Source organism: Solanum lycopersicum, chromosome 8 (assembly GCF_036512215.1).
Source record: "Solanum lycopersicum chromosome 8, SLM_r2.1".
Taxonomy (NCBI): domain Eukaryota; kingdom Viridiplantae; phylum Streptophyta; class Magnoliopsida; order Solanales; family Solanaceae; genus Solanum; species Solanum lycopersicum.
The window spans coordinates 57,484,857-57,556,945 of NC_090807.1; the positions used below are offsets into that span (position 1 = coordinate 57,484,857).

Below are 72,089 nucleotides of genomic sequence, written 5' to 3' on the forward strand. Positions count from 1 at the left end.
TTGACATAAAAGAAAAAACATTGAAAATCACATAGAAACAAGGTGACAAACCAAATAAACAATGCACTTGAGTTCACAAGTTACATCTTGCTCAAAAGCAAACACTTTTACATTGTAGAATAATCGAATGTTTGAGACAACAAAAAATAAACGTAGGAAATCAAACTCTAAGTCGAGGACTTTATATACAAAATGGTATAAATATAATTATTTAATTTACTATCGGGTTATCGGTTAGCCCGTTAATTTTTTTTTTTTAAATCGTTAAGAACCGATAATCAATAACAAAAAAGATCAAAACTGTTATCAAAACCACTAAACTAATAACCCAATACTATAAACCAATAACTTTTTTATCGATTTGACTTATCGATTTCAGTTCGGTTTTGAACAGCCCTATTGTCAACTGTATTTGTATACATCATATATTTCAATTTTTTTTTTGTATCATTGCATTACACTTTCTCTCGATGAGGTGTACTCCAATCGATGGTTTATTGTGGTTATATACACCATTAATATAACCTGAAATTTCAATATATTTTTTCCAACTCCATATACACTCCCACACCAATCTGTATTTAATTATTCATAGACGTACAACTCCATTCGACAATATAGTTGATTTGTATTGTTTTATGAGGCTACTTCAAATTTAAAGCACCAAGGTCTACGTACGAACCATGTTTTTTTTTTTATCACGATACCATCTAAGAGTAATGATATAATAATGTCACATTCTATTGCTCAAATGTAGAATAAAAATTGTTGTACTTAACTATTTTTGTTGTTTTCAAAATGATGAGATATTGTGATTTAAATATTCTAAATTCTGAAAGAGATAATTTGATGGTGGACAAAGATTGTATACGTGCTTCAAATTATAGTATCAATGAAAAGACAAAATCTTTATCTGCTTCAAAATTTTGTATCAACCAGAGACAAAAGCTTCATATGCGCTAAAACGGAACTGAAGGAAGATTTTTCTTTCTCTATATTCCACAAAATTTCCAATGGAGCATTCAACAAACATATCGAATTCAATTTTAATTGACGATTCAACATGACGATTTTATTATCTACGATTTCAATGGATAATTCATGCTTTTACAAGTGTGTTATAATTTTTCACTACCGAAAAATATGTTTCATTTTCATACAAAATCTTCTTAAAAGCGCCATTCATATTAAGTCATAGCAATTTCAAATACGAAAAAGAAAATATTATATCATCGTCAGTTAAGTTTACAGAAATACATTTATTCTCGCACACAAATATAATACATCCACAAAAATTCAAAATAAAATACAGTTTATATTTTGCAAATATAAAAACCATCAAAATATTAATCTACAGTAATTAATCAGTCTAAAACCACGTGACAAAGATTTGATAGTTTTTCTTAATCATAGGCAAAACTAGTAGTAGTGGTAATGAAGGGCCGAAGTTGGCGTTGGGCTTTAGCAAACCAGCCTTGCAATATTTTTTGTTTTCACCCTAAAAATGGCTTTCCCGCCCAAGCCACCTTTTACTATTTTGTTGGTATTTTCTCCGTAAATCTCTCAGAGATTGTTTATCATCGTCATCGTTTTTATGCTCAAAATTGTGAGTTACCAAAGTTTTCAGGAGATCAAAGAGAAAGAGAAATGCAGAAAGAGCATAATTACTTCTGTTGTTACTTGAGAACTAGGGTTACACTAGTTCAAAATGGATTCCCCTGAACCTTCATCAAAAATCAACGCTACCATCAATACTACTTTGTCTTCAGACCCTGGACCTGCCCAAGTAAAATTCACATATGCATTTTACATTTATTGTCAAATTTTGATTTGATTTAATGGGTAGTTATTGGATCTTTTGTTTGATTTTGTTTTGTTTTCTGATTGCTTGGTGTAGTAGGTCTTCGTGAAGGTGGAATTGGGTTGAGTTCTTTTTTTTTTTTTATATATATATTTTGTTGAGATTCTTTTGGTATTAGAATAGTTTGGATTTTAGGATTTTGTTTTGGGTTGAGATTGCAAGTGAGTTTCAATAGGGTTGAGGTATTCTGGTTAAATTTGTTGAATTAATTCTTAGGTAACTCATTTAGTTTCCGATGATTTGGTTTAATGAGATTTTGTGAGTTTGAAGTAGGATGTTAAGTGTTTTCAATTGACCAATTTTCGGGACTGAAGTAGGATGAAGAATATTTGAGTTCTAGGTCTTGTAGGAGGAATCAAAGATTGTATATGCTAGAGTGTGTAATCTGGCTATTGGATTTAATTGATTCTTAAGTTTGGATCAAAGACCATTCTCCGAGTTTTCGGATTATCTTGTTCAATAGGATTCTAAATATTTGGTATTGTTAACAATTGTGACTTATAGTAAGTACTTTTTAAGTAGTTTCTAAATATGTAAAGTTTCGTTTGAAAAAAAGATTAAAGATTTGCAAAACAGTAGTTAGTTTGACCTTCATACGCCGAATCAAGCCAAACAAATTGAAACAGAGAGTATTTTTTCATATCCTTGTCGGAACCACTCAAATGTTGCTTCGAGTTAATTTGCAATTTATTGAAGCTCTCTGCATTGAACCCTGAATTATTGTCAACTTAACCAGTTTCTAGATTAAGGGTGTATGTTGATTGCTCTAAGGAATGCGTTGTTTCCTCATTCGATGTATTTCTCTTACTTTTTTATTTTGGTCTCAGGATTCACCCGTCTTCAATTATATTAGCAACCTCTCTCCCATACAGCCTGTCAAGGGCGCTCCAATTGTGCAAGATTTCTCAGGGCTGAATTCTCCTCCTCTTCTGCTTACCTCACCCCGAATTAATACACACAGTCGATCGAGCCTTTTGAAAAGGTGTTATAAAGTTTATCTTTTAGAGTCTTTGTATTTATAATGTTGATAAAATATCCATCAGGCAAAAACTAACAATTTCAGAACCTTAAAACATATCTCAGGAGCCAGTTTCCTAAATTATCCACTGAAGTGTTTTCTGGGAAGAATGAGGATTATAACACTGCTATCACAGATTCAGATGGCACTGGAGTATTTATTTCTCCATTGGGAAGTGGACTAAGCCCTTTTGTTCAGAAAGTATCTGATAATAACATCTCTGTGCATGAGCAAAGTGGAACTCCCATAAGCTGTGTGGATGAATTCTTAGTTGATGTTTCAAACTCAGAGTCTGGCGATTCTTCAAATTCAAATAATAAGAGCCCAAAAGTGGCTGATAGCATTCCTCAACCTCCTGATAGTGCAGAAGATTCAAAGGTACCTGTCGTTAGCATTCCAAGTAAAGATGAAAGAAAAGACGAGATTCCAGAAGATGCAGCCCGTGTTGTTGTAGAGCAAGCTGAAGAGGACAATAAGGGAAAGTCCCCATCCAATCAGAAATATACCGGGGTTTACAGTACCTCCAATCCTGACCTGCCATCTCTTGGTTTATGCGCAAAGATTGTTCCTGGCTTGGATGCTCATAGTTCGTTGCATAATCATTATGGTGACCGACAAATGGCTCAGGTAAATACCAGCCCTTTCTATTTGATTTTGGTAGGAACTCATGTTCTATGAACTTTATCTATGTCATTTAAATTTTGCAGCTTTCAAGGGCTGGCCACACTGTGTTGGACGAGGCTTCTAATATACCGATCAAATCTCTGGAGACTGCAGGTGATTGCAGAGATGATAATGATAAGATTAGCACAATGTCAATTGTACCTGATGATGGCATTCTGCAGCATGATTCTCAAACCAAGGTATGAGATATTCATATCTTGATGCTATAGCCCAAAACTGAACCAACATTGGTAATTATGAAAATTTAGTGAGATATAGGAAAATGAGTGATATACTTCCTCTTGCAGCTCGCAATGTTTTTATGTTCTGTCAACATGCTGGCTTAACTTTTTAATGTTCATGCTCATACCAAAATCCTCAGTGCATAACTTGTCCTTTTAATTTATGTTCAGTTTATTTTAGCTTTGCATTTCAGTATATTTTACTACAACTCACTTCAACATCAATAAGCTTATTATCGTTGTTTCAGAAGATGAAATAAGACATGCCTTTTATACTAATGAATTGAAGTTCAAAATCACGAGAAGTTCATATATGTTTTTGATAATCGAGAAATCCCTCACGAGTTAGCTTGCCCAACTTCAGTTGGTCCACATGTTAAACTTGAGAAGGTATGGCCCCGTCGTTTTCCTTGCTCCCATGTAAATACTAAGCTTCAGTTCTGAACCTAATCCCTAGTGGCTTATTGTCTCTACTTGAATACACTTCCATTTAAATGATGTAAAGCTTCATGTCATAACACCTTGCCCTCTAACTCAAAACCTGATCTTGGATGGAGGAAACAATTACTTTTTCCCACACAAAATCACTGTTGCTTTTGGAAAAAGTAGAATAAGGAACTTAACAATCAAGATTACTCTATTACATTTTATTATGACAAATGAACATATAGTTCTGGCTTTGATTTTTCAAAAAAATGTAGGCTAGTCAACATCAAAGCGGAATAAGTAGGCGCTGTCTCCAATTTGAAGATGCTCAACAGAAGATGGCACCAGCTAGCTCAAGTTCACAGAATGCTTCAGGTATTGTGAGCTGTTCAATACAACCAGTCAGTCCTGCCGTCATAGAGGTTGTAGAACCAGTTTCATCAAATAGATCATCAACTACAAGCAATAGGCGATTGACCCAACTGGTATCTTCCTCTGTTAATTCTGAAAGCCTAAATGTGAAAGTCTCCAAGCCATCTGGTATTGGTTTGCACTTAAATAGTATAGTTAATGGTATGGAAGCTGGTTCTGGTGTAACTGTAAGTGTGAAATCAACTCAGAGGGGAAACTTGAGCATTCGGGGAAAGAAGTTGACCTCCATGATGAGCTGTCACCCTTCTAAGAACTTGAAGAATTGCTTGATATCTGCGAATGTGGTTGGGAGCAACTTGACAAGTGACAATGACGGTATACATGAAAGTTATAGGTCAGATGCAGAAAGTGCTGCAGCTTCTTTGTCACATAATAATGCAAAACTTTTAAATGACACGGTGCTCTTGAAGCCAACAGAGCATACTCCAAGTAACAAAAGGAAACTTAACTCTGAACACATCGACAGCAATATGGATTACAATCAGTCAAGCCCCCAAAAGAAAAGGCAAGTGTGTTTGTTATCTCTAGGAACTGGATAGCTTAAATTTTCTGCATACTTATAACAGAATTGCATGTTTGTGTAATTCAGGAAGAAAATCTCAGATGGAAATGATGGTGATGGGTGCAAACGCTGCAATTGTAAGAAGACTAAGTGCTTGAAACTGTAAGTTTAAAATATTTGTGTCACTGATCTTCAACATGTTACATATCTACTGATTTTTTTTGTTTATATTCAGTTATTGTGATTGCTTTGCTGCTGGAGTATATTGTGTGGACTCTTGCACATGCCAAGGCTGCTTCAACAGACCAGAATATGAAGACACTGTTCTTGATGTGCGGCAGCAAATCCAGTCTCGGAATCCCCTCGCATTTGCTCCAAAAATTGTGCAGCATTCCACTAATTCCCCTGCAAATATTCTTGGGGTATTCCACTCTTCTGAGAGTTTCTTTTAATTAGGAAGCTCAATCTCCTGATAATTGACATAGCCACTTGCAATGTTACAGGAGGGTGTAGCAAGTTTTACGCCTTCCTCTGCAAGGCACAAAAGAGGGTGCAACTGCAAGAAGTCAATGTGTTTGAAAAAGTACTGTGAGTGCTATCAGGTACATTTCTCTCAGATACCATGCGTTGTTAATACTCTCTGATTTTTCTCAATTATCTGACTAAGTCCTATTTCTTCTGTCTTAATAGGCTAATGTTGGATGTTCCAGCGGATGCCGCTGCGAAGGGTGTAAAAATGTCTTTGGTCCGAAGGAAGGTATTAGAAATTTCCTGTCAACTTTGGAGCTATAATGTCTTTTTTGCTAGAAAAGAACTGCCTAGGATCTTTAGCAGAATGTTATTTTGCCTATGCTTTTGATTTTCGCCATTGATGCTTTTGTTGATGGTTCTTTGCATTCATTGCGGTGAAGGGTTTCCCATTAAGTACATGAAATGACTTTGTATGCATCTGAGTATTCCCACTGTACCTCTACAAGGATAGATAGTAGCTTTTCAATCTACTCAAAGTCTCAAACTAAACAAGAGAATGTTTATTACTCTATGTTAAGTTGTGTGACTATCTCATCTGAACGTTTAAGTTGTTAGAGAGAACACAACTTTATTTTCTTCATTCAGCACGCCATCTCATGTGCTGCCCTGAATCATTTTCATGGGTCAAGCTTGTGGAAGTTCTCTTTGATAATAGGTGGCGGTGAGACCGTGAAATTCAAACAAGGACCTGTCTACTTTGATACTATGATGAAGTTGTGACCATCTCATCTAAAAGCTTAAGCTATTATTTTCTGGATTATGTCTTCAACTCTCTATATTTCTCTTCTATTGTTTCTGGCTATGTATGGACATACTGAACCATAATCATGTTTTAGAGCTGTCCTTGTAGAAAAAGCATTCTTGCTTTCATACAATCTAATTAATTATAGCCATTCATGTACTATTTGCTTTATATTCCTTTATTCTCAAGGTTGAGGGGCTACCTTGCTGTGCTACTGTAGAGTTCTTTGGGAATTTTCTTTGCTTTATTACCCAAAAATGAATAGTTAAGCATTCAAAAGTGTCGGGCGAACATTTTCCTTTTTCAGACTATAAACAAGAGAAACCAATTTTTTTACTTCTGGAACATAGTGTTTGTACTGCATCAGCCTACATGGTGACAATGTTTCATATCACTGTTATATGATCAACTTGATCGGATCAAGTGTTATATCTTGAGCTGCCTTATATTTTCTTTTCTTGACCATTATGCTGTTTCACTTTTTTTTCTGTTCTCTAATGATTTTGTTTCTCTTTTTTTTTGTCCTTTCGTGTTTAGAATATGGTATAGATTTGGTGAATAAACACTGCATCACTGAAAGTTTGGAGAGATCAGTTGAGGAAGAGGTAGAGATGGTGACAGCTACAAGTGGGTTATTGCAAAGTGGTCCAATAAATCAATGCAACTCAACTCCCTTGACACCTTCATTCCGGCGCTCAAAGTAAGATCCTTGTGACTTCTGTTGTTCCATCAACTCCTATCATGAGTACTTCATATGGTTTCTCATTTCTACTCCCGAAAAATTGATTTTCTTATTTTCCCTCTTACTGTTGATACCTCTGTGCAACTCTAGCAATGTGGATGCATCAAAATCTTGGTTCACTTCTGGAAGATACCTATCTTCACCTGAATCTGGCCAAGCTGATACAGCACCATATGGACTCTCCCCAGGATCTCCTAGAAGTTCTAATAATCATGACACACATCAGGAAACTATTGGTGATATGCTGGATCTTGTTACCTTTGATCATGAGTTAAGTTATGGCAATGCAAAGTTAGCAAATGAAATTTCACCAGGGTTTAATGTGACTGGCAACATGGATGATATTTTGGCGCTGCCAAAGTCACAGGATTGGGCAAGTAATTCAGGTGGTCAACTGATTCCTCAAACTGTCCATTTCCAGTCCACGGATCCGCTAAGCTGGCGTAACTCACCGATGACCCATATGACCCAGTTTGATGGGAGTGGAATGAACGCTCTGGAACTACTAGACTCTGATAAGAAGCCATATGTATTGGAAGATGACACACCTGAAATACTAAAGGACTCTTCTATACCACAAATTGGTGTTAAAGTGAACTCCCCGAATAAGAAGCGTGTTTCTCCACCTTATCGTCATTTGAATGAGATTGGTTCTAGTTCATCTGGAGGAGGCTTAAAAACCGGCCGGAAATTCATATTGCGAGCTGTTCCTTCTTTCCCACCACTTTCCCCATGTATTCAATCCAAAAATGTTGCTGCTCATAGTACCGATAATTCTGAAAAGGATAGCAGCAGCAAATAACATACCAAGAGGTGAGAAATGTTACTTTTCTCTATCACTTCTAGCACAACACATAACCTCGTAGCTAATGAGCTGGGTTAGTTATTTCTAATTCTTACCTGAAGGCTTCCGAGAACTAGGTCTGTGTGATAAAAGGAACGAAAGACGGTAACATCCTTGCATGAACAAATGTGATTTTAGTGGAAAAGCATGCTGCAGCTGGGTTTCACTGTCCACCCAGTGAAGAATGGGAGGAGGGAAATCCTTTGCCTTCATATGAGAACTCTTGAAATCTCCTTGGAAATCCTATATAATTTAGTTAAAACTGAACATAACTCTTAAGTTTTTTCGCTGCTGTTTTATCATGTAGAAGAACTCTTCTTGCATTACGTCGTACTACATTTCAGATTCTTTATATTGGCTTGTATGCAGCCAAGTATAATAATTGCTATTATTTGGCTCATGCTGTAGTTAGAAGTAACATTGTATACTTCATATGAAAAAGGGGATGTTTACAAAGCCAAGTCCTAGTTACCAAAAGCCTCCATTGGTTGCTAGTAACTTAATTAAAATGCTCTTCCCCTAACTAACTTTTTACAGTGGAGATCTTTTAAGCTGTTATGCGACCATCCATGCCTTTTGTTTTACTTTTGCATTTTAAAAACAATTTTAAGCCAAGTATAACTTGAGGTTTTGATACAATGGTTCTCTTGTGTTCTAAGGGGTTGTTTGATCACGGATTAGTAGAAGTAATGCAAAAATTAGTTATGCGGAACTTTGTTATTCATCTACTAAATTATTTTAACCTATATTAAATAATACACAATTTATTCGTAACTTTTACGTATGCTGACTATGTGAAGATGTAAAATGAGGAATAAATATCTTTTGTGTGTAAAATTTTATACATGGCAATTAAAATGCAACCAAACATGATATTCTAATCCTAGTTTTATCTTACAGTTATTATTCAAGTAGTAAAAGAACACGCTACAATATAATTGAAGATTGTTATGATTAGTTGAACTTAAGTAGCTTTGAGCATCAAGTGTAATGACAAGTATTTTTCAAATATTAGAATTAAATAAAACAAGATGTTATAGGAATAGAATGAAATGTTAGAATAGAAAAGAAAATAAGTACGTTGACATGTTTTGAGAAAAAAAGTGCTGCTCTTTTTCTATCAAAATTGATTAAGATGCAATAATATTAATAAGTGTTGCTCTTTTCCTATTAAAATTGATTAAGATGCAATAATTTAATTTGGTGATGAGTTCTTTTTCAATGTTTAACGTAATCGACAACAATATTGAGGATTACAAAGAGAAAGAAGAAAGCCTTTGAAATGCCCAAAAAAAAAACATGAAAATTGGCGAGGTGACACATACTGCTCTCCCAACTCACGAAGGGTTTCAGAAAGATTTTGCAAAAGAAATTGATTGGAATTCATACTATCAAAATATTTAAGAACTAACACACGCGAGAAAATTGTATAGCTCCTATAAGTTTGCCACTATATGCCCAAAAATGCCATGAAAAGAGGTGAGATTGTGCTTACTGCTCCATCAACTCTCTACGAAGGGTTTCATATAAGTTTTTTTTTTAAAAAAAGGAAGCGATATCACCAAAATATTCGTGCATTACAAACGGAAAATAGAGAAATATGTGTAATTCCTAAAAAAACTGTAAATGAGAAAATAGGTGTTAAAATGATATGAGTGTACGTGATAGTTTACTAACTCATTACAAAAGTCCTCATAAAGATTTTTCAAAAAAAATTGGGTGCTTCAAGGAGCCAGACCCATGGACTAATATTACAAATGAAAAATAAAAAAAATTGTAATTCTGAAAAAAAAGATTTGTAAATGCATAAATAGGCGTTAAGAAAATGGTTGAGCATACTTGGTGGTTCTCTAACTCACTGTGGAGGTCCTCATAAAGTTTTTTCAGAAAAAAATTAGGATCACGAAAAATCAATGTTTGAACCATAAAATGTGTCTCTGAGTAACGAATTAATTAAACATATTTGATGATAATGCTCTGTGTCTCTTTATTTAAATGTACTAGTAAAATAGTTATTTTCTTAATAGGTTTACTAAGTCAAATCATCACAAGTAAAAATAAACAAAGGGCATATAATTTTTATGATGAACTTTTCAAATTTGTGCTACTTCCTCGCTAACTAACATATTACAAAGTTACTATTTGCATTGAACTGCTTCATGTTGTGTGAGTGCTATATTAGCATGTAAATCTTCCATAGCTTCAGCTTCTCTGGGAATATGTGTGTTTTATTGCATGACCTCCTCTAGCATCTCTAAGATACAGGGGTAGTCCCAAATTTCCTTCAGTTAGACTTAGTGAATTAGTCTCTAAAATACAGTTTTTCATCTTTCTTTGTCTGCAAAAAAGCATTGCTTTGAGAATTCTTATTGCTTCAGCCACCATATTTGATGTAATACCTGTTAGCCAATATGTGTTATCAAAAATCAGAAATTACTGATTGTAATAAATTATTCATAAACACAAAGTAACTGAAATTTATCGAATCAGTAAGCAAGATGAACAGAAATTTTATTTCAGAAAATACTTAAAACAAACGTACCAGAAACTGAAATAATGTTTTAGTTTGGAAGAAGATCAAGTCCACTGAACTCACAGTGTCCCCTTAAAGAAATTATTCCCCTCTAGTATCCGAGGTTTGATTTGGAATATAACCTCCCAGGATAAAATGATCTTAATCAGTAGAGTGTAGATACCAAAAACTCTACTGTCAGCGAATCAATCCACAGCAGTAAAGTACACAAAGAAAAATGTGTTTTTGAAGAAGAAGGAAGATCAGAAAATTCGTTGGAAAATATTCTGAAGACTGACTGGTATTTATAGGCAAGAAGAAAATATTCAGAATTGACACGACCATTTATGAAATGTTGCAAACTTTCAAATGGTATTGACTGTTCCTGAAAGTTGCAACCTTTCAGAATAGTCATGGCGGAAATTTTAAATATAACGGAAATTAAAACGGGTCACACGCGTGGATTCGAGTCAGGTCAGGTTAACTAAAAAGTTGAAAACATTTCGGGTTTTTTAACTTCTGTTATCAACTAATTTTAATTGAAAATATTTTTTGGCCATTTAATTAATTAAATAAAGAAATAAAATAAATTTTGTCCAAAAAATATCGATCATTTGCCGAAGCCGAAGTCAAAGCCGAAGCGAGCGAACGACGACGACGACGGCGCGAGGAAAGTCCCTCTTTCTAACCCTTTTAACAATTAATAGGAGTGTTTATGTATTTAAACTCTCCTATTTTCCTTTCCATTACCGATAAGGGACTATTGCCTTTTTCCATTAAAACATAAAAGGACTTTTCAAGTTCCCAACTATTCAAGTTCTCAACTTTTTAAATCCCCTCCTTCCCTCTATTTTCCATCAATTCTTGCTACATACCCAACAATCCCCCACATTGATGAGGAATGGTTATAACATAGGAATGCACGGATAATTGTGTACTTTACAAGCAAGGATTAATTGCATCTGGATAAGTAGGTTTCCCCTTGGACTTTCCGTGGTGAACATATGTCGGATATACTCGGTCAATCGGTAGATGTGATATCTTTGAACCGTCGAGCTTTGGTGTATACCTAGACAACCATATGTCACACAATTAACCATTTATGTTTATGATTCTTACGGTTGTGTTCGTTTCAGCCATGAATACCTCCTGGTTTCATGAGTGTATAGAGAATAGGCTTTTGACATAAAATTCTCTTTGAAGAGGCTTCCACTTCACACTCACATAGGTGATTTCTAACTGTGTCATCTCGTAGATACACTATTTGGTCAAATCTACCAAACTTAGAAAATCATTAAAAAACTTTAAGCTTTATTACCTCATTAACAAGCCTTAAAGTCTTAACCTTTTCCTGAACATTGTCTTCATCATGAGAATGGATTGAGTTAATTGACAATGTCGAACCGTCAGCCACAACTTTGTTTTTCTCCTTGAATCTAGCTCTTGGGATCTCCAGTCCGCTAGATAGAGTTACCGTCATGCTGACTTGTCCTAAGCCGTAAACCCATTCCCTTAGATGATCTTTCAACTGCCTCTCTCACTAGGCCTTTCGTTAGTGGATCTGACACATTATCGCTTGACTTTACATAGTCAATTGTGATAATTCCACTAGAGAGCAGTTGTCTTATGGTGTTATGTCTACGTCGTATATGACGAGACTTCCCGTTGTACATAACGCTCCCTGCCCTACCTATTGCTGCTTGACTATCGCAATGTATGCAAATTGGTCCAACAGGTTTGGGCCAGAATGGAATATCCTCTAGGAAATTCCGGAGTCATTCCGCTTCTTCACCAGCCTTATCCAAAGCAATGAATTCAAATTCCATTGTGGAGCGAGCAATACATGTCTATTTGGAAGATTTCCAAGAGACAGCTCCTCCACCAAGTATGAATACATAACCACTCGTGGATTTTACATCATTTGACCCGGTGATCCAATTTGCATCACTATATCCTCCAATTACAGCAGGATATTTATTATAATGCAAAGCATAATGTTGTGTATATTTTAGATAACCCAACACACGTTTCATAACCATCCAGTGAGTTTGATTCGGATTACTAGTGTACCGACTCAGTTTACTAATAGCACATGCTATATCTGGTCGCGTGCAATTCATAGTATACATCAAACTTCCCAACACTCTGGCATATTCCAATTGAGAGTCACTTTGACCTTCATTCTTTTTAAATTTACAACTTAAATTAATTGGAGTTTTGACAACATTGAAATTCAAGTATTTGAACTTATCCAATACTTTTTCAATATAATGAGATTGAGATAATGCTAGTCCTTAGGGAGTTTTGATAATCCTGACCCCTAAGATCAAATCAGCAACTCCTAAGTTTTTCATATCGAACTTGTTGGACAACATGCACTTAGTAGCATTTATATCATCAATTTCTTTACTCATTATTAACATGTCATCAACATACAAACAAACAATGACTTCATGATTCATAATGTTTTTAATGTAACCACATTTATAACATTCGTTAATCTTGAATCCATTTTTCAACATTATTTGGTCAAATTTAGCATGTCATTGTTTGGGTGCTTGCTTGAGTCCATAAAGTGACTTCACAAGTCTTCACACTTTCTTTTCTTTACCAGGAACTATCATGTTGTTCCATGTAAATTTCTTCCTCTAACTCTCCATTTAAGAAGGTTGTATTTACATCCATTTGGTGGATTTTAAGATCATGCACTGTTGCTAGTGCTATTAACATCCTATTTGATGTTATCCTTGTTACTGGAGAGTATGTGTCAAAGTAGTCCAGACCTTCCTTTTGTTTGTACCCTTTGACTACCAGTCTAGCCTTATATTTGTCAATAGTCCCATCAGGTTTCATTTTTCTTTTAAAGATCCACTTTTATCCTAAAGGTTTATTTCATGGAGGAAAATCAGTCAATTCAAAAAATTGATTCAATCTCACTGTTGACTGCTTCTTTCCAATAAGTTGACTCTGACAAAGACATAGCTGCTTTAAATGTTTGAGGCTCATTTTCAAGCAATAGTGCTAGAAAATCTGGTCCCAAAAAGCATATTTTCGTTGCCGAGTACTACACCTAGGTTCCTCACTAGTTAGATTATTATCCATTGATTCTTCTCGTGGTCGTTTAGGTCTTTCACTTGTTGACTCACTTTCAATTTTATACGGATAATTTTTTCAAAAAACTTTGCATTATCTGATTCAATTATCGTATTAATGTGAATCTCAGGATTATCAAATTTGTGAACAAAAAATTGACAGGCTTTACTATTCACAACATACCCAATAAAGACATAATCTATTGTTTTGGGTCCAATTTTAACCCTCTTCGGTAAAGGAACCTCTACCTTGGCTAAACACCCCCACACTTTGAAATATTTCAAGTTGGATTTTCTTCCTTTCCACAACTCATATGGAATTGATTGTGTTTTTCGATAGAGTACTCTATTGAGTATTTTATTAGTTGTAAGGATGGGTTCCCCCCAAAGGTTTCGCGGTGAACCAGAATTGATCATTAAGACATTCATCATTTCCTTTAATGTTCTGTTCTTCCGTTTTGCCAAACCATTTGACTGTGGTGTATAAGGTGCAGTATTTTGATGAATAATACCATATTCCAGCAAAAGGAGATTCATATTCTCCACCCCTATCACTCCGAATCATTTTTATCTTTAGATTCAATTGGTTTTCCACTTCATTTTTGTATTGCTTAAATGCATCAATTGCTTCATCCTTACTATTAAGCAAATATACATAACAAAATTGAGTGCAATCATCAATAAAAGTTATAAAATACTTTTATCCACCACGAGATGGTGTTGACTTCATATCGCATATATCTGTGTGAATTAAGTCTAAAGTTTTAGAATTTCTTTCAACAGACTTGTAAGGATGTTTAACAAACTTATTTTCCACACAAATTTCGCATTTCGACTTATCGCATTTGAAATTAGGCAATACTTCTAGATTAACCAATTTTCGCAAGGCTTTGTAATTTACATGTCCCAAACGGGCATGCCATTCATTACTTAACTCCAATAAGTAAACAGAAGTAGAATTTTTATTAATACTGCCAACAACCATTACATTTAGTTTGAAAAGACCCTCATTGAGGTATCCCTTTCCTATGAACATTTCATTCTTACTTATTACATCTTTATCACTAACTAGGACACACTTAAACCCGTTGTTAACGAGTAGTGCATCAGAAACTAAATTTTTCCTTATAGTAAGGACATGCAGAACATTGTTCAAAGTCAACACCTTGCCGGATGTCATTTTCAACATTATTTTCCTAGTTCCTATAATCCTTGCTGTTGTTGTGGTTCCCATGAATAAATCTTCATTGTACTCAGCAGGAGTGTACGTTGCAATGACTTCTTTCGCAGAGCAAATATGACTAGTGGCACCTGAGTCGAGAAACCACTCCTTGGGATTTCCAACTAAGTTACACTCCGATATCATTGCACACAAGTCATCTGCATCTTTCATCTTTTTCACGATGTTTGCTTGACTTTTGCCTTTGCCTTTGTTTTTGTCCTTTCTTGGAGCATGACAATCAGAAGACCTATGACCAGTCTTGCCACAATTGTAACAGTTGCCTTTGAATTTCTTCTTGGTCTGTTCTGACTTCTGCCCGTTGGACTTCTTTCTCTTTTTGTCTTTGGTAGTAGTTTCTTCAACAATATTAACTCCAATAATTGTTGAACTCTTACGCGACTTATTTTCGGTGTTTTTGTTATCTTCCTCAATCTTGAGCCGAATCACAAGATCTTCAAGCTTCATTTCTTTACGCTTGTGCTTTAGATAATTCTTGAAATCGTTCCACGAAGGAGGAAACTTCTCGATCATTGCAGCCACTTGAAAAGCTTCATTTACTACCATATCTTCAGTAATCAGATCATGGAGAATAAGTTGAAGTTCCTGTACTTGTGATCCAACAGTTTTACTATCTACCATTTTATAGTCTAAAAACTTTGCAACCACAAACTTTTTCAAGCATGCATCTTCTGTCTTATATTTCTTCTCAAGTGCATTCCACAACTCTTTTGAAGTTGTTATTGCACTATAGACATTATATAACTCATCCTCTAAAGCACTCAAAATGTAACCTTTACATAGGAAGTCTGACTGTTTTCATGCTTCAACAATCATGAATTTTTCCCTGTCTGGCATATCATCAGCAGGAAGTGGAGTATATTCACTTGTCAATTTCTGCAGACCAAGAGTGGTAAGCCAGAAAAATACTCGTTGCTGCCATCCTTTCAAATTCACACCTGTGAATTACCTGGTTTCTCTGCTTGTAGTACAAGAGTTCGGATTGGTGCAGCAACAACCACTGTAACACCAGTGTTTGTCATTTCTGATAAACAAAAATTGATACAATATAAGTCAGCAATAAACTATAATTGCAGACTTAAAGGAGTATAAAATCACGAAGATTTTTGTCTCCACCAGAAACACAGATTTAATAATTTCCTTAAGATTGTTAGCCAATCTGTGTTATCAAAAACCAGAAATTACTGATTGTAATAAATTATTCAGAAACACGAAGTAACTGAAATTTATCAAATTAGTAAGCAAGATGAACAGAAATTTTATTTCAGAAAATACTTAAAACAAACGTACCAGAAACTAAAACAATGTTATAGTTTGGAAGAAGATCAAGTCCATTGAACTCACAGTGTCCCCTTAAGGAAATTATTCCCCTCTAGTATCCAAGGTTTGATTTGGAATATAACCTCCCAGGGTAAAATGATCTTAATCAGTAGAGTGTAGATACCAAAAACTCTACTGTCAGCGAATCAATTCACATCAGGAAAGTACATGAAGAAAAATGTGTTTTTGAAGAAGAAGGAAGATCAGAAAATTCGTTGGAAAATATTCTGAAGACTGACTGGTATTTATAGGCAAGAAGAATATATTCTGAAAGGTTGCAACCCTTTCAGAATTGACACGATCATTAATGAAAGGTTGCAAACTTTCAAATGGTATTGACTGTTCCTGAAAGTTGCAACCTTTCAGAACAATCATGGCGGGAATTTTAAATATAACGGAAATTAAAACGGGTCACGCGTGCGGATTCGAGTCGGGTTAACTAAAAAGTTGAAAATATTTTGGTTCGGTTAACTTCTATTATCAACTAATTAATTGAAAATATTTTTTGGCCATTTAATTAATTAAATAAATAATTAAAATAAATTTTGTCCAAAAAATAATCGATCGATCATTTGCCAAAGCCGAAGTTGAAGCGAGCGACGACGACGGCGCGATGGGGGTCCCTCTTTTCAACTCTTTTAACAATTAATAGGAGTGTTTATGTATTTAAACTCTCCTATTTTTCTTTCCATAACCAATAAGGGACAATTGCCTTTTTTCATTAAAGCATAAGAGGACTTTTCAAGTTCCCAACTCTTCAAGTTCATCTCCTTCCCTCTATTTCTCATCAATTATTGGTACATACCCAACAATACCAAGTGACTGTTAAACATACATTAAATTCCCATGCAGTCTCTACTCTCTATTGTAGAAACCATAAGAACTTTTACCTGAATTTCCTTTATTGGCTCTATCTGTATCATTTGCCAAAGTCGAAGCCGAAGCAAGCGACGACGATGACGGCGCGGGGGGGGGGGGGGGGGTCCCTCTTTCCAACCCCTTTAACAATTAATAGGAGTGTTTATGTATTTAAACTCTCCTATTTTCCTTTCCATTACCGATGAGGGAAATACCTTTTTTCATTAAAGCATAAGAAGACTTTTCAAATTTCCAACTCTTCAAGTTCTCAACTTTTCAATTTCCTCTCCTTCCCTCTATTTCCCATCAATTCTTGCTACAGACCCAACAATACCAAGTGGTTGTTCAACATACATTAAATCCCCATGCAGTCTCTATTGTAGAAATCATAAGAACTTTCACCTGAATTTCCTTTATTGGCTCTATCTGTATACATTTTATCCTTCCTGCAGTAGGTGCCTCCCATTTGATTTCCTGGTAGAGAACGATGTATTGTTTTTCTAGAAAGATAACAAAACTATTCCAATCATTTGGTGTTATCCTTCACATTAAACGATAGATTTTCAAAAAGTTCTATCTTTTTCAAAATAATTCATCGAGGTATAATAGGTAAACAAAATTTGTCTTTTCTTGATTTGTCAAAATGGACGAATAATTAGGGACAACTAAAAATTGAAAAGTGGACAAGTAATTAGGGTAGAGAAAGTATTAACTAGTAAACAAATATTTCATTGTTCCTAATTACCTGTCCACTTTTGAATTGACACATCTATTAATAAAATAATAATTGACATAGTGACTTTACTATTTTATCCCTGTTAATTATGAAGTGGGTGAATTAATAGATGAAGTTTTTCAAAAAGTACTAACCTTTTTCTAAGTAAATGATTGGGGGAACAATAGACACATTTTTTTTTTGTCATTTCTTGATTTATTTCAATCAATTTTTTTCGATTTTTTCTCATTAGGGTCAATTTCAAATATTAAAATGCAGAAATACTAGAGTAATATGGAAATTCCATTATCAAGGTCAACTAGAAATGAAAAAATAAACAAGTAATTAAGTACATAGAGAATATTACCCAAATCTCTTCTTCAAAAGAGTTTCAAATTAAATGCAACACTACATACGATTATTTATTTCGGCCTTCGCTAGCTCTTTACTTGCTTGTATACCAAAAAATCAAACTTAGAAATGACTAATTCAATAAATAAACAGTTTCATCATATTACAAATAATAATAATTTGTTTGTTTTAATGAATTATACAAAGAAATTACGTTTAATCAAAATAAATTACTGAATCAATTATAATTTCAAAATAAAAAAGATGAGTTAACATATCCAATGATAATTCAAATATTTTCCTTAAAACTTACCATTAATAAATAGATAACTTAATCAAAGTAATATTGACTTAACTAGGTACATACATATACAACAAAAAATATTGAAGGGACATTCAGCAAATAGGTTAAATTTATAATAGGCGTTTTATATTTTTATTTCCCAAACTTATTTATAATCATTTCTTTCAAGTATTGTACAAGTATGGCGGAGTTTTCATGAAATTAAATACAACAACTCATTCAAGATGGATAGATGCAAAATTGTTACAACTTAGTGGGGAGACTTATGGAGTTCATCTTTGGAATAAGCAAAGTAGTAAAATAAAAATTGAAAAAAGGAAGTATAATAGGTAGATTAATTTCTGATCATTGTTTGTTTTGTAAAGATCATATTTACCGTTCTTAACTTGTGAATTTTTTAATTGTACATTTGTAAAAAGATAGAAAGACTTTATTTATACATTTAAAATTGATCAAGTAAGAAGGAAGAGCTTCATTTCTTTTTTTTTTTTGGTACGTTACTACTCTTGGTTTCAATAATATTACTGTTTGTTTCAAGGTATAATATAGTTCCTAAACTTGATTTTAAATTTTAATTTTGACCTCCAAGTTTCATATTGCACAAACAAGCACTTGAACTATCCAACCTTTGAATAAATAAACATGCAAATCCTACCTGGCAAAACGTGTGATATGCACGTATTTTGCACGAGTTAGGAGCAATTTTCGAGGCCCACGACGGTAAAAAAATTGCTAGAATGATCATTTTAATTTTTTTTAATTCACAAATACACGTGGGATCGTTTGCAATTCACTCTCTTTGGTTTCAAAAGTCGCGTGTTTTTTTTTTTTTAATTTAAAAGTAGAATAGCTAACGTGTCTATTTGTGCACTATAAAAATTGAAGATTGAAGTTAAAATTAAAAGCCAAATTTAAGATCTAATATATGTATTATGTCTTATTTCTATATGACCATACGTGTTAAATGAATCATACATAATAGTGTATATGTGCGTACAAGTAATATACATATAATTTATTTATTTGTAATAAATATTTATTATAGGACGGTTCCTAAAATTACATTGTATTTGTTGACAAAATCTTGTCCTAAGTAGCTTTTATTTGAAGCTATCCATCTTTGACTTAAAAGACTTGTGGAAGGAATAATCTATAATGGTGGTTTTAATGAATTGTTAATTTTCTAATAGACATCCAAGAATCATCATGAGTTACATCATCATATGAAAACATACCACACATTTTTTAAAGATTGGAATTGATAATGATGGGTGATTGATTATATTAACAAAATAATCTCAAAAGATTAATTGGTCACAAATTTAACCTCTTCAAATAATATATATTGAAAAAGTTCACTACACCTGCTAAAATTATTTCAGACAAGAAGAAGATATTCCTCACTCTTAACTAGCTAGAGATTTTCAGTTTGCCTCTAAAAATGGTAGAAAGTGTTTCATCCTTGAATAATTCTTATATATAGATAATTAGCTGAGTTGTAACATGAAGTTTGACACCATTTGAAAAAAATAAGAGTAAGCTACAAAGTAAAAGGTAGATTGTCTCACTTAATAGTTGTTCACTATTAACTTGACATACCCTTTAAGAAACAACAAAATTTTACATTGTTGATAGTCCATTGTATGTATTGTTCCCATTTAGTAGCATTATACATTGGCATGTTTATCCTGTTAGAATACATATATGTACAGCGAAAGCATATTTGAATCTTTACCACTTACATGAATAATAGATAACTAATATTGTTTATGCTAAAACAAATATCATGCTAGAACACATAAACATAATGAAATTTAATTCAAGAATTACCTCTTGAAGCGTGAGCGGATACCTTAAATCAAATCACCAAGATAGATAGACTTTCAAGCGAATCTACAAGATATTGATCCTAAGTCACATCTGATCTCTCTCAATACTTGGGTGTGCAAGTATTGAATAGAAAACTAATCATCTTTTTTTTCTAGGTTAGGAGAATCCCTATCTTTGTTCAACTGTGTCGAATCCATAAATAATAGTTAAGCAGAATTCAACATTTGTCGCAATACCTTTCACCAAACAATGAATCATTGTTCATCCTCTTCTACAAGTGTGACTGAATATGATTGTTGTTCCCATATGATCCAAATTCTTCCATTGCTAGCCGATTGACAATTGTGTATATAACCCCATCCTTTATTGAGATTATTCATGATCGTATCCATTTTAGGATGTTTTACTCTAGTATCAATTAAGCTTTTCAGCTTAATATGATTATTGTGGAAAAACTTTTTCACTTCTTTCTGCTTGTATCTTTTATTCACCCCCCAACATTCCAAAATACCCAAGTCATATGGATTGTATAATCCTCCCCTTATCTGGAGGTTGAGTACTTCCCTCACCTGTACAGACTGCATTAAATCTATTCTTTGTAGGCATTGCTTGTATCTTTTATTCACCCCTTAACATTTCAAAATAACTCTCACTTAATGTGAGCTTCCAGGGACCATGTGGAGCTCCACGAGCCATGGTCATGACCATGAGTTGTGGTCCCCTTCATGGGCTAGAGGCACTATCTAGGAAACAAGTGTCTTTAGCTCACAGTCCCAATGCATCTTCTCCAGGGGGTCCACGAGCTTTGGTGCAAGCCACGAGTCGTGCTGCCTCTCGTGGTCCTTGAGGCAATGGCTAAGCCACCATCCATCAACTCGCAAACACTAAGGCATGTTCAAGGCCACTCTCACAAATTGTCTAAGGCTTCACGAGTTGTGAAGTGTCTCGTGTGGAGGAGCCAACTAAAGAAAGCCTTCAGTAGCCTACTGTCTTCACCATCATGAGTGACACCACGACTCTTGTGACCACCATTGGTCGTGAAATCCCTCGTGGTCTTGAGGGAGTGCCTTGGAAGGTCTTGGGCGTCCTTGTCCCTTGCTCCTTTTCCCTTGTCCCTAGACCACCTCCATGACTCTAACCCTCAAATGTTTAGCTCATGTTTTAGCCTACTAATTTCTGGAGTGTTACAATATGTATTCTGTGGAAAGTAATACTTAGGACTGAGTGAATATTGAATATGGGATGGAAGTTTTTATACTAGTTGAGTTTGACATTCCAATGAGACCTTTTACACTACTTGAGTTTGGGTTTCCAAAGTATGCTTAATGAGATGGAGACACTGTACTATAGTTAAGTATGAGTTTCTATTAGCCATCTCCTTATTCCATAAATTATGTACCCTCATAGGTTATTTAGTTAGTGGATCCACCTAAACTAAGAATATGGTTCTACATACATTTGGCAAGTGGGACAATCCTTTTCGATGTGGGTAACACCAGGGGTCCATGTATAGCTAACATGGTTTTATGTCAGTTAAGGCTTATTTCCACAAAAAAAGAACAAGAATATGAACTATGAACTATGCTTACTCGGTAATGAATATGAATATTGACCTAAAAAGGTTTACTAAGCATTGGTGAGATTTATAAGGTATTATTCATGCACTACATAAGTATGCTTTGGGGATATTTATGAAGTGTTTCTCTTATGATATGATGATCAATGTATTGATTATGGTTATGGCTTATGTTTCCACTATCTTTATGATGACGTTCAAACATAGTAAATTGCATGCATTCAAATGAAATGTCCATTTTAGCTTGTTTTGAATGTTTTTATGCATGACTATCATACTTGGTACATTTTTGTGTTGTGCATGGTATGATTTTCGAGGTGATTATTCTAGTGGCTAGTGATTGGAATATTCTACCTTCAGTGCTTATTGGTGAGTCCTTATGGTTCAAGGACGCCTTTTTCTCATGATATAGTTTCCTTTATTATATTTCCTTATTAGGACATGTTATATGGGCTAGTCCCTGTTTCATTCAAGTATTGTAATTGAGGTTTATATTGAGAAAAGTCTAGATTTTTGCTTTCGTTTATAAAAACCTTTTAAGACTTGAAATGTGTATTTACTCTTTATTATTCTATGCTTATGTTATGATATGCTAAGTGGCTTACATGGAGCCTTACGCGGTTCTATGTCCTTGTTACATCTAGAGGGATACCCTAAGTCGTGACAAGAAGGATCCCATAGATGAAAAGACATCATACCTTAGTCACAATGCCCACAAAATATTGAATATTGGGAGACTTGATCTTGACCTAGATTAAATTTCTTCCTTCTAATTCCAACTTCTAGAGAGAGAATATTTGAGAGGGTATTTTGTGTTTTCTTTTGTGATTTGAGAGAATGAATTGAATCGGGGATTTGGGGGTTTAAAATACTTATATGGTGTTTTAAACTTAGGGAAAACAACACCAATTCAATTAAATTAAAATCAAGAAAAGACCCTTATGCCCCTAAACTTAGTGACGACCTACGAACCGAATCGACGAATCGTGATCTGACCCATGGCTAGTCTTGATGAGCCTTCGTTCCTTGTCAGAGATTTCTGTCCAACAAACCCGCGGGACATAGTCCCATCTACGGTCTGTAGGTGACAAAGTGGATGGAACATGTCGCTGCTGAGATTTGCTCAATTTTCTCTTTTTGGATGCGGGATGTTACACTAGCCCTCTCACTTAGCCGTAGTTTGGCCTAATAAATTATGGGTGTTACACAAGTTTTGAGTACCATGAGGTGCCAGATTCATGGGCTAATATTCACAAAAATTCAAGGAATTTTGATAATTTCTAAATAAGGGCATGTAAATGCGAAAGCGTTCCAAATGGTACTAGTAGATGTGGTGTTTCCCAAACTCAATATATAGTTCCTGATAAAAAAAGATATTAAAGAAAAAAGTTGGGTGCTATAAGGTGCCAGATCAATGGGATAATACACACAAAAAATTGATGTAATTGGGTAATTTCTAAAAAGCATGTAAATGTGATAATAGGCATTACATAAATTGTCTGAGTATACGTGGTGGTTCCCCAACTCATTATGGAGTTCCTCATAAAAAAGTTTTATAAAAAAAATTTGGTGCTTCGAGGCTTGAGATCCATGGTCTACTACACATGTAAAATCAAGAAATTTGGATAATTCCTAAAAAGGGACTTGAAAATGCAGAAATAGACTTTAAAAATGGTGCAAGTATATGTGATGGTTCCCAACTCCTTACAAAAGTCCTCATAAGTATTTTAAAAAATCCAATTTGGATGGTCCAAGGCGCCAGATCATGGGCTAATACACAAAAAATAATCAACTAAATTTGAGTAATTCCTAGAAAAGACTAGTAAATTCAGAAATAGGCGTTTAAATTATGTAAGTATACGTGGTGGTTTTCCCAACTCTTTAAAGAGACCATCATAATGTTTTTCTTATAAAAAAAAGTTAGGGTGCTCCGAGGAGCTAGAACCACTGGATAATATACATGAAAATCAAGGAACTTGGGTAATTTCTAACAAAGAACCTGTAAATGCGAAAATAAGCGTTAAAATAGTTTGAGTATACATGGTGATTCCCTAACTTATTACAGAAGTCCTCGTAAGGTATGTTTTGAAAAAACTTTTGGTTGCTCCGAGGCGCCATATCCTTGGGCTATTACACACAAAAAATTGAGAAATTTGGTTAATTCCTAAAAAGGGTCTGTAAATACGAAAATAGATGTTAAAAATTTTGTGAGTATACATGGTGTTCCCCAACTTATTATGGAGGTCCTCATCAAATTTTTTATTAAAAAAGAAATTAGGTGCTCCGAAGCGCCAGATCCATGGGCTAATACACATGAAAAATTGAGTAATTTGAATAATTTTTAAAAAGGGCATGTAAATAAGAAAATAGGTGTTAAAAATGACATGACTATACGTAGTGGTTCCCAACCTCATTAGGAAATCCTCATAAAGTTATTTCATAAAAAATAATTGGAAGCTCCGAGGCGCAACATCTATAGGTTAATACATATGAAAAATTAAAAGATTTGGGTAATTTCTAAAAAAAGCTCGTAAATGAGGAAAAAGGCGTTAGATAAATGGTGTGAGTACATGTGGTGGTTCTCCAACTCATTACGAAGGTCCTCATAAGAAATTTTCAGAAAAAAACTTTTGGGTGCTCTGAGACGTCAGATCCATGGGCAAATATCCACGAAAATTGAGGAATTTGGGTATTTCCTAAAAAAAAGTGTATGTAGATATTGAAATAGGCATTAAAATGGTGTGAGTATATGTGGTGGTTTTTCAACTCATAATAGAGGTCCTCATAATATTTTTCAGGAAAAAAATTTGTGTGGCCCGAGAAGCTAGATCCTTGGGCTAATACACATGAAAAATCAAAAAAATTGGGTAATTCTTAAAAAAAAAAAAAAAAGGTCTCACGATGTGAAAATAGTCGTTAAAATGGTGTGAGTATACGTGATGGTTCCCCAAATCATAACAAAGGTCCTCATAAAATTTTGGGTTTCCGAGACACCATGTTTATGGGCTAATACACACAAAAAATCGTGAAAATTGGGTAATTCCTAAAAAAGATATGTAAATGCGGAGGCATTAAAATGGTGTGAATATTGTGGTTGTTGAATGCCTTGAATCGGACCCGCTACAAACAGAAAGGACGGGGGTCTTTTCTGTTGATTCTGTATGTTGGGCCCAAGCCTGTTAGGGCGTAGCTTAGCACTATATATAGATGCTATGGGAAACCCTATTCTGTAATTCTGTTTTTGTCTCTCCATAATAAAACTGCTCCCTTTCTTCCCGTGGACGTAGCCAATTTATTGGTGAACCACGTAAATCTGTTGTCTTGTTTTTCGCGTTTATATTTTCTCGTATTATCTCAAATTCCGCACAACAGTGGTGGTTCCCCAACTCATTACAGAGGTCCTCATAAAGTTTTTTCTATAAAATTTGGGTGCTTTGAGGTGCCAGATCCATGAGTTAGTATACATGAAATATAAAGAAAGTCACGTAATTCCTATATGACTTGTAAATGCGAAAATATGCCAAAAAAAAGGTGGACTATATGTAACGCCTCCCCAACTAATTATAGAGTTCCTTATAAAATTTTCAAACAAAAGTTTTGGTTTCTTTGAGGCGCAAGATCCATTGGCTAGTACCCACGAAAAACAAGAAAGTCACATGAGACCTAAAAGTAGCTTGTATATGCGAAAATATGTCTTAAAAATGGCGGGACAGTACGTAACAATATGAATTTATTTAAGAAAGAAACCACTTATTATTTAAATAGAGTTTGAATGGTATTAAGACCCTGTTATAATCTGAATCATTCAGACTTATTAAGACCATTAAGAGTTTATTTTTAAAAAAAAACATAAACAAGAAGAAACAAATGAACTTAATGAGCTGAATCTAATTGATTAAGATTCAGACCTCCATTAAGCGTAAACAAATGAGGCCTAAATGTTTCTTAAGTCTACAGTGACACTAGATTCAATGACAATAATTAACTAACATCGATAAAGACTTTATCATTCATTCTTAATATGTATATTTGTTGCTGTTAAAATTGATAATCCACCAAAATATAGCGAGCAAATATAGAATATTTGTACATCATCTTATGCCATAAATAAAATATGCATATTTGATATCCAGACTCCACTTAACCAATCCAGCTGGCGACCTTTGCAATTGTTCTTACTTCTTTGTTTAATTAATCTTCATTATTCTCTTGTAACGTGAGTATTGTCATCTCTATGAATTATTAGTAAAAAGTGAAGTTCTCAATCTCTCACGTCGTAAATACGAATTGATATTCCTTCATCAACTTGGATTACAGGAATCATGCATAATGTCTATTTGCATGGGAAAAATGGTCACTCTTTTTCCGAACAGGTTAATTTGATTACAAGTTGAATTCAGAATTTGAATTTTCATATCACCTAAAGTAAATTGACTACTAAAAATCACTATTTTTTCACCAAAAAATGTACGTTCGTTATTTCTGTAGATATTTTGATTGAATCGATGAGAATAAGAAATATTGACGTTTTTATACAATAAAAAATTAGAAAGTTTCTCACGTGAGAATTTATTTTCTACCATATATTTCCCAATGAGTTGGTTTGGTTGGAAATAAATGATAAAAATCAAGTTCTATAGCATAAATTTCACTTATTTGGAATGGGAAAATCTCTGTTTTTTATTAGTGTGATATAATGCAATAATAATTGAGTTGACAGTCAAATTAATAATTATAAATATTCAGTAGATTGCTAAACGTATATAGTGTTTCTCACTTGAGAATTTGTTTCTACCATATATTTTTCCATGTATGCATGCGTATATAGCGTGAATTCTCCCAACTCAATAACTATACTTTTAGGATGTGGTTCTCCCAAATCGAATCATTGTATCACCTTATTACAAACATTTATCAAAATTCGAGTAAGATGAATATGGGAATATGTACTCCACTAGGTGAACCAGTCCTAGGATCATACTAATAATGACAACAACTTGTGATGCAATTTCAAAGTATAAACGCCACATAATCGTCACTTCTATTGTATAGCATCTTTTAGACTTTCCGTTTTGAAAGATAAATATTCGAATATTCAAAAACTTGTGAATGCGATTTATTTCTTTTGAGTTGTTAAGCATGAATGTGGGGGGATTCTCCATGTTAAAAGATAAAAATGTCATAACATTGTCAACATATTTTATTCACTAGAAAATAGAATTTACAAAAGGACAAAAAAAAAAAAAAAGGAGATCAAAAGAAAAGAAGAATTAAGAAGGTGAATAGAATTTTGTCTACTCGCAAGTTGCAATAGATTAGATTTAGTGGTTGTGCTAAAAGTGCAGAGTTAATATTTTACATGATCATTCAATTAATGGTTTTTTCGCAAAAAGTTATTTAATTTTTTTGTATAACCCTGAAATCACTTAACTATGGTTTATGGCTTTTTTTCACAGAAAGTCACTCAACTAGAGTTAGGAGTGTGCATCGATCGATTCGGTTCGATTTTATAGATTATCGATTCGATTTATCGATTTTTAATTTTTAAATATCGAATCCAATACCAAACCAATAAGATATTCTTTATCGGTTTTTTCGATTCGGTTTTTGATTTACCCAATAACAAATGTCCGTAAAGTATTATATGCCTTCTCACTTCTCTAAATGCTTGATATAATGAAACAAGAAAGATAATGAGAAATTACATCAATAAGAGAAAATATAATACGAAGGCAATAATTACATGTTATCACCAAAACATAATATGAAATTTTTTATGTTAATCGAATTACGGACCTTTACAAACTTGCAAATGCTACAACCTACAATTACAAACTAAAACTAAAATAAACTAGTCCAAAAAGACTAAAACTAAAAATAAAGTCAAATAGCTTCAATTGTGAACCACTTACTTTAATCTTTAGGTTCTGAGTAAATAGTAAAAACTAGTAATTAAGCGGCCTAATGTGAAGTTGCTAAAGTTCTAATTGTTGGGTTTTAGCAAGTGTGAATAGGAAAAGAAAAGAGAGAATATGAAAAGTGAGGGAACTACTTTGGAGGGAAAATGAAAAATTTGCAAAATGCAAATAAAAAGTCATTTCTCCCATATCGGCAAAAGAAATGGAAATTGTAGTCCTTATAGAAGGAAACACTTCCATTACTTCTTAAAAGAAATAAGAAGAAGATGCCCCCTCGCGGCGGCGGCGGCGTCGCTCGCTCGGCTTTGGATTTGGATTTGGCAAATGATGTGATTGATTGATAAATTTATTTAATCAGTTTTTTGTTAAATCAAATAAATCCTGTTAATATTATCTCTTATAAATTTGCGGGTAACGGTAACATTCCTAAAAGTTGTTAATTTTCCGAAAAGTCGTTACTTTCTAAAAAATAGTTATTTTCCTAACAGACACATTTTTTCGAAAAGTTGTTATTTTTTTCCAAAAGACACAACTTTCTGGATAAAATGGGTCTGAACAGATTTCAGTGAACAGACATGTTCCTTGCTGAAAATGACTATAAAAGGAAGTCAATTTTTGATTTTTCAAACACTGAAAATTTTTCTTTCTTTGCATTTATTTTTCTCTCAAATAAAAATTAAAGTGTCGATCGACTGAGTCTGTGTGACTTGTTGCTGTTCTTAAGTTCGTTGAAGTTAAAGAAATTTGAGGTACCGCTATTTCTTTAACAGGTTTAATCCGTTTTATTTTGGGAGAAATTAATCCATAACCTTGGGTACAGTGAGGAGATTAAATTTCTTAAGGACACGTTGTAGTTTATGTGGACTCGGATTATTTCTTGTATTTTATATTTTTTTTTTGCTTCATCTTATTTCTGTTTCTGTTTATTAACCTTTTAAATACAGGTTATTGTAAGTATAACAATCTTAAGAAATTTAATAGTTTCTGTATTTGAGGTTTCTGGAGATTAAAACCTTTATGGTTTTCTACTCTGCTTGAATTTTTAAAATTCATTCGATTAACGATTAAAAGAACATAAAAACTTTATCGTTAAATCAGAAACAATTTGTGTAAAGATTTGTTCTTTACTGTTAGTATTTTAAATACTTAATTTATCTGCCATTTGTGACAGAAAAAAATGACTAATTCAAGTCAAACAAATGCTGGAACAGTAAGTGTTGCAACAACAACGGTTGCACATAATCGTTCAAATGCTGCCTTAGCATCGGCTGAGAAACCTGCAAAGTTTTCTGGAGTCGACTTTAAGAGATGGCAGAAAAATATGTTCTTCTATCTCACTACGTTGAGTCTGCAGAAGTTCATCAATGAGAATGTTCCTGTTATGTCAGATGAAACTCCGGCTGATGAACGATTCTTGGTAACAGAAGCATGGACACACTCAGATTTTTTGTGTAAAAATTATATTTTGAGTGGTCTGCAAGATGATTTGTACAATGTGTATAGCAATGCCAAAACCTCAAAAGAACTCTGGGATGCTTTAGAAAAGAAGTACAAAACAGAAGATGCCGGAATGAAGAAATTCATTGTGGCAAGATTTCTGGACTATAAGATGATAGACAGTAAGACTGTCGTCACCCAAGTTCAAGAATTGCAGGTCATAATCCATGATCTCCTTGCTGAAGGTATAAATTTATTTAATGCCTATGTTAGAAATATTAAGTTTTTCCTTAATACTCACATAACCTTTAATGTAGGATTGATTGTGAATGATGCTTTTCAAGTGGCTGCAATTATTGAAAAGTTACCTCCATTGTGGAAGGACTTTAAAAACTACTTGAAACACAAACGCAAGGAGATGACTGTTGAAGATCTCATAGTAAGGTTGAGAATCGAAGAGGATAATAAGGCTGGAGAAAAGAGGTCACGTGGTAATTTAACAATATCTGGAGTAAATTTTGTTGAAGAAGATTCCACAAAATTAAAGAAAGAAAGAAAGCATCTGGTCCAAAAAGCAATCCTCCCAAGAAGAAATTCGATGGAAACTGCTTTAATTGTGGTAAACATGGTCATAGGGCTAATGAATGTCGGGGTCCTAAGAAGGAAAAGAAAAAGAAAGATCAAGCAAACTTGGCTGAATCCAAAGGAGAAATGGATGATCTCTGTGCAATGATTTCAGAATGTAACTTGGTTGGAAATCCAAGAGAATGGTGGATAGATTCTGGTGCCTCATGCCATGTTTGTGCCAACAAAGAATTATTTTCATCAGATACTGCAGCACTTACAGATGAAAAATTGTTTATGGCAAACTTCGCTGTTGCAAAGGTGGAAGGAACTGACAAAGTCCTATTAAAGATGACATCAGGCAAGGTGGTGACTTTGAATAGGGTCTCATATGTTCCAGAATTGAGAAAGAATTTAGTTTCAATTCCAGTTCTGACCAAGAATAGATTTAAATGTGTATTTATTTCTGATAAAGTAGTAGTAAGCAAAAATGATATGTATGTAGGAAAAGACTACCTTAGTGATGGCCTTTTCAAACTTAATGTAATTGCAGTTGATATGAATAAAGATTTTGCTTCTTCTTACTTGCTTGAGTCTAAATGTTTATGGCATGAACATTTGGGACACGTTAATAACAAAACCTTGCGAAAACTGATTAACTTAAATATTTTGCCAAAATTTGAGTGCAATAAATCAAAATGTCAAATTTGTGTTGAATCTAAGTATGCTAAGCATTCTTATAAATCTGTTGAAAGGAATTCAAATCCTTTAGAATTGATTCACACTGATATTTGTGACATGAAGTCAACACCATCACGTGGTGGGAAAAAGTATTTCATAACTTTTATTGACGATTGCACTAGATATTGTTATGTCTATTTGCTAAATAGTAAGGATGAAGCAATAGATGCATTTAGGCAATATAAAACTGAAGTTGAAAATCAGTTAGATAAAAATATCAAAATGATCAGAAGTGATAGAGGTGGAGAATATGAATCTCCATTTGCAGAAATATGTTTAGAAAATGGAATAATTTATCAAACTACTGCTCCCTACACTGCTCAGTCTAATGGAATTGCAGAAAGAAAAAATCAAACTTTAAAAGAAATGATGAATGCATTACTTATAAGTTCAGGTTTATCATAAAACTTGTGGGGGGAAGCTATCCTTACAGCAAATCAGATACTTAACAGAGTGTCTCACTCAAAGCCAAATGTAATTCCATTTGAGAAATGAAAAGTTACAAAACCCAATTTGAAATATTTCAAAGTGTGGGGGTGTCTAGCCAAAGTCCAAGTTCCTATACCTAAGAGGGTAAAAATAGGACCTAAGACTGTGGATTGTGTATTCATTGGATATGCCACAAACAGTAATGCATGTCGATTTTTGGTTCATAAGTCCGAACATCCGGATATTCATGATAATACGGTAATGGAATCAGATAGTGCTGAATTTTTTGAACATATCTATCCGTATAATACTAGACTTGAGTCATCTAGTTGGGAATCTAAACAACCCAGAGAAGAACCAAAAGAGAATGAACAAAATGAAGAAAGTCCAAGACGCAGTAAACGTCAAAAGACATGTACTTCATTTGGATCAGATTTTGTAACATTTCTTCTTGAAAGAGAGCCTCAAACATTCAAGGAAGCAATGTTGTCTAGCGACTCAACCACTTGGAAGGAGGCTGTTAATAGTGAAATTGAATCAATCTTAAACAATCATACTTGGGAGTTGGTTGATCTTCCTCCAGGGAACAAACCCTTGGGTTCAAAATGGATCTTTAAAAGGAAGATGAAAGATGATGGAACTATTGACAAATATAAAGCAAGACTTGTTGTCAAAGGTTTTAGACAAAAAGAAGGTCTTGATTATTTTGACTCATATTCGCCAGTGACTAGGATTACATCAATTGGGATGTTAATTGCACTAGCTGCAATATACGGTCTTGAAATTCATCAAATGGATGTGAAAACAGCCTTCTTAAATGGAGAGCTTGAATAGGAAATTCACATAGAACAACCTGAGAGTTTTGTAGTTCCTGATAAAGAAAAGAAAGTATGCAAACTTATTAAGTCACTTTATGGGCTAAAACAAGCACCAAAACAATGGTATGCAAAGTTTGATCAAACCATGTTGTCAAATGGATTTAAGATCAATGAATGTGATAAATGTGTTTACATTAAAGATACTCCAAATCAGGAAGTTGTTTTATGCCTATATGTAGATGATATGCTTATAATGAGCAAAGACATTGCTAATATAAAAGTTACAAAGCATATGCTTGCTAGTAAGTTTGATATGAAAGATTTAGGAGTTGCTGATGTGATATTAGGAATTAAAATTCTTAAAACTCCTAACGGTCTAGCATTGTCTCAAACTCATTATATTCAAAAGATACTTGAAAAATTCAAATTTTTGAATTTTAAAAGGGCAAAGACTCCAATTGATGTAAATCTTCATCTTGCAAATAATAAAGGCGAAAGTCAGTCTCAATTGGACTATGCTAGCGTATTGGAAAGCTTAATGTATGTCATGAATTGTACACGACCAGACATAGCTTTTGCTATCAGTAAACTGAGTCGATACACAAGTAATCCTAATCATAATCATTGGTTGGCAATGAAGAGAGTTTTGGGATACTTAGATGACACTCAAAAATATGCTTTACATTACAACAGATATCCAACCGTTCTTTAAGGATATAGTGATGCAAATTATATTACTGGGTCAACTGAAACAAAATCCACAAGTGGATACGTTTTTACTATTGGTGGAGGAGCAATATCTTGGAAATCATCCAAACAAACATGTATAGCTCGCTCTACAATGGAGTCTGAATTCATTGCTTTAGACAAGGCAGGTGAAGAAGCTGAATGGCTCCCGAATTTCTTAGAAGATATTCCATTTTGGCCCAAACCAATGGCCCCTATATGCATACATTGTGATAGTCAAGCTGCAATAGGAAGGGCTGGAAGCATTATGTATAACGGCAAGTCTCGTCACATAAGACGAAGACATAACTCTGTGAGACAACTACTCTCTAGTGAAATTATCACAATTGACTATGTGAAGTCAAAAGATAATGTGTCGGATCCACTTACAAAAGGCCTAAATAGAGAGGGAGTTGAGAAATCATCGACGGGAATGGGACTATGGCCAAGAACAAGTCATCGTGGCGGTAACTCTACCTAGAAGACTGGAGATCCCAAGATCTAGGTTCAAGGAGATAAAACAAAGTCATTGATGACGGTTCAACATTGTCAAAGGGAAAAAAATTATTATTATTATTATTTTATGGTCCATTCTCATGATGAGACAATGTTTAGTAACCAGGATAAAGACATAAGGACTTTTTAATGGTTTCTAAGTTTGATACAGGGAATATCAAATGGTGTATCTATGGGATAACACATTTAGAAATCACCTATGTGAGTGTGAAGTGTAAGCCGCTTCAAGGAGAATCCGGTAAGGCCAATTCTTTAAGCACTTACTATCCAAGATGTGTTCATGGCTGAAACGAACAAAGCAATGAGAACTAAGAACAGTTCAAGGGTTGATTGTGTGACATATGTTGTCTAGGTATACACCAAAGCTCAACGGTTCAAAGATATCAAATCTACCGATTGACCGAGTATATCCGATATATGTTCACTACGGAAAGTTTAAAGGGAAACTTACTTATCCAGATGCGATTAACCTTTACCTACAAGACACACAAATTTTTTTTCATGCATATGTTTTAACAATAGCCTTCCCCATTCATGTGGGGGATTGTTGGGTTTTAGCAAGTGTGAATGGGAAAAGAAAAGAGAAAATATGAAAAGTGAGGGAACTACTTTGGAGGGAAAATGAAAAGTCATTTGCAAAATGCAAATGAAAAGTCATTTCTCCCATATCGGCAAAAGAAATGGAAATTGTAGTCCTTATAGAAGGAAACACTTCCATTACTTCTTAAACGAGATAAGAAGAAAATGCCCCCTCGCGCCGTCGTCGTCACTCGCTCGGCTCGGCTTTGGCTTTGGCTTTGGCTTTGACTTTGGATGTGATTGATTGATAAATTTTTTGGACAAAATTTATTTAATCAGTTTTTGTTAAATCAAATAAATCCTGTTAATTATTATCTCTTATAAATTTGCGGGTAACGGTAACATTACGAAAAGTTGTTACTTTTCTGAAAAGTCGTTACTTCCAAAAAATAGTTATTTTTCTAACAGACACATTTTTTGAAAAGTTGTTATTTTTTCCAAAAGACACAACTTTCTGGATAAAATGGGTCTGAACAGATTTCACTGAACAGACATGTTCCTGAAAATGGCTATAAAAGAAAGTCAATTTTTGATTTTTCAAACACTGAAAATTTTTCTTTCTCTGCATTTATTTTTCTCTCAAATAAAAATTAAAGTGTCGATCGACTGAGTCTGTGTGACTTTTTGTTGTTCTTAAGTTCGTTGAAGTTAAAGAAATTTGAGATACCGCTATTTATTTAACAAGTTTAATCCGTTTTATCTAGGGAGAAATTAATCCATAACCTTGGGTACAGTGAGGAGATTAAATTTCTTAAGGACACATTGTAGTTTCTGTGGACTCGGATTATTTCTTGTATTTTATATTTTTTTTTTGCTTCATCTTATTTCTGTTTTTGTTTATTAACCTTATAAATACAGGTTATTGTAAGTATAACAATCTTATAACACTAATTATTTGATGTAGTTATAGCGTCTAATTATATATTAAATTGATATTTAATAATTAGGAAGGATAAAATAATAAATTAATACCGTCTTATTGTTTTACCCAATAACCCAATAGTAAAAACTGATATCGAATGAATAACCCAATTTTTTTTGTATAAATGCATTAAAACCCAATAACCCAATAACAATAACCCAATAACATTGTTTCGCTTCGATTTGTCGGTTGGTTCAAATTTTTGCACACCCCTAACTAGAATTCTTCTCAGCGGAAGTCACTAAATTTTATTTTATTTTTTGTAATTTCAAAGTCATTTAACTATGGATATTTTGCCTAAAAAGTCACTTATATGTTGATATTTCACTCAAAAAATCACCCAATCAATTTAAATGATTATTTTCGTAAATTTTTGTTGAAATGCAATTTTTTTTAAAAATAATAAGGTGCTCCTTTTAATTATTTTATTAAATTTTGTTGAAACACTATTTTTGTTTTAAACTAATTTCCTAAAAAATAATAAGACATTCAGTTTAATTATTTTGTTTAATTCTATTGAAACATAATTTTGTTCTAAACTATTTGTAAGAAATAAAATAAAATGTTGTGTATCCCATACATTTATCGGTAAATAGAAAGGACTGAGATACATGAATAAACATTGTTATTTGTGGAATAGGGATAATACACGGAAACCTAGATCACCTAAGCTATCTTGTAATCTCTAAAATATGAAAAATAAAGTAACAAACAATTTTATTTTGAAATCCCCTTGAGGACAAAGAGTTTGAGAAAGAACTTAGCTTGATTATTTTCCGAGTTTAAATAGCTAAGTATATATGTTTTAAATGGAAAAAAATTAATATGAATCAATACAAACAAATACCAAATCAAGCTAGAGTAAATTAGGAGTAAATCTATCTATTCTTGGGATTCTAACACTCTTCCTCAAGTCGGTGCACACAAATTATATGTACCAAGTTTGTTACACATTTAACTTGTTTTTGTCACGATCCAAATCGGGCCGTGAGTGGCATCCACATTTATCCTCCTATGTGAGCGAACCAACCAATCTAAACCCCATCATTTCAAACATAATGAACTAAATACATTGCGGAAGACTTAAAAACTCATTAACAAAATAAATCAAATAACTTCTAAAGACTCAAACATTTATTATTATCCCCAAAATCTGGAAGTCATCATCACAAGAACATCTATCCTCAAATTACTATTCTAAGAGTATCTAAGAAGCTAAAATAAATAAAAAGCTAGTCCATGCCGGAACTTCAAGGCATCGAGACATGAAGAAGAAGATCCAGTCCAAGCTAGAAGTGTAGCTCACCCTGAAATCCGGTGTAATGAAGACTGGCTAGAGTTGCGGTTGAGTTGAAGATGACGGCACGTTTGCTGCACTCCACAAATAACAAGGAAGAAACATACAAGTAGGGGTCAGTACAAAACACGGGTACTGAGTAGATATCATCGGCCAACTCAAAATAGAAAACAATATATATATCAGATCATATCATAAATCAACTACAATACTCAATCTGTAGCAACAACATGTACAAGAATCTTTGATAAATAACGTCAAGTACACTCATGAGGACTCAAGCCTCAATACCATACTCATTTGGGAATTAGGTTCATTAGATTGAGTATATTAACATCTTTCAAGATTCATCACATTTATTCTTGTGTCGGTACGTGACACTCCGCTCCTCTACTACTATGTGTCGGAACGTGACACTCCGATCCCCTAGTTCTACGTGTCGGTTCGTGACACCCGATCCCCTAATTCTACGTGTCGGTTCGTGACACCCGATCCCCTAATTCTACGTGTCGGTTCGTGACACCCGATCCCCTAATTCTACGTGTCGGTTCGTGACACCCGATCCCCTAATTCTACGTGTCGGTTCGTGACACCCGATCCCCTAATTCTACGTGTCGGTTCGTGACACCCGATCCCCTAATTCTACGTGTCGGTTCGTGACACCCGATCCCCTAATTCTACGTGTCGGTTCGTGACACCCGCTCCACTAATCTCATTCTATTAATTCATCAAGCCTTCTTTTATACCAAGGCATCATCAATCTCATTACTTTAGTTCATCAAGCCTTCTTTTATACCAAGGCATCATCATTAACAAGGGGTTTTCAAGATTGGAGTTTTCAAGACTTGGGATTCAATAGCTTTATCATGCTTATTTCATCACAATTATATAATCATATTCATGCAAGCATACAATTAAGCATATAGAAGACTTTACAATACAACCCAACACATATCATTCGCTATTAAGAGTTAACTACGAATAGTATAAAAACCATAACCTACCTCCACCAAAGAATTGTGATCAAGCAAGCTAATCCTCAAAATCTTTGCTTTCTTCTTCGTTTCTCCTCTCTCTCTCTCGATCGTTTCTCCCTCTCTTTCTGTTCTTTTCTTTTTCTTATTCAAACCCTCTTTCTTTTACCCTAATTAGCATATAATTAAGTATAAAAGATGGTGAATTAACCCATTAATTAATTCAAGGTTATCTCTTTTAACCCTCAAGTAGTTAAATTATTAACATTTACCCACTAAATTTATAATTATAGCAGGAATAGTCCAAAACGTCCCTTAAAACATTTAAAGAAATCTGACCCTGCCTGGGATTACGCAGCCTGTGACGGGACGTCGTGCCTGCGACGGTCCATCCTGCTGCTCCGTCACAGAGTTCAGAGACTCCATTCCATTAAAGGGTCTGTGACGGTCCGTCGTGCCCACGACGGTCCGTCCTGCCCACGACGGTCCGTCCTGCCATTCCGTTACGAAGTTCAGAGAGTCGATTTCAGTACCCAATTTTTAGAATTCTAAGTATTTTGGAACGAGACACCCTCGACGGTCCGTCGTGCCCATGACGGTCCGTCGTGGGTTCCGTCGTCTCAGCCAGTTTTTCCAGAAATAAAATCTGCTGCTCAAAACGACTAAACAGGTCGTTACAGTTTTGGGACTAGCTAGGGACTTGGTGATTATGTCAGGAAACTAACCACTTGACCGCATGAACCTTGTGACGATATCTCCTAAAAGTTCTTTTTCTCTTATAAAATGACAATAAGTCTTTTTGCGTTTGATTCTCTCGTGAAACAATGAATTTGATGCAATGTGAAGTGTGGCTTTATTATCGTACACAAGCTTCATTGTTGTAGTATCTCAAAATTTCAACTCCTTCAGTAATTTCTTGGTTCAAATGAGTTCATATGTTGCCACTGCCATAATCCGGTATTCTGCTTCTGCAATAGATCTAGAAACCACAATTTTTTCTTACTTTTCTAAGCCACCAAATTTCCCTCAACTAGAACACAATATCCAGAAGTAGATCGTTTGGTAAAGGGTGACCCTACCTAATCTGGATCTCAATATCCAATAATTTTTTCATGTCCTCGATCTTCACAATAAAGTCATTTCTCTGGAGCAAATTTTATGTATCGAAGAATGCGAATAATTGCATCTCAATGACTATCAGAGAATTCAAGAACTGACTTATAACACTAGTCGGGAAGGTAATATTAGCTTGAGTCATCGAGAGATAATTCAACTTTCCTACTATGTCTTCTTAGATCGCTAAGAGGCTCCACCTAACTTGATAAGCGCTTAACAATTTGAATCCATTGGAAAATCAATAGGTTTAACAACTCGAAATTTGAAAGAGGAAAGACGTCCAAAGAGGGCTACTAGTTCAATTCCACGAGATCAGTCTACGGTTCGTATGAAGTTCTATGGGTGACAGACCATTCTTGTAGGATCTGGAAAAAACTATTTTTAAAATCAAGCTCTAGTAATACATTTTACGACCGGGAAAGTCCATCGAATGGACTACATACCATAGGAAGGTCTCGTAGAAAGGTTCCAGATTTAGTAAAATTTTGAGTGGAAATTTGTGGTCTAACCACAAATCGTAGGAATTCTGATAGTTCGTAGGAAGAAGTCGCAAGATTTGCCCAAGATTTAGGCCACAATCACTCCACCTACGGTTTGCCAGTATGGTCCGTAGAAATTTCTATAGTCTATAGGTCGCAATTGTAGGGCTTACCAATATTATTTTTAAAGGTTGTTTTGGTTTTTTTCTAAGCAACAAACTTCTATACTACGCCATTTTGCCTATAAGATATCAACTCTAAAAAACTTTAGTTGAGTGGCCATCTAAGATATCAACTCTAAAAGTCTGATTATGGATTCAGTCAAACTCAACAATTTTTGTTCAAATAATGTATTTTTATTGGGAAGTTTATTTAAATTTGTTTATATATATATATATATATATATATATATATATATATATATATATAAAAATTCCAAATCAGTTATTAATATTGGAAATCATCATTAAACATAAGGTTAAAATTGTGACTTTGTCTCTTATGATATCAAACCTCATATATTTTGTTTATTTTTCATCAATCCATTAACCAAATCAAAACAAATATTTATTTGCCTAAGGCAATAGGCTAGGAGCAGAACTAAAGCTCTAACTACAATTTTTGGTAAATTCTCAATAGCTTAAAGGGTGTTTGGGTTTTTCTCTAAGCAACAAACTTTTATACTACGTCATTTTGTCTATAATTAATCCCTTATAACTATCCCTAAGTCTACCCATTCCAAAGTTCCTCTCAAAGATTTTCTCTCCAAGGCTCTCAAGAATTCTAGGGTTTCTTCGAGTTCAAGTCTCATTTTCTTCACCAATTGCTTAGTTCTTCAATTTCAAGGTATGTAGGGAATTGTTCAATGGGTTACATTCACCCATTGAGTCCTAAAGTTTCTCCACATTCTCCAATTCAATTTTTCAAAATTGATTAGGTTTTTATTCAACTCCTCATGGATTATATTTATCTGGATTAAATTATTTGATTTTGATCATATTATTATTATTATTATCTAAACTTAATTGCACGTTTTCCAATCAATTTCATATGAATTCATGCATTGATCATAATTTTGACTATGAACCCTAATTTACGTGAATGTGTAAAGAAGTTATGAGGTTATGAATGTTGTTTTCATTAAAGACATGCATGATTTATGAAAATTAATGTCTTATGATTTAGATTGCTTTAAAGTTGGCATCAATTCAATTGTGAAAAGTTTTCTTACATTAAGGGATCATAATTTGGTGAAAGGTTTTCTCGCTCATGCATTATTCAAGATTTAAGGAGTTATTCTATGATTCTTTTAGCTTGGACTAGTATTTTAATTGTGTTTTTCCATGGATGATGCTATGTTTATGATTATGACTAATTCCGTTAGAATTTTACTTAGCACCGAGAGGATATGAAGGTGGAGGCTCTCACTAGTAACAGTCTAATTATCCCTAATTACGTGTCCCCGTAGGTTGTCTTAAGTGACATAGCTAGTGAATTCATCTAAACTAAAAATTAAGACCCTTACTCTTGCAAGTAAGGATATCACTTTTCAATGTGAGAGCAGACACTAATCCCACGTTATATCTCACTTGGTCTGTGTAGATAAATAGTAAATATCTCACAAATGAACGAATAGTAAACATCTCACAAATGAACTAAGATACCTTCAAATATTTGATGAAACTTTCCTTATGTTTTAAGAATCATTGACCATGTTCATGATTCATGATTAAACTTTTAAGTTTTTTACTATGTTTAGCTTGGTCATGCATGCATTTCATGTTTTTTTTATTATACCTTCTTATTATCACGATTTATGTTTTATGCATATCTCTCATACTTCATTGGGAAAATTATGTAAAATAGCAAATATTTAGCCTATATTAGGTATTATAGCTACAGTTAAAAAAAATTGTAATTCGTGGCTATAGTTTCCCCAATTCTTATTATTCATCTAATTTTTATAATTCTGATTTGTATAAATTTAGAATTTGTGAAATTCGATTCCTGATTTTATAAATTCAGAATTTTGTAGTTACCCTAGCTATTTGTATATGATTTATGAAAAAGAAGTTCTAAAAAATCCTAAATGTATAAATATATACTTTCTATATACTTACTCTATTTGTATATTCACAAATGAAATATACAAACAGACAAAAATATACAACCGCAACTTTTGTAGCAAACAAAACTATAACTATGGAGCACAATTATCGAAACTATAATTTTAAAGCCTTATCACGTTTATTATGTTTGCTATTTCTGAAATTTTCCCTTTAAAGTATTTAATGTTTTGAACGTACTTGGGCTAATATTTTAATGGAAAAAGTATGTGGTTAATAGGGATGTGCAAAAATCGAACCGATCGATAAATCGAATCGAAAAATGTTATTGGGTTATTGAGTTTTTAATGGGTTATAAAAAAAAGTTATTGGGTTATTGGTTCGGTATCAATTTTTACTATTGGGTTATTGGATAAATCGATAACCCAATAAGACTATATAATTTATTATTTTAACTTTCCTAATTATTAAGTATAAATAATTTAATATATAATAAGACATTATAACTATATCAAATTATTAGTACTCTACCAATTTCACAGTAGACCGTTTCACTAGTTTTTACTGTTTACTCAAAATATAAAGATTAAAGTAAGGGATTCACAATTGTAGCTATTTAATTTTAGTTTTAGCCTTGTTGAACTATTTTTATTTTAGTTTTAGTTTGTAATTGTAGGTTGTAGCATTTGAAAGTTTGTAAAGGTCTGCAATATGATTAACATAAAAAAATTCACACTATGTTTTGGTGGTAACATGTAATTATAGCCTTTTGTACTATAGATTTTCTCTTATTGATGCAATTTCTCATTATTTTTTTTGTTTGACTATATCAAAACATTTAGAGAAGTGAGAAGACATAATATTTTACGGATATTTTTTTATTGGGTAAATCAAAAACTGAACCGATAATGATAAAAAATCGATAAACCGAAAACCGATAAATAATATCTTATTGATTTGTTATTGGGTTAGCATATTTAAAAATTAAAAATCAATAAATAAAATTGATAATACATAAAATTGAACCGAACGGACCGATGCACACTCCTAACGGTTAAGCAAAATATACTAGTTAAAGCTAACATAGTCATACTTTGCACTAATTATATTTCGGAACTTACTTCTCGCTATAATTACATTCTCTCTCGCCTCTCTCTTCTCTCCCCCCGTCTTGGCTGTCTCCCCTGCCTAATCTCTCTCGCTTCTCTTCTATCAATCTCTCTCACATGTGTTAAACTCATACTGTAAATTAAAATCGTATCAATCTTTGTTTTATTGAAAAACTCATAATGTAAACCTCCGTACAAGATTAACCGAACGGACATCACTTATAATATATGACTCTAAATTTATATTATCTCTATCTTTTTTATATGTAATAGCCGATAATTAATTTGCCTTATTTTAAGATTATTTAAAAAAAAAAAAAAAAGGAGGTGGGAGGTGAGCGTAAGTATCAATTGAGTGAAAATAATATCATCATTTCCTTATAATGATATTGTACAAAAGTAAAGTTCATAAAGTAAAATACGTGTAACGTCTTAGTCCAACTATTCGTCAGTTCTAGTACACCTTTTGCATTTTTTTTCTACGAGTTGATCCATTTAAAAGGAAAAAGAAAGAGTAATGCCTATCCTTTTTCTTTAATTTTTTTTCCTTTTTTGTTACTGCAATGTTTAAATTTTAAGTAGAGGCCTTCTCTTTCAATAAATAAACCAAATTAACATGTCAATAAATGTTTTTTTATGGAATATAATATGTTTTCGGAGTTAATATCAGTACTAAAAAATAAAAAAGGAGTATTTATTTTTATGAAATATAAAGGATAACATGTTCTTGTGTTGTATATTTGTTTAGTATTCGATTAATATAGAGCCTCGTTTGGAAGGAAGAATTTTCTATAAAAGATTTTTTTTCATACTCAAGACTCGAACTCAACATCGAAGATAACATATTTTGAGTATTTCATCAAATTAACCTTCTAGTGATTCATCTTTTTTGTTAATATACTTGATGACTCATGATTTGTTTTATCATGCTTAGCGTGAAGAGATTGTTTGTTTCTTGTGAAAGGATTATGTTAATAACTAATTACAATTTCATGTAGTTCATTTTAAGTGAATTATTTGAATATGACATACCCCTTAAAAAAATATTTAAAAAGAACTTTTTTTAAGATTATTTTCACTACTACCCTTTGATTATTTTCAAACTAAATTATTTTCACTACTACCCTTTGTTTATTTTCAAACTAATCGCCTAGAAAATGTAAAATAAGTAAGAACTCCATTAAAAAAGTTAAATATGGAGAAAAGAAAGTAGACAATTTCGTTGAACTTTTAAAAAATCACTTATTTTGAATTGTGAAAAAGATCTCAATAATAAATTTGGATCCGTTTGGCCATGTGATATGATATCATGCTATGGTATTATGATATGAAATTATAAGATGAAATTGAAGTTTTGTTTGTACATGTAATATGAAATTTTGTGTTGAGTATTTTCTCATAAACATAAAAATTTTACAAGTTGTAAAATTATTAAAATAGCCCCAATTGTGTATTCAATCTTATCAAATAAAAAAGAGAAAAGACATAAAAGCACCACTGAAGTTGTTTCGAATTTTTAAAAAGACACTTTAACTTTGCGGACATCCTATTACCCCACAAAAGTATTGTATATCTTTGTAAAAGGACCATTTTGATTTATTTTCTCGCCATGTTTGTGAACACGCAAATGACGCGCGTGAAGGTTCACTTTTGCTGTCGAAAATCAATTGAAAAGTGTCACGTTTCAATCATTTTCTTTATTAATTATTTACCTCATCATCTTCCTCAAATTGGGTTACAATTGCCTCAAATGTGTTAAATTTAATTAATGGCAGATCAAATATCGTTAACACAAATTTACCTCATCATCTTCCTCAATGATGCTTTAATAATATGAATTAGATTTTGAAAAAAATTATTATTGACAAATAGAATCACAAAAAACTATTTATAATAGATGCTTTAACAGAAAATAATTTATTAAATTGACACATCTCAAAAAAAATTTAAATTAGTAATATCAAGTTCAGATCTCTGTTGACTAATCAAAAGTGAATTGACAAAAATGACAGTACGTGGAGAATTTGGTTATGAAGAAGAAGAAGAAAGAGAACAGAGGAGGGTAATGAAGAAGAAGAAGAAAGAAAATAAAGAAAGAAGAAAGAAAGAGAAAAAGAAAAAGAAAATGAAGTTGATAAAATAAGAAAAATAAAAATAAAAATTAATACGTGGCAGATTATAATTGGTGCGTGATTGAACTTCTTTTCTTGCAAGTGAGGATGGTTAAAAAATGAGGTATTTACAACACTTTAAAATTGTTTAAGGGGGTAATAGGATATCCGCAAAGTTAACGTGTCTTTTTAAAAATTCAAAATAACTTCAGTGGTGCTTTTATGTCTTTTCTCAATAAAAAATTATGAAATCTCATAATAAAATTATTACAAAGGTATTTGTTCTCCACTTAAGTAATTATTTCATTTAGCTTTGATTTAATAAAAATCGAACATAAATTGTAGTGTACTAGTTTTTAATATAATCCTCCCATATAGTACAAATAATTTTCTCAAGTTGAACTTGTATTTCTCGATCATATGACTGAGAAAACAAACCAACATTGTTACTTTGAGCCATTTGTTGGTCAATATCATCCACAACTATATTTTCATGTTTATAGACCATAAATATTTCATCACTTTAACAATCGGTTGGTGTGAGTTAAAGTGACCATATGTTGGTGAAAATAATAATTTTTATGTCGGTGAGAATAATAAATTTTGAAAAGTAATGATGTGATTATAAATTTTATTTACATATGAAATAATTGATTAGTAGATATAAATATGAAATTATTTTAACAAAATATAAACTCGTGAATCAATTTTTGTATTAAAATATCTCAAATCATAATATGGGATTACCATGTAATTCGATATCCTACTTTTTGGATTAATATGGAATCACATCTCATGAGATGGAATCAGCGTGAAATCGCATGTCCAAACGCTGATTCCATCTCATGATATCATATCGTGATATGGTATCACATGGACAAACGACTACTTGATACTCCCTCTATCTCTAATTATTTGTCCACATTTTCTTTTTTAGTTATCCCTAATTAATTGTCAATTTTAACAAATCAAGAAAGGACAAAAAATATTTATATCCTCACTTAATTACTTTGAAAGAGGTAAAACTTTTTGAAAATCTTAAATTTTTAATAATTCACTTCATGATTAATAGGGGTAAAATGATAAATTTACTATTGTTTTCTTAATATGTATATCAAATCAAAAATGGATAAATAATTAGAGAGAGTATGGACAAAAGGGAGTAATATTGTTGACTAGTGATTCTTTGTAAAATTATTTGTATTTGAAAGTTTATAATCACAAATATATAAGATATATGATTTATCAATGTCGTATTTTATACATTTCTATATCTTATTTACGAATTATTATTTGCTCATTTCATAAAATTATATAAAATTGGGAGAATTTTTATTTCTCCTCGTAGGAAACAAAAATGTAAAACAGTAAAAGAAGGCAAAGCCAAAAAGTGAATGACCAGACACCTACTCACCTAGACAAACAGTGTCAATAAAAAGGCTGTAAACTTTTGTTGTTGTTATTCAATTCTTAAACCCCCAAGTGCAGGTCGGTACTAAATGCTTAAACCCCTCTATTTTTTCTTGCCCGTGAGCCCCAAATTGCTATATTATTGTTTTGTTATGCTGTTGTATTCAACTCTTAAACCCCAATATTCAAGAACTAATGGAAATTTGCTTTAATGGGTAAATGAAGTGCTGTATACTTTGTTAATGCTTATATTCAATCTTGATATTAGACAAATAGGAATATCTTTATTTGATGTGCTTTTCTTGTTTTGTCGAAATGGGTAGAGGCATTGATTCTTTTTTCAATGTTGCATTGCTACAAAATCATGTCATTTGTTCATATGTGTTCATTGATCTCTGGTAGATTCTTTGCTCATAAAGTTAATTGCTTTTTGCCTCCTTTTTGACATTGGGTGTACCTTTCTCTTTATGCTAAGTATGTAGGTAAACTTAGACAAAGTGTAACTGGTGTAAGCTATCTAGGAAGACACTACTGGTTGTATTCCATTTTCACCCTTTCGTGAGGGTTATAAGTAGAGGCGCTTAAATGTTGATTATTGGCATTGCAGGGGCATTTTTCAATAGGGTGCAAGTGTTTTAATATTTTTGGGTATAGCAATGAGCTTCAGTGGCTCTACAGCAGGTTCTGGTGGGTTTGTGTTCATTTTTACAATGCAATTGTTTTAAGTACTTTGCCCTAGCAAACCAGGACAAGTGAGCTAAATGTTTGAACAAAAGGTTGATCTTGCAATTGTTTAGGTAGCGGAACAACTCGAACATCATTGGAATTTGGGAGGACTCATGTTGTTAGGCCTAAAGGAAAGCATGAGGCAACTATTGTTTGGCTACATGGTCTAGGTGATAAGGGCTCAAGGTATTGTTTCTATCGTAAGTGTTAATCGTGCTTTTAAGGTGTTGATGCCTTTGAGGACAATAAAGCCGCGATAAAAACTGTCACAAAAATTGTTAATTGATATATGATTTAATGATTAAATTATGATCAATATATCATGATGTTACATAGTTTTGTATAAATGCCTGCACTATCAGGCTCTAGTGACCTGTATTACACTCTTTTTTGTTCTTGAGAATGGAGGTGTTGCTTTTAGTCCATATGCTTCTCAACCCTAGTTTGGTCAATTTTGGCTCTTTACCTTTTCTTTTGTTTACCTCTATTCTGTCCCAATATAATAAAGCCCGAGTACGATATGAATGTGTCGTTGTCTTTTTGATCATTTACTTGATTCTTAGGGATCAGGCAGCCAGATGTCGAATCAGGGACCACTTGTTCACTTGCTGATTTTCCTATAGACCAATTAAACAAAACAAGATAAAGTTAATTATTCATAATGTCAGTGACTAATTTAGTGTCACTAAGACTGAGATTAGGCCCATAAACTTTCATATTAAAAATTGAGTCTAATTTGTCCATTTCAACAAACCTTTTCATAAATTAGTTCTCCAGATTATTTTGTGGTCCCTAAGCTAAATGGATCACTAGTCTCCAAGTTGTTTCTTTAACTGTACAGTATTTTAACATTCCATGCATAAAGCTGACAGCTCTTTCCTTGAAACTTTATGTTGCATATTTTAATCCAACTTGTATTATCTTGCTTAATTAGCTACCAGAAACTGTTGCTAACTCTTCTTTCTTATCTACTTTGCAGCTGGTCCCAGCTTCTTGAAAGCTTTCCACTTCCTAATGTAAGGAAACAGTCAGTCTATGCAGGGTGGTTTCTCTAATAAGCGCGATATTTATTTCGTTGTGACTTGTCGGTATCTTAAATGATGTGCAGGTCAAATGGATTTGCCCAACTGCTCCTACTCGTCCTGTTGCTGCCTTTGGTGGATTCCCCTGCACTGCTTGTAAGCCTTATTTTCAGAAACAATGTTGTTTTCTGTTTGTTGATAACCGTATCTTCTATTTTGTTGTATGCTTGCTTAGCAATGTCTTTCTCTAACTGTTCAATATCTTTTGCTTATCTACTGATAAGGATAAACAACAGAGGTCCTATTAACTTGAATTATTTTAGGGTTTGATGTAGGAGATATTTCAGAAGATGCTCCTGATGATTTGGAGGGCTTAGATTTTTCTGCAGCGCATGTTGCAAATCTCTTATCAACAGAGCCAGCTGATGGTATGTTTCTTTTGCAACTTTTTAGAACAATATGTGCCAGAAAATCTTATGCAGGATGAAACTGGTGCTTCAAATATCATATATGTAGAAAATCATTTCATCACTACATCTAGATTCTTTTAATGCACTGTTAGTTGATATCTGATGTGTGACAGTTCATCATTGCATATATATCTGTAACTCTTCTTCATCTTCAGTGAAACTATGTGTTGGAGGATTCAGCATGGGAGCTGCAACTGCTCTTTATTCAGCTACGTGTCATGCATTCAGTCAGTATGGTAATGGAAGCCCTTATCGAGTTAACCTGTGTGCAGTTGTGGGCCTTAGTGGCTGGCTTCCTTGTTCAAGGTAGAATGTTATTTCTTGGAGATACCTGCAGCTTTTGTTCCCATGGAATTTTAATTTTTTTTTCTTAAACCTGTTTCCATGGATTATGTTCCCCTTATTAGCTGGTTTTTTCAGGACATTAAGGCGACGAATGCAAGGAGTGAATGATGCTGTAAGGCGTGCAGCATCTTTGCCAATTCTGCTCTGTCATGGCACTGGTACTTCCGTTGCATGCTTTCCAACTTTTGGAATCTTAATGTCCATCTAACCTTCAGTTTTTCAGTATATATTAGCTTTTTTACATTGCAAATGTAAAGGACCTGCAAGGTTGTTACTTAAGTGAATTCCTGCCATATGTTGGTTGTCTGCCAGAGATTTCAATTCCCTTTGATGTCCTAATGCATTTATTTCTGGGGCTCCTAAGTTTTTTTTGGTAAAACAATTGCTCATAATGTCAGGGATCAGTATATGACATGTTTAAATTAATATATATTAGATTATGAGGGTTAATGGAGTGTCTTGCGAAGCTTTATGGAAGGAAAAGCTAGTATAGGACCTCTTCTGGATGATTATACTGTGATTAACATCTTGGTATTTTTTGGTTCTCTTTTGATAGATCTTAGCTGGTGGAAAGGTTGGTTGAGAGGATATAGAAATGACCTAAATTTGTTTAGCATATCACACCGTTTTGCCCTCATTTCACTAGGTTGTAAGCTCAAGGGACAACAGTGACTATTTGTAGAGGTTTACAGTCGAAAAGAGTACTCTTTAAGACATGAATTAATTGAAGCAACTGAGAAGTAGTTTGAACCCAACATACTGCAAGTATCTCTAGATAGTTGCATACAATCATAATTTGTTTTCTCCGTTTTTTTCTTTCCCTTCCCCGTGAATATTTTTGACAAATAACTTTTAGATTGATCATGATGCAAGGATTTCATTTCTATCCATGCTTTTTCCTGCAAAGATTGAGGAAGCCTTTAGTTCCTCACTAGTTAACATGTCTGACTTGTCCAAAAAAAGTGAAGCAACGTTTAAAAGGCTGGGAGATCATTAATTTACATTCTAAATAATTTCCAGTGTCTCTGGATATAGCATCAGTCGTTTGAGAAGTTCTATGTATATCTCCTTTAGTTGTAAAGTCTCTAAATGTGGAGCCTTCATTCTATTACTTGTTACCTTCCTGAAAGGAGGATGTCTCAAAGATGAGTGGTCATTCATCAAACTCTATGACTTGATGATATTATACGGAAAACGAAAAGCAAAATCTGCTACATTTCTCGTGTATGGGACTGTCGGTTGCTGTTGATTTGGAATTTCAGAAGATATCGAGGTCCTTGATATTCCACATGGCTGTGATTTTTCTAATTGGTTGGCCATAGTTGTCAACCGGAAGACTTGCACTCTTGCTGTTGTTTTACTCTTCATGCCATTGAATATGAAGTTAGATTTGAACCTTAACGGAATACACAATGGTTCTTGTTTCAGGTGATGACGTTGTGGCATATCAACATGGAGAAAAATCTGCAAGAATTTTAAGCTCGTCTGGTTTTCAGAATCTAACCTTTAGGACTTATGAAGGGTATATATATACATTTCCACCTTCTTCTTGGTATATACATTAAACATCAGATGTTCGTTAAGATATCATGTTCAACTCTTCTTTTTTCCTTATATAGGCTTGGTCACTACACAATTCCTGAAGAGACTGATGAAATTTGTCGCTGGCTGTCTGCAAATTTGTGTCTCGGGGGGACATGATAAGAATTGTTGAAGCTCTGGTATACGTGATATACACGAAGAAGAAAAATAACTGCCATAGTGTATGAACAGCTAGCCTAGGGAGAGTGGTTCATGGTATACTTGCATTAAGCATCCTATTATGTTGTCTTGTCTATTAGTATCTGTTGTATTAGTAAACAATAAATCACGTGTGGCTATGCAAGTTTTTACAAATTTGATTTTTTTTTTCTCTTGAGAGGCAAAGAAATCAGTTTGTCCTTGTTAGTTCTCTCTTAATTAAAACAGCCACAGAACTGTTATATCTTAGTTATCACTTTCTCAAAAGAGAATTTTTTTTTTCCAAGTACTTAAAAGTTGGTTGGTGAACCTAGTGTGAACAGGTCTTGTATAAGTTCATTATTCCTTATGGAGAACAACTCATAATTTCTCATAAGTAACTTAATGCTTGACTTTTTTTTGGCTTTAAATCATTGGCCGCCCCTCAAAGTTGTCCGCATAATTCAATTAGACACCTCAACTAAGACTTGTACCTATTGAACACCTAAATTGTTTAAAACATGTACCTATTAGACACAAAATGTTGATACGACAAAAAATGTGTATTGCACTTTTTTGAAGCGCGTGAAAAGACTTAAAACAATGTCTTTTTTATTTTTTTTTTACATTTTTTTCTTCTTTTATTGACACTTGGCATTATAATTAACTTAAAAAATATTTTTCTTCTTTTATTTACACTTTTTTCAAAAAAGGAAAGCATCCCACTCCCTACCTATTATTTTCTTTATAATTTAGTTTACAAAACTTTCTTCATTTTAGTTCCAACATTATTTTTTTTCTTTTTTTTTTATATACAAAAAATTTGTATCTTCCAAATATGAAGATAAATGAAAATTAACTATGAAGATTCTGATTTGAAAGAAAGTCTTCGTATGATTTATTTTAAATCTCATAAAAATAAGGAACAAATATGAAGAAGATAAATGATTTTTATGTATAAAAAAAGTTAGCCGATATTTATTTATCACAATTTTCGAACAAAGATTTTTACTCAAATTCATATCTGTTCATTAAATTTATCAAAAATGATATCAAAAAATTTGAAAGAAATAATTTTGGAGCTATCGATGTAGAGTTTAATAACCGCCAACACAATTTTCTTTCTTCTTCACTCTTAGTATGATATATATATATATATATATATATATATATATATATATATATATATATATATATATATATATATATATATATATATATATATATATATATATCAATTAATCTTGAAGTTATTGGAAAAGAATAAGATTTTGTAATTTGTGAAAGAATGTGTTTTGGGAAAGAAGATGAAGATGAAAGGGGGTTGGGGTTTGGGTGAGGTAAGGTGGGGTAGAATAGGTTGACATTTTCATTTTTTCTTTTTCTTTTTAAAAAAATTAGATATTAAATGTGTGTTTTTTTATAATTTTCGGGACCCAATATCAAATGTTATTTTTTAATTAGTCATTTTGTCACGTCACCGCAAGTGTATCACACACTCTTCACATTTTTTGATGATTATCAAAAAATGTCTAATAGGAACGATTTTTGTATAGGTAAAAGTGTTCAATTGGTACTAGTCTTAGTTGAGGCGCCGCTGATGACTTAAGCCTTTTTTTTTTCACTTGAATTATTCCTGCATGGGTTCTTTGCTTTAGTAAAAGCAAAATTTTAAGTGTAGAGTATTATTGATGTGCTTACGAGTCATTTGGTGTGACGCATAAGGAATAATGATTTTGGGATAAGATATAGGATTATTTTACTCTCCCTTGAATTATTTATAGCAATCCCATCATTTATATCATAGTGATGAGATAAGTTGTCCTATACATAATGGTGGATAATTTATTCCAAAATAACTTATTTCCAACCAAATGACCCCAATATTTATGTTGTAAACTTGTGATATTAGTTCCTTTGGTGGACTGCTGAATTAAGAATTCGTTTTGATATGTTTTAAAAGGATGTTAAGGCAAAGCGGGATGAATACCTAATATAAAAAAGAGGAACTTTTATGTATAGTCATTCAAAAATAGTCTAATTACTCTCCATAGTTATAGTTTGATAATTAAAATTCATAGCTACATGTTATAGAGAGGAATGTTATAGGGAGGAGAGAGACGAGCGAGATTGGGAAAGAGAGGAGAGAGGCGAGCGAGAGAGGTCAAAGAGAGGGAGAAAGGTGAATTGTATACGTATATCGATTAGATAATTGTATATTATACATATGTACTTGTATATATGACAAGTGAGGTTGGAATAGGGAGGAGAGAGATGAGCGAGAGAGGGCAGAGAATGGGAGAGAGGTGAATTGTATATGTATATCGGTTATATAATTGTATATTATACATATGCATTTGTATATATGACAAGCAAGATTGGAGAGGGAGGAGAGAGGGTTGAGCGTGGGAGAGAGGTGAATTGTATATCGGTTAGATAATTTTATATACACATAATTAATGTATAATATTAGTCGCGAGTGGTAATTATAGCAAACTATAACTATGATGAGCAATTAAGTAGATAAGTTTACTTAACTGCGTAATTTTTCCATATAAAAACTCCTAACCCATAGAACTATTAATATGTGTTGGCTCACCCCATCCAAGTTAACCAACATAAGCTTTGAAAATTTTGACGAGACAAGTTGGTTTGACCATTTCTATGGCAAGAAAAGATCAACCCAACCCAAAAGTACACGGGTTATGGTTATGCAAGGTCAGTGTTTTTTTTTAAAAGTACATCTTTTATTATTTTATAAATCAAATTATAATTTAAAAATATTATCATAAATATCAACAAGAAAATATCACATTGCGGTAGTGCTACTACTTATAAATTAAATCCATAAATAAAATTATCTTTATAATATTTATTAAGTTTGATTTAAAGTAAATTATAAATAACTAAATAGAAATATTAACCTAATTATTTTATAATGATCATAATAAAACACAAAGAAATATGATAATATCCCATAGGCTATGGCTAGCGCTGTTCATGGTTATGGTTAACAACCAAACCAAACCGCAATTCGAACCAAATCGATTAAAAAAATTGTTATTTGATTTAGTTTGATTAGGTTTAGCTTTTAAATTTTGAAAAACGCTACTATTTGGTTTGGTTTTGATTTTACTAAAAAATAACCGCAAAAATAACCAGATCGAACCGATAAATTATATGTATAAATTTTATAATTATTTATACATCATTCATAAATAAATTAAAAATATTTTGTTAAATTTCAATCAAGTTAAGTCTTTAACTTTACCATTTTCTCAAGCCCAACACTTTAGCCCAAGTATAACAATCTCAAATCCAAGTTCAGCAAAATCTATTTTAGTTTTTACCTACTGTACTTCACATAAAATAGTCACACTTTCTCTTAAATGAAACACTTTATTCATGTAATAATAACTCTAATATTGTTTCATTGAGCCGACATTAGTTTTTTTGTAGATTGTTCATTGTTCATGTACTTGGTGTTTGTTTCTATCGAGATATGTATATTCTCAAAAAAATTATTACTTTCAAATCAAATAAACCAGAAAAATTGAACCAAACCGACGATAACCAAATCGATGGTTATTTTTTTTTTCGTTTGGTTTGGTTTTAGAAATTTAAGAAACTGACTAGATTGGTTAGATTTTGGTTTTAATTGATAACCGAATTAAAATGAACCACGAACACCCCTAGCCATGGCCTACATAGTGATTCCCTAAAAAATTAACGAATTTTTTTATGCAGTACATATTTTATAAACATAATTTGCATTTACATTTTAATATTTAAAACTTTAAATAGATTTTGAGTTTGGATTCTTGTTATATTTTGTAGTCTATTTTATTTTTATTTTTAATTAAGTTTTAGGATAAATAACCTATATACACATCTTTGTTTTTCATAATTTCTTTTATTCCCTACTATTTTAAAATATTTCTAAAATTCCTTTTTTTTTCTTCCAAACCCCATTGATCCGATACATAATGTTGTACACCTTAATCTTCCTATTTTACTCCTTATTTCACTCGCTCAATCTCTTTTTATTTTCACTCACTTAATCTCTTCCTATTTTCACTCCCTCAATATTTACTTCCTTCATTTTTTTAATTTTCAGATTTTTTTCTCTCCTTTTTAATTCAAAAAAAGATATTCTCTCTCCTTTTCAGTAAGATCCCTCCACAATTTTTTACAAGATTCCCAGTTTGTCTTTGCTCCACAATTTTTCTCGAAGAACTATCGGATCTCCTCTCTTTTTACCTTCACAAAATACATAAGGGAAAGATGAAAGAGATGGTGTATCATTTTATCATGTATGAATGTTGCTATGTATGTTATCCAAATTTAGAAGTATATGTAATCGTATACAATACCAAATTATATTCGTAATACATTTGTGAACGGAGAAGTCGAGGAAGGACAACATGCTCGAGCTTTAAATCTATTGTCGAAAAAATGGCCCAAAAAGGGGAAAAGTTGGATCTACTAGCACACAACTATCACCATAAAAGATACAAATTTTGAATGCATCTCATTTGTTTTTATTCCTAAATTACTCTTTGTTAGTGTCATCACTGATCTGATACATCAATTTCATAGTAGTCTTTGTTTTATGCAATGTATCATATTCATATCTAGGTGTTGATCTACAACCCTAATGTTGTTGAATATTATATTAGTTTTATCATGTTCAATATAAATGTTGTTGATACATAAACACTACATAATGTATTATTTACATGTATCAAGTTCTTTAATATATCGTTAATTTTATTCAAATTTGAAAGGCTATATGGATAACAACAATTCAATTGAATTATATGTATATGCACTCTTTTATATTTGTTCGGTCTTACCCAGCTTAGAACGCGATGTATATGTACAGCTTACCCAAAAATAATCTTGAATTATAAATCCTAAAATTCTATAACTTGAGCATTGTGTATCATATCCAACAATAGGTATATGATACATATTTATTATTTGGCAAACTAAAACTACATATATCTAATACTTAATAACAATCACACAGTAATGTGCTGATTAAAATCAAACATTTTACGGACAATCTTTACTTCTCTTTAGTCTTGTTTTGACAAAACGTGTTTTTGATTATGAAGATATTAGTTGGGCTAAACATATATCTAAAAACTTCATGATCCTTTAGTAATGAAAGGTTAATATTGAAAAGTTGAAGATGGATGTCCCTTCATCTTTGAAAACGGAGGTTGTTAAAACACCTCAAAAAGAGGAATCAAAATTTTGCTCCTACAATTTCTCAACCATCCTTACCTCAATATGTTTTGGATATATTATATATAGTTTTAATAAGTAATGATACAAACATTTTGTGGCATGTTCAATGAGTATTATGTTAAATGTTGTATCAGTAAACATCGTGTGTTATGTTCATTGAACATTCACATTTAATTGTGTAACAGTCAAAAGTTTTCTTCTGCAACATATGTATCAGATACATTATATTCAATAAGTATTTGATACAAATATTTTGTGTCATGTTTAATGATTATTAGTTCAATAAGAATTGTACACAAGATTGAAGATATTAACATGTCAATTTATTGTAACAGACATTCATCATTTTATAGTAGATTGTAGTGTATATTAATGTAACACTGGAAAATTTAAAAATCAAAATGATCTTTAAACATAACTGAATGTATATGAAACATAACAGTAATCCAAAAAGATTTATCAACCATCTTTTGAAAAGAAATTACAAGTTCTTCTACTGTGACCTTGTCCACAACGTCCACAACAATTTGTGTTTCTGCTTAGCTTTTCATGTGAATTTTTCTCTTTTTCTTGATCGTCTGTGCATCCTTTTGTACCTATATGGTAAGACAATTTCTTCCAAAATAAATTTTGAAGCTGGCCAGTTGTCCTTATCAACATTGAAACCATTGGAACTTAATATGTGTTTGCTAATGCATCTAATTTCTAGTAATTAGAGCAGTAGAGATGTATACATGTATTTTCTAATAGAGGCCTTTAATTACCACAAATAACCATCCAATAAACACACTAATACATAACTGTAATTTTAATGATACATTATAAAAGTTATTGTATCATGTATTGTTAAAAAATAGAGAAGAAAAATTAAATACACATGCTAAATTGGATAATATATACATTAAAAATGTTTTGATGATACATTAAAAAATAAATAAATTCACATATTGATAATTTTAAAAAATATAAATTCACAACACTCACTCTAACTGTATGAAGTTGTATCCAGTAATTCACATGCATAAAACTACAAGTATATCATTTTTGTTTTCATTAATGTATCATTTGCATATATATCCTTTTATAAATTCAAAAAAATAAACAAAAAATCACATGTATCTGATAATGTATCTAAACAGAAAAATAACTCACAAATTTGCAAACCCATTACATGTGAGTCTACTTAGTATCTTATCAAATTATAACCATTAATGTATCATGTCTTATATATCAATGTACTATTTTTTTTATAAAAAAAATAATGATTAAAATAGATAATGGATACATTAAATATTGAAAGTAATTTAATTATTGATACATTTAAAATTCAAAAAATCACATGTACATGATACATTAAATTAAGTACGTACTGGCTATAATTGTATCAAGTTCTATCCAATATTTCACATGTATCAAGTTACAATTATATCTATTTTTGTAGCCAACAATGTATCATGACACAAGGTATTTCGTCTTGATATTTCACGTGTATCAAAAAATAATTGTATGTGCACAAGGCACTACGTCTAGTTGAAATCTCCCCCAGTTACATATTTTTCGCTCAAGGCTAACAACGTATCTTCTTTTGAGGATAACAATGTATCACGAATTATGTATCAAATATAAAAAATGCTAATTCACAACTTACGAACAAGACAATATACTTACTTCAATACCTAAAGCATTGAATCATTATTGTTGCAAATTCATTTTTTCAGACAATACAAGACAAACTCATAGAAAGATGAATAGCCTCCATAATTATAAGTTCTACTCACTTAACTGTAATAATATAAGTCGCGCACAAAAAATTTCTGTTAATTATATTAAATCAATAACTTGCAACTTATGGATAAAGATATATCAAAGAAAAATAATAAATGCTTTATCTATTATCCAATTTAGACGCACAAATACCTTGACTCTCGTTTCCACCAACTTCGACACTAACAATTTCACCGGATGTAACATCAAAGCAATACATCTCTCCAGCCATCTTGTTTGTTAAATCAATGGCGTATTCGAGATTCACTTCAACTGTAATGATGAATTTGAGATTCACATAAAGAATTGTTTATCCAACAACTATTTCATCACTATTGCATCGTTCATTACTCAGATCTCACACCCAAATTTTTGAATATCTCAACAAAATCAACATATTAATCTATTTTTAATCTGTTATGATTTGAGATAGATGAAGGAGAAGAAAATTTGAATTTTGAATTCTCTGAATTTGTTACAGATTAGAATAGATTGATATCAATCTGTTTTGCATGATTTGTGGAATCTGTTTTGCGTGATTCGTGCGACTGCTAATTAATTTACGTTTAGACTTCTTTTTAAACTTAACAATCAAGTATGTATCAGGCATTATATATCCAGCGAATATAATGTATCCAGATGCTACAGTTTTTAAGGGATTATTATAAAATAGAAAAGATTAGGGATAAGATATAATAAGTTTTACACTATTGGATTTATGTAAGTTATACTAAGTTTTATTTGACCCACGAGCTGATCCTATCGATATATCTCAAATCCCATAAATCAGTAGGCTTATTCAGATCGCGCTAAAAAATTATTTTCTTAAATAAGCTCCAAAAATCTTCGCTTAATTCTATCGAATCATGAATTATGCCAGACTAGTTGAAAATATTCTCTCCCACACCCCTTCCCCTTTTTTTAATTCTTTTTTTCTAATGTATTTTAAGTTTTTTTAGCTAATTTAAATTTGAATGATTTTTTATGTTACACTTTGTAAGCAATTGAGTTTTTTTTTCAAAATGTAGAAAACTAAGCATAAATTTATGCTACTGACATTTTTATTATTTGATGTGCAGTTAATTTATTAAGATTTTAATTATGTGGTATACACAAATTAAGATTTTGTTTTTTTATAATTAAAAAAGAAAAAGCTTTCTCATCTAAAAGAAGTTGTTTCCTTCAATGTATACATTATATTTACAATTTGTTTCCTAGTTTGTCCTGACTTAATAGTTATTGCATTATTCATTATTTGTTATCTTAATATTATTATTATAATAATTCATAAGATCATTTTTGAAAATTTTTGTAAGTGATTATATTATTCCTTTTGATAATTGTTTTCAGTTATTTTTATCAGCTTGTGAAGTTGGTTGGAAAATTTTGAATTATTCGTTTAGTTAATTAATTGACGAGTAATTTTTAAATAATTAATTTAGATTTTTGTGTTAAAATCTCTAATTCATGTTCTTGGCCTCGTTTGAACTGGAAAAAATTTATGTTTGCCCCTTAGAACCAATGCATGTCATTAAATAGGTCGTCACAGACACCCACAAAATATTTCAGCCGAAAAATCATCAAACACACATATCACCCAAAATTTATGTACTATAACAAAACAAGAAATGAAAAAAATCTCTACTTCCAGTTTTGGACACCATTTTAACTTTAAAATATTATGTTTATCAGTCTGAACCAACACACATCATTTAATAGACCATTAGGATAACCACTAAAAGAAATTGGCAAAAAAAAACAGCGGACGTACTTATCACCCAAAATTCATGAACTATACACACAAAAATGACTTATTTTCTATTCGAACCTCGTTTAAACTCGAGAAAACCTATGTTTGCCACTCCAAACCAAACTTGCCATTAAGTAAGTCGTCACGAACGCTTTCGGAAAAATTTAGCCTAAAAATCGTTAGGCGCACATATCACACATAATTCTTGGTCTATAACACATGAAAAAATAAAGAAATTTCTATTTTCAATTCAAACCTCGGTTGAACTAGAAAACCTATTTTTGCCCCTCTGATCCAATGCAGGTTAATTAATAAATTATTATGAATGCCCACAAAAAATTTCGATCAAAAAGATTGTCGAACGTACATATCAACAAAATCCATAGATACACAAAAAAAATGGAAGAATCCTCATTTCTTGTTTCGATCCTCATTTGAACATGAAAAAATCCTACATTTTCCCCTCCAAACCAACAGTAGCAATTTAATAGGTCGTTATAGATGCCCACGAATATTTTAAACCAAAAAATTCGTCGGATGCATATCTAACAAAATTCAAGGACTACACATGTAAAAATTAAAAAAAAAACATATTTCCCATTTCATGCCTCATTTTAACTTGAAAATTTATAGGTTTTTCCTTTCGAATTAACGCGCTTCACTAAGAAGATTATCACGGACAACTACAAAAAATTTTTTGTTGAAAACCCGTCGGGCTCAAATATGAATATCACATAAAATTTGTGGGTTAACACATAAAAAATGGAATAGTCCCTATTTTATGTTCCAATCCTCATTTGAACTGGATAAGAAAACCTAAGTTTGTCCCTCCAAACCAGCATATCATTAAGTAGGTCGTCATGGATATTATAAAAAATTCGGCCAATAATCGTCGGGTGCACATGTCACTCAAAATCTATGTACTATAACATATGAAGAATAGAAAAACCTTTATTTTTCATTTTGGACCTCGTTTGAACTTGTAAAAACCTACGTTAGCTCTGCATAACCAACGCTCGCCCCCATTAAATAGGTTGTCAGGGACGCCCATGAACAATCTCGACCAAAAACCACCAGTCACACATATCACACAAATCCATGAACTATACACAGGAAAAATGAGAAAAATCTCTATTTCTCATTCCTAACCTCGTTTGAACTTAAAAGTACCGATGTTTTTCCCTTTGAACAAATGCACACCATTTAATAGGTCGTCAAAGACACCCACAAAAAATTTCGACTAAAAACCCGTATCACGCAAAATTTATGGACTATAAGTCTATAAAACACCATGTATCCAACAACTAGAAAATATACCCGACAATATAGGAATATATCCCATGCAACATAATCTTAAGTAATGTATCGTTTGTAATGTATTTGATCACAAAGGAATATTCGTAATTATAGAAACTTTTGAGATAGGATGTAATTTGCATGTACGAGTGATTTGCCCTAATTATAATGGAAACATTGTATATGTAAGATTAAAATGAAAGGTTAAAATCATCATATGGTTCATATCATATACACCACCAAAATGACAAAAGTTACAATTTATTGCCAAGTTCAAATGTTTATTTGTGTTTTTGTATTAACTCGTACTACTGCAGTCCGCAGTACCTTCTCTATTTACATTTGATTACATCTTTTGTTTCAAGGTTGTGATATTTATTTACATTCATCATTGTAATGTTGTTGCTTTAATTCTCAACTCAGGAACATATAAGTGAAATAGGATGTTATATTAACTTGTAATTTGTATTTAAATGTTCATATTGTTAAATGATCAGCTTTTGGTATTCTGGGCCATAGCAACTTATCTAAATAATAACAGATAGTATTAAATAAATAGTATTAAATAATATTAGTATTTACTGTGTACTAATTCTAATCCTATTAGGATTAATACTCCTTAATCCTAGTCCTATTAGGATTAGTACTCCTTCCTATATCTCTCATGTATTCCCTTATTAGGTTAACACTTCAATACAATCAATATTCCTTCATGGTATCAAGAGCCAGAAAACCTAGATCTTCTTTTCTCTAGGTTTTTCTCTCTCTTTAGGGCACCGATCGTTCCCTCTCTTCTCTTGGGCGGCGGCAGCCATGAAAACCGAGGTGGATCCTCTCGATTCACTTCCTTCTGGCGTTAAACTCCTTCTCAGGCATCTTCATGCCATGATTCCCGAAAAATTATCAGACATAAATTACCCTACATGGAAAATCACCGTTCTTACAGCCCTTGAAGCCAATTACCTTCTCAAATACGTCGATGGAAGCACAGAACCGCCGCCGGCAGTCATCACCGCCACGGACAAATCAGAAAAAACCAATCCGGCCCATGCCACCTGGAAAGCAGTGGATGGCCAGATCCGATCATGTTTGATTGCGGTCATCTCTCCCATGGTTCAGAAACACGTCCGATCCTACACAACTGCTTCAGCCCTGTGGACGGCCCTCGTGACACGCTATGCATCAATTTTCCACTCTCATATTTTTCAATTGCGTGATCGTCTCCACACAATTACCAAAGGCACGGAAACTATGGCGGAGTATTTAGACGAGGTCTCCACCATCATCACAACCCTCGACACCGTGAACAAAATCATTCCCGAAAGAGTTATCATTATGTGCGTCGTTCGGGGGCTCCCATTAGCTTACTCCTTAATTAAACAGGCGGTTCGCATCAGTCCAACGCCCGTTGACCTGGCTACTCTCTCCTCGTGGCTAAAAAGTGAAGAAATCAACGTGGATCTGGAGAGCAAACTTCTTCTCCGAGAAGCCGCTGTTATGGAGCCGGCCACCGCCCTCACCGCAAGCCAGAACTATCGCGGGGGGCGTGGTGGCGGTCGGCAGGGGAGTCGCGGCGACTACGGTAGAAACAGCGTAGGTCGCGGGCGCAGCGGTCGACAGGGCAGTCGTCCGCTGTATGACGGTCAACAGCACAGCAACAACAACAGCCTGCACTCTTTCGGCAGCGGCGGGCAGTCATCTTCCAGCGGCGGGCAGTCATCTTCCAACGGTGGGCAGGGCACTTACTAGTGGGATCGTCCAACTTGTCAAATTTGTCGAAAATGAGTTTCCCTACGAGTCTATTTCCTCCTCCACAAATACATCATTCATTGGCGTCCTTCCCCTTTTTCCAACATACTCACAGGGTCCCTCACCACCTTCCCCCACATCTCCACCCACTACCCAACCACCCCTCATCACCCCTTCGACCGTCACCCACAATACACCCGCAACCACCACCCACACTCACAACCAACCCGAACCACCCCATACCCACAACATCTCCAGCCCGATCCGTTTTGGGTCCTTCCCGGCCACCCCCGAATCACCACCGCCCGTGCTACCCCCCAATACTCATCCCATGTTAACCCGTGACAAAGCCGGTATCTTTAAACCCAAAACCTTTTAGGTTACCATACTACCAAATACACCCCTTCCCGATAGTTAACCAACAACCTACTCTGTTGCCTCAAAAAATGCTTATTGGCGTCATGCTATGGATGACGAGTTTAAGGCTTCGACTGATCAGAAAACTTGGGTTCTTGTACCTAAGCCCCATGGGCGGCACCCAATGGGCTGTAAATGGGTGTACAAAATTAAACACAATGCAGATGACAGTATTTCCAGGTACAAGGCTCGTTTGGTTGCTAAAGGCTACAATCAGGAGTATGGGCTTGATTACTCCGAGACATTCAATCCTGTTATTCGGCAGGAAACCATTCGCATGGTACTGTCACTCGTCGTGCGCAACAATTGGCTCATCAATCAGTTGGATGTTTCTAATGTTTTTCTTCATGGCATGCTTGATGAAACTATCTACATGACGCAACCACCGGGCTATGTTGATCCCCGCTTCCCTCAACATGTTTGCAAACTCCAGAAGTCTCTTTATGGGCTCAAGCAAGCCCCCGGTGCTTGATACACACGTCTGAAAACGTTCCTCCAGGGACTCGGCTTCACGTGTTGCGTACACGACACGAGTTTGTTTACTCGACATTCAGCACACGGTACAGACATTCTTCTTGTCTATGTAGATGATATCATTATTACAGGCTCTACTGCAGCTCTCATTGAGGATGTCACTCGAGCTATGCATACTACCTTCAAAATGAAGGACCTTAACCCGTTACATTATTTTCTGGGAATGGAGGTTTCTTGGACAGGCAGCGGCTTGTTTCTTCATCAGTCAAAATATGCTCGAGATCTGTTACAGAAAGCTGGACTAGAAAAATGCACCAGTCAACCAACACCGATGGCAGTCTCTTCGTCTACGAATAGAGCCGACACCCCTTTTGCCGATATCACCCACTTCCGCAGCCTCATTGGGGCTCTACAGTATCTGGCCATTACCCGTCCTGACATCCAGTTTGCTGTCAACCGAGTTGCTCAGCACATGCATCAACCAAGTGAACATGATTACCATTGTCTAAAACGCATTCTCAGGTACATTTTTGGCACTCTTGGTCGTGGTTTACTCATTCGACCCGAGGACTTGGAGCTTCGGGGGTTCTCAGATTCAGATTGGGCGAATGATAAAAATGACAGAAAATCTACATCGAGGTTTCTCGTTTTTTTGGGGACGAACCTGATCTCCTGGTGTACAAAAAAACAACCCAAGGTCTCTCAGTCCTCGACTGAAACTGAATACCGCGCCCTTGCTCTTCTCGCTACTGAGACCATGTGGGTCACATATATTCTTCGCGAACTCCGCGCCACTCACATTGTTCCTGCTCTCTATTGTGACAACAAATCAACCATCTGTGTGGCTAAGAATTCTGTCTTACACACCAGAATGAAGCATGTTGATACCGATTGTCTCTTTGTTCGCGATGAAGTTTAGGCCGGTACCATGACTGTGCAGTATGTACCCGCTGAAGAACAACCGGCTGATATTCTCATCAAGCCTCTCCCGAGCCGACAGCACGATTACCTCAGTTCCAAGCTTCTGTTTAGCTCAGCTTGAGGGGGGATAATAACAGATAGTATTAAATAAATAGTATTAAATAATATTAGTATTTACTGTGTACTAATCCTAGTCCTATAAGGATTAGTACTCCTTAATCCTAAAACTATTAGGATTAGTACTCCTTCCTATATCTCCTATATATATCTCCCATGTATTTCCTTATTAGGTTAACACTTCAATACAATCAATATTCCTTCACTAAAGAATGTAAATATGCCGTCAGTGGTGCACCCAAGGCCCAAGGGTATGACTCAGTGATCAATGAATTGTGAGTTAAAGAATCACGAGGTCTCAGGTTCGAGTTGAATTGTTTGTTGTTCTGTTCTCTTTGGATTTGTAAATTTGTTGTGATTTTCAGACTGCATATTTTATTGCTGACTATTTTATCTGATTAAATTAACTATGTTATCATCGAAGTCAATTTGCCAGCCATATGAAAAATGTTTATTTAATTTAGCAGAGACTGATTGTATTTGGCTGCTTGTGCAAACTGTTTTTTTTTTTTTGTTGTTGAGAATCCAATGCCCCAAAAATTGTCATTATATAGTTAAATTGATGTGGTAATGGTCCGAAAAATGGCGAGGCGAGGCGAGGCGATTGCTGAATGCTTGTCTGAATTGCAATCTGAATCTCATGAAAATCAGCAGAAAGCTCTGCTAACTTTGGTTTCCATCACAAAGGTGAGTCCTCAAAATCGAAACTTGTTAGCGCAAACAAAGGGTGTTGTTTCTACCTTGCTCAGCTTATCGATGTCTCCATCATCAACTACTATTCAACTTCTCGCGCTCTCAGTTCTATTCAATCTCTCACTCAATCCTAATCTCAAGCAAACTCTAGCAGACATGGAGAAAATCCTGTTTCTCAATTCGGTGATCCTGTCTTCGACTTCAGCTGAACCAAGTAGGATAGCAGCTTCACTTCTATGTAGTTTGGCAATGTTAGATAAGAACAAGGCAAAATTTGGCGTGGCTGGAACGGTTGAGGCTCTCGTTAAGGTCATATCGAGGCCACGAGGCCCTGCTTCTCATCATTTCCTGAGTACATTAGCTGAATTGGTGCAGTTTCATGGGAATTGCACAGTGGCTGTTCGATCAGGGGCAGTTCCGGTGCTGATCAAGTTGGTGGAAGATTCTGATTGCCAGGATCTTGCTGGAACATCATTGGCGATACTATGCTTGCTTGCGAGGTTTGAAGAGGGACTCACTGCCTTGAAAGAGATGGATAAAATCGTGGCATTACTAATCGAAATTTTGAAGGGGAAGTGTACGTTGAGTAAAGAGGGAGCTGCTGATATTCTACTCCGTTTATTCGATGAAAGTGAGGGATGCATACGAGATGCTTTGAGGCTGCCTGAGTTTTCATCTGTGCTAGCTGATCTCTCGGTTCGAGGGTCTGTGATAGCCCGAGAGAAGGCTAGTTTACTCATGAAGAAACTAATGGAAGCTAACATGGATGTTGTTTATGGTGATACTGGCAACAAAACAGCTGCATATTTGCAATGGATTTAAATTTGATGGATTCAATATTTATGTCAATGAATACTTAGTATTCATTGACATATCGATGGTTTTTCATATACATATTTACCCTCCGTGGAAAAAAATGTTGGGTTCAGACGAATTCGTTGGAATCGAAGGAATCAATTAACCAAATAAAAGAAGCAGGATACTCTTCTAGCAAGTTTCTTAGCTTGCATTTTGAAATATGTTTTTGCATGTTGGATGTATTTCTTATGTCCTTGTACACTTTGTCCTTCAATCAAGCAATTCATGGATGATTCATGCAAGCAATAGTGATACAATCAATTTGATAAATATAACTAATACACCAAAAACCATGATATTAGCAATACAAAAATTTTAAATGCATATATTACCATGGTTAAATATATTAATGCCCTTCAATAGTTCCACCATATTTTGCAGATGGAGTTTTTATAAACAAATACTCCCTTCCTTTCAAAAAGAATGAACTCCTTTACTTTTTTTAGTATGTTTCAAAAAGAATGATCTCTTTCGTTTTTTGGTAACATTTTAAATCAGTTTTCCACGTGACCATGTTTAAGGCCACAAGATCAAAGGTCAATTTTGTAATCTAACTTTAATTTAGGATCACAAGATACAAAAGTCTTTTTTATACTTTTAAACTCCGTATTGAGTCAAACCAGATCATTCTTTGTGAAACGGAGGGAGTAATTTTTATTTTTTTTAGAAATGAGGTGATGTATATTATTTTTGATAATATATTTATTCTGATCAAAGGTTTTGTTCTTCAAATAGATTTGATTTGTATTTTTATTTTTAACAATTGAATATATGCTTATTTGGACATAAGTTCTTTAAAAATTAAATTCATATCAAAATATAACTTATGAGATATAATATACAAAAATATAAACTTGTATTTAAAGAAAAAAATAAAGACTAGTATAAAATAGAAAACGATTTACACATATAGCCCTTTTGAGGACCAAATGAAGTTCATAAAATCAAACCAAGTTGAATGATGAATTAAAGAATTGACCCTTTCTTTTATTTGGTTTGATTTGATCTTTAATTTTATGATACATATTAATCGGTTAGAGCTTGTCTTTATAGTACTTCAATCATTTGCCTAATTGCCTTTAATTTTTACTTTGATTTATAAATTCTATAGTAATGTTTAGAATCATGTTGAAAGTAACTTGTTTTTTGAGTCTTTTAATAATTCATCATTACTAATTCACTATCTTAAAGCTATCATAGTATATTACAAATCTTTCTTAAAGAGTAGTTCACATGATAGTGTTACTCACTCATTCACACACGCACTCTCTCTCTCTATATATATAGTGTCTGTGTTATGTATATGTATGTATATAACATGTATAATATATGTATCTTTTATTAGATGATTGAATGGTTAAAATCAGTAATTATTTCAAAGCCTTTTACATCTAAATAGATGAACTACACTTAGTAGTCAGTCTCACCATGTTATTTAAGCTGGAGTCCATCTATTTACATATGTTTGTCCAATTTTTTTTTAAAAAAAAATCTTTGAAAAAGAATATCTTATTTTCTTTTTTCAACTCTTTAGTTCCAACTTCCACATGCATTGTTTAATACCACAATAGTTGACATTTGACATATATTTAATTAAATATTACAAGATTTAATGAAAATATTTATATCAAATCAAAATAAAATAAACAAATTGTGACTAAAGGAACATCAAATTTAGTTTAAATTATATTTAACTTTTTCTCTTTTTGATGACAAGAGAAACCCACAACCACCACTTCAAAACAGAGCTCTTCACATGGGTCATCTATTTTATGATAGGGTGATTTAGAAATTCTTTGGCTAACATATGGGCCTTGCTTAGAGAAGAAAAGACATAATCAAGTTCAATATTCATTGGGCCGTCTAGACTATCAGATATGACCATTGTCATTTGTGTCATTCACATGAATGTCCCTATTTTGGGTGTACTTAATTTTGTCCACAAATTTATGGTTTTCAATTTTTGTCCTTTAAGTCTCAACAAAAAAAGTGATCGAAAATGAATAACTATATATATATATATATATACACACACATTTGCATCATAATATAACACAAAGTATGTGCTTAATTCCTAACAGCATAAGTTCAGTTCGGAATTCACACATTATGTCTTAAAAGTTATAACTTAGTTTCACAGAACTTTTGTCGATAGAGACATGAGTTTAGTTTCAAAACCCATAAAGTTATACCACAAAAAAGGCATCTAATTACTACAAAACTTATGTTGAACAAGACAAAGTTCTCTAAACTTATGCAGAGCGTATGAAACACTAAAGAATTTATGCCATAATATTTAATTTCCAGACAAGGCGAAAGTTCTCTTAATTTATACCTTGCTAAATTAGGTCATATATAAGAATACTTTGACACACAAATTTCATTAAATGAGCAACAAAGACAAAAATTACAAATCACCATATTTGAGGGGGGGAAAAAAATTAAAGACCACCTATTTTAGGGTAAGCTATGCAAAAAATACTACCATTTAGCTAGTCCCAAGCTCTATATATTACCTTCTTTCTCTTTGTTTTCGGAATGTAGACAAAAATTGGAATGTAGAATAAGTACTCAATGAAGGGATATACATATATGTACTATACATGTAATGTATAATAGTGCACAAGGATGCAAATGTAATGTATAATAGTGTATATACACTTTTAAATGTCATACTATTATGGATTTTTAAAAAGAAAAAAATAAGAAAGAGAAAATTGAAGAGGACTCTATAAATAGTTCAGAGAAGATAGTAAAAATATAACATTAAAATATATTTGACTTCATGAAATTTAATGTAAACATATGTTAGGTTATCCTTATTGGACTATACTCATTATAAACTGTTTATTTGAACATTACATGTGGGGGTATAAGTATCCCAAAAGATAGCCCCATGGGATGGGGTGAAGAAAGAAAGTAATAAATAGCAAAAAAAGGAATCAAAAGATTTGTATACATGAAATTTAAGTATGAGCTCTTTTAAGTCATTTCAAACTTTTAATTGGGTCCAACCAAGTAGAGCACTTAGCCATTGTCAACGTGGCCATATAAAAAGATTAAAAGTGTCTTGAAGCATCAAAGAAAGATTGAAGAGGAAAGACTATACAAAAGGGGATTAAAGGCAATCTTTTGCTTGCACTAAGAATTGGATAAAAGTTAGGTTATTTTAGCTATCATTGACCATCACAGTGCCTTATTAAAATTCACAAAAAGCTTTCACTTAAATTCAATGAATTTTGACCATATTTTTCATGGAGTTATGGCCCCATAGTATAAGGTGACATGATCAAAGGTTCAATTTTTCTCTAAGTTAATTTCAAAAGGGAACTAGAGGACTTACTCCATCATTTGTCTTTAGAATCATAGTGGTATAATTTGCACAAATGATAGACTGAAAACCATGCTTGTCATTTCCAAGGTCCACTTGTTTGTTTATAATTCGAAACTAACACTAACGGATGCTAATAATATTAGAAGAGTATACATTAGTTAATTAATAAATCCTCATATCTCAAAGCAAAAATGATAAATGATGATTTCATTGGTCCACCACATATGTTTAAGGCCTCATTTGTGTGCACTTAACAAAGGTATGAATCTTTGAATTCACCCCATTAAGTACGTTTGGTTTTTAGGTCTAAATTAATCTGAATCATTCAGATTTGAAGCTATCAATATGAGCTAATTCACCCCATCTGAGCTAACCCATACAGGTTTTGACATTTTACGGGTCAAGCCGGGCTAGCCCACTTTTTGTGTGGGCAAGAAAACGGTCAGCCCAACCCACAAGTACATGCACTATGGGCTTGCCAGGCCAGCCACTTTTAAAAAAATTATATATTTTTTTTATAATTATTAATTAATGTATAAAATTATAATTTAAAAATATGATCATGAATATCGACAAATCAATATTACATGATGTTAATGTTACTACTTGTTTATCAAACTTACAAATAAAATTATCTTATAATATTTATTAAGTTTTTTTTTTTAAGTAAAAGTATAAATATCTAAATAGAAACATTAATCTAATCGTTTTGAGTTTGGACTCTCTTCAATTTTAAATTTTAATATTACATTATATTTTTTTGTTAAATTTTATTGGCCCACGGGCCGGCTTAGCTATTTTTCAAACCCCACAAATCAGCAGGATTATTCAGGCCGGGCTAAAAAGCTCTTTTTTTAAATGGGCTCCAAAAATCTCAACTCAACCCTATTAAATCTCGGGTAATGCTAGGCCGGTCCAACGGGCCTAGCCTATATTGATGATTCTATTCAGATTCCACCGATTAAGTTTGTTTGTTTTCTTTTTTAAAAAACTTTTTAATAAGTTTAAAGAGGTCTGAACGAATCAGATCTGTAGACTCTTAACAATATTCAAACTCATTCAATAAGTTATCAAATAATATAAATCATCGCTTCTCTACTTTGAGCGTGCCTTTTTATCTCATAACTAAAAACTTTCTTTCTCTCTTTTCTCAATCAAACGTCATTTTCTCCTCTTGAATTGGTAAGTTCTCATAAATCCTTTCAAGCATTTGTTTTATATTAATAATTTTCTTGTATTGACGTGTGTCAAGAACACTGGTTGCAATAATGTTTTTTGGTGTATTGTTGTTTATCAAGGTTTTTGAATGAAAAAATAGTACTTTAAATCATGAATATTAAAACTTTTAAAACTTTTTTTTTAATCAAAAGTAATATATTTTGTTGAAATAAATTTTTTATAATATTTTATTAATATAATGTTCAATTATACATGCAGATTCAGATGTTGAATACAAACAATATTAATTATTTAGTGTTCAGATTTAAAGACCACTTATTAATATTCATGTGTATTCATATCAAAACACATAGATCTTAATATAATCTTAATATTTAAATGTGTATTCGGATTCAAACCTCTTAATCTTAATGGAAACAAATGAGGCCTAAGTAATACACTAGTTCGGAGACATATGAGAGTTTTAAATATACTGATCGTCGACGGATAGATACCCTAGTTTCACAACATAAATATAATTTTAAGAATATGTAGCCAATTTCACCAGCTCCAACTGTTCTCTTGAAGATTTAGGATGTCTTCAAACATTTATAATGATGATTGTATAGATAATAAGAGAGTCCGGAGTCAAAAGGGTAAAAAAGATTATCGAAAATTCTAAAATGGCATATTAATTTTTAAAATTAAAATGACAAAATCGTTCATGAAGTAACGATTTTGTCCGCCGAAAAAAAGCAAAATTCTTAAATTTGCTTTTTTTTAAAATAAAAAATAAAAAATTGAACGAGTCGCTCTAGATGGAGCGACTCTCAAAATTAATTTTTTTTTAATCATTTTTTTAATAAGGCAGCGACCTACATTAAAAATTTTTATTTTTTTTATTTTTTACTTTATTTAAAAAAAATAATTTAAAATCAAATCCCAAATTTCCCCATCTTAGAGTTGATTACCTGCCTAATAGATTCTCATCAATAGGTTCCGCTAGGTATTATGATTAGTTTTAGTGTCCATTAATTTCACTTTGTTCTTCAAGTATATTTGAATCGGCAGATTTTATGGTAAAAGCTTCGCATTTATCTGATCTTTACTATAACAACAAACAAACTCAGTGTAATCCAAACAATCTGATACATGGAGTCCGAGAAGATAGTGTGTATGCCCATCTTTTAACTCTCTACTACACAAAAATATAAATTTTCACCCTCTATTACAATTTGAAATCATTTACATTCTCATTGTTAGGTAATGGTTTTTGTATTTGTTATTGATTTTAGAGAAAAGACAAAAAGAGACCATCGAAGTTGTCTCATATTTGCTTAAAGACACCTAAACTTTTGAAGTGTCCCATCACCCCACTAAACAACTATATATCGTTGTAAATTAGTCATTTTTATCCATTAACTCATCTAGGTTGTTTACACGCACGTTAGGCACGTCATGGGCCATTTTTTATTTTTATTTACCAGTTTAAAACAGCCACATGTCATTTTCTTTCTTTAATATTAACTGTTTAATCAATTTTTGTATCTTCCCCAATTTAAACTCAAAAATAGCCTTTGGTAGCCCTAAAATTTTGATTTCCATGGCAAGAACAATATTGGTTCTCTCTTTTTGACGACTTCATCATCTTCCTCGAGAAAATAAGGTAGGAATTCGTCTTTCTCTTTTAATTTCCAGTATAAACGTTAATTTGAAGTTTTTTTATGGTTGAATTTCTTCTCAATTTTGTGGTTAGTTTTTGATTGAAAATGTCAAATGCAATGTTGAATCATATTTGTAACAATGGCAACTGTAGGAGGTCGATTCTAACACTTCTACACTATAATAATCCATAAAATCAGAATAATCGAAAAAAGTGAAGATTTTAGAACCCTAACATGTTAGACCTTCAATATCCAAGAATCTTCACAAATACACATCAACAACGATCAACAATGATCAACAACGAGATTGTCAACAACAACACTGTGTATTTCCTTTGATTTTTTAGGGAAAAGTTGAGAAATGAAATGAAAAGGAGTTCACGAATTTTCTTCAAAAAAAAAGGTCGGGTCGGGTTACCTAGAGAGTGAGCAACATGCGCATTACATAGACGACAGAATGAGTAAAAATGGTCAAATTACAATGATATATAGTTATTTAGTGGTGTTATAGGACACTTTAAAAGTTTAGGTGTCTTTATGCAAATATGGGATAACTTGATTTCAAATTAATTAGGATAAATCGAAAATAGATATTAAACGATTATGACAGGCTATGATTAATTTCCGAGATGATGAATGTTAATGCTGATTACAAGTTTTTTGGATTTGATGATTAAAGCAAGCAACAGAACACAGATTGATAGTTGTTGGGGGTTGGCAAAAGTAATTTTGATTTTAATTTTTTTATGATTGTAGGATAATTCCTCCTAAAACTGACAAAATTTATTTAAAAAATTTCTTAAATTTGATTTCAAAATTCATCATTCGTAGAGTTATGTAACGACCTGTTTAGTCGTTTTGAGCAGCAGATTTTATTTCTGGAAAACTGGCTGAGACGACGGACCCCACGACGGACTGTCATGGTAACGACGGACCGTCGCAGGGTCTCGTTTCAAAACACTTAGAAATTCTGAAATTGGGTACTGAATATCGACTCTCTGAACTTCGTGACGGAATGGCAGGACGGACCGTCACAGGTGTGACGGACCGTCATAGGTGTGACGGACCGTCACAGACTCTTTGGTGGAAATTAAGTCTCTGAATCTTGCGACGACCTGCAGGACGGACCATCGCAGGCACGACGCGCCGTCACAGGTTGCGTAATCCCAGTCTGGGTCGGATTTCTTTACACGTTTTAAGGGACGTTTTGGACTATTCCTACTTTAATTATAAAGTTAGAGGGTTAAGGTTAATAAGTCTAATTACTTGGGGGTTAAAAGAGGTAACCTTAAGATAATTAGTGGGTTATTATTGCCATCTTTCATTCTTAATTATATACTAAT

General features: G+C 33.1%; 3 protein-coding genes across 9 annotated transcripts; all 3 read left to right on the forward strand.

Annotated features, from left to right (window-relative positions):
* The first annotated feature begins 1,429 nt into the window (after positions 1–1,429).
* On the forward strand, positions 1,430–8,459 carry LOC101264540 (CRC domain-containing protein TSO1). Of its 3 annotated transcripts, none has more exons than XM_069288157.1 (11): positions 1,430–1,786; positions 2,689–2,843; positions 2,945–3,506; positions 3,587–3,742; positions 4,486–5,151; positions 5,236–5,306; positions 5,380–5,566; positions 5,648–5,746; positions 5,835–5,901; positions 6,955–7,117; positions 7,250–8,459. In XM_069288157.1, exons 1-11 carry the CDS (start codon positions 1,709–1,711, stop codon positions 7,959–7,961), a joined length of 2,916 nt encoding a protein of 971 aa, XP_069144258.1. In that variant the 5' UTR covers positions 1,430–1,708; the 3' UTR covers positions 7,962–8,459. The 3 variants fall into 3 exon arrangements, with proteins under 3 accessions (XP_069144258.1, XP_004245198.2, XP_025888106.1); XM_004245150.5 differs by having other exon boundaries at positions 4,486–5,147; positions 5,232–5,306; XM_026032321.2 differs by having other exon boundaries at positions 4,486–5,147; positions 5,232–5,306; positions 7,386–8,459.
* A 36,490-nt stretch (positions 8,460–44,949) lies between these two features.
* On the forward strand, positions 44,950–49,477 carry LOC101264846 (uncharacterized). 5 transcript variants are annotated; one of them, XM_026032322.2, is made up of 10 exons: positions 44,950–45,091; positions 45,621–45,700; positions 45,811–45,925; positions 46,719–46,755; positions 46,848–46,917; positions 47,085–47,189; positions 47,387–47,537; positions 47,652–47,734; positions 49,005–49,098; positions 49,196–49,477. In XM_026032322.2, the coding sequence occupies exons 2-10, from the start codon at positions 45,670–45,672 to the stop codon at positions 49,275–49,277; spliced, it is 768 nt and encodes a 255-aa protein (XP_025888107.1). In that variant the 5' UTR covers positions 44,950–45,091; positions 45,621–45,669; the 3' UTR covers positions 49,278–49,477. The 5 variants fall into 5 exon arrangements, with proteins under 5 accessions (XP_025888107.1, XP_069144259.1, XP_025888108.1 ...); XM_069288158.1 differs by having other exon boundaries at positions 45,071–45,091; positions 45,621–45,694; XM_026032323.2 differs by having other exon boundaries at positions 45,091–45,228; positions 45,621–45,694.
* Positions 49,478–63,621: 14,144 nt separating this feature from the next.
* Positions 63,622–64,554, forward strand: LOC101253513 (U-box domain-containing protein 11-like). Its single transcript, XM_019215167.1, has one exon. It carries the CDS (start codon positions 63,622–63,624, stop codon positions 64,552–64,554), a length of 933 nt encoding a protein of 310 aa, XP_019070712.1.
* Positions 64,555–72,089: the final 7,535 nt, after the last annotated feature.

Coding starts and splice junctions, on each gene's coding strand:
- LOC101264540 (XM_069288157.1), top strand. CDS start 1,709: ATGGATTCCCCTGAACCTTCATCAAAAATCAACGCTACCATCAATACT. Junction 3,743..4,485: donor AGCATGATTCTCAAACCAAG/GTATGAGATATT, acceptor AAAAAAATGTAG/GCTAGTCAACATCAAAGCGG. Junction 5,747..5,834: donor AGTACTGTGAGTGCTATCAG/GTACATTTCTCT, acceptor CTGTCTTAATAG/GCTAATGTTGGATGTTCCAG.
- LOC101264846 (XM_026032322.2), top strand. CDS start 45,670: ATGAGCTTCAGTGGCTCTACAGCAGGTTCTG. Junction 45,926..46,718: donor CTAGGTGATAAGGGCTCAAG/GTATTGTTTCTA, acceptor TCTACTTTGCAG/CTGGTCCCAGCTTCTTGAAA. Junction 47,735..49,004: donor TCTGCTCTGTCATGGCACTG/GTACTTCCGTTG, acceptor TTCTTGTTTCAG/GTGATGACGTTGTGGCATAT.
- LOC101253513 (XM_019215167.1), top strand. CDS start 63,622: ATGGCGAGGCGAGGCGAGGCGATTGCTGAATGCTTGTCTGAATTGCAA.